The following is a 72089-nucleotide window of genomic DNA, read 5'->3' on the forward strand; positions in this document are numbered from 1 at the left end:
ATACTTCTTAAAACAATACATGTAGAGAGAGATGTATAGATAGATGTAGAGAGAGTGAGAGGAACTCCTTAACTTTAATACATAAAGAGAGATATAAGAACTAGAGATAGAAATTATGTGAAGGGCAGGGAGATGAGTAGAGAGAGAGATAGAGAGATGTGGAGGGAGAGAGTTCCTAAAATAATGCTAAAAAAAATTGTGCCTATCATGGTATTTGAATATATAGTGAGAATAGAAGAAATATAAATTTAGCTTTAAAAGTTTCAATATTTCTATATTTAACTTAAGATGTATGTCTATCATGTAGATATTTTAGGATAATTATCTAGACATCCCATATTTTAAGTATTCTAATATCCAGTTCGTTTAGAATGTTTGTGATTTTTCATAAGATCCTAATAATTTTAAACTACTAATGGATTGTCCCCGTATAGAATTATCCTAAATTGATAATAGATTGTATTTGTATCCCTTATCAATCTAGTGTCATACGATCATAAAAAATTTAGCATTATACCTGTTTTTTTTTCGTGTTGAAAAAATGGTCCTAACTTTTATTTTGTTCTCACTTTTTATATGCATTCATCATCCTAGGCTGACTATATCGCTCCAAAGGTAGAGGTAAGAATGTAAAAACTCAAGTTTCATATTAGTAAAAGAGTATAACCTACATCATCAAACAACATTCGAGATTCATTAGAGGTACATACGAAACAAATCTTCTTCTCTTAATGTGTCTCTGGGTGTTGTTGTTGCCCCCTCCAATTCATGATCAAATCCAACTATTTTTTGCTATGCAACATTGTATTATGGCTTTGCGATTGCTTCAATTTAAGAAGCACTCCCTCATTATCCTTAATAACATAAGTGGACTTTTTCTTCTCTTTCTACTTCTCCATTACTGAATTTCTCTTTTCTTCTTGATCATGACTAGTAAATTTCTCCTTGTAGCGTGAGGTAAGGAAATTAAGTAATTTTTCTCTTGGAGCTTTTACGTAGGCAATGGCTTCAATATCGAAAGACTAGACCTCTCTCATGGGGGTTAGCCTATGATGACAATCCTGCCATGGTTACCCCCAAACCTCCTGACCGTTCTTCTTCAACTCCGGACTACTCCCATGAAGGCCCTGTGCAGTCCTTTTCATTCTCTAATTGACGTTTGCAGGCCATGATCGACGGCTACTTCTACGAGTGGCAATATTGTTGTGCTTTAGCCATTGCCACCTGTCAATGGTGATCTCACGCAATCGGTTGCTAGACCCTTTTCTCCTTTGTCTCTAAGTAATTTTCCCTCTCTTTCTTATGTCGATAGTGGTCTTCCCCCCTATGTGAACCAAGGTGTGGGGCCTTCCTTAGAAGTTGATGAGCAATATATATCTCTTTTGCAAACAATAATAGCAATGCGTGAATGAATACCTCATCATCTTCGATTTTCCTCTTTGGCAAGCATGGTGTGCAAAATGGGGTTGTGTATTTTGAGGATACAATTTTGAAATCCCCACAATCATTGAAGGTACATAATGTGCTGTTATTGATGAAAATACTTACAAGAAATGTGCAGCGAGATGGAGCTATTAATTGCTTGGTTACTTTCTTAGCAGTAGGCCTGAACGGAAGTACATGAAACTACGTTGATTAAGAAGTGGTGCCTTCAATCTTATTTGGAAATCATTTCGCTCAATAATGATTTTCTGCTCTTTCAATTTAAATCGAGCAAAGAAATGGCGATTGAAATGACCAAAGGTCCATGGTTTATCAATAAGAAGCGCCTTGTTCTAAATTCTAACATCGTTCCTTTTAGGAAGGATCTTTGCACCATCGTTTAAAACAAAAAGCTTCCCAAACCCTCTTCTCTGTTAGGAGCCCAAAATCCTTTTTTAAGTTCTAGCATGGGTTGAAAAGCCAATTTTCATGGATAGGCCAATGCATTTGAAAACCAGGACAGAGGTGAGGGTCTGTTTTGAAATGAAAATCAATATTGACTGACGGGATGAGATTTTCATCAACTTGGTTAGTTGCTTACTGCAACAAAATATCTTATATAAATTTATGTCGGTGGTGTGCAAGAAATACAAATCGCTTGGAAAAACAAGTGAGATTTGTAAGAGGCGCTCGGGATTGTCCAATGTGAAAAATATAAAGGCGCAAATACAACATGGAGGAAATTCTTAACCAATGGAGGCAAAAAAGCTAAATGGCAAGGATCTTTGGAGAGTAAAGAAAGGTGGACATGAATTTTTGTTTCAGAATAAATTTTCCCCAGTGAATGGTGGTATGTACGATGCTTTTGTAGAGCTTGATGATGGAGATATCAGTCTGCAACACTTTTAAGAATGCTCAAATGACTAGGGCCTTCAGGGCCCCTTGGATCGATCGCTTACATGGTGGAGAAACCTAATTCTCCAGCTGTGGATAGAGAATTGGACCTCTCGCCTAGGTCGATCTTCTCTATTGGATGGGATGTGGATGGAGAGCTTGTTGTCATGCACGGAGGACCACTAGATGGAGGATTGGATGGTGCTTTTGATGAGGCTAAGGTTCATAACGGTATTGGTCGATAGGTTGGATATGGTGGTCTTATCTTCTCCTAATTTTGTGGTATATGTTGTTGATACTAAGATGTCTATTTAATTTGGTAGGCCACATTTACTCCTTAGAGGACCATCAAACCATTGGAAATATTATTGATATGGAAAAGGTGTAGGTAGTTTCTAATAAAGATATAGATGCTATATCAGTTATAGATCTTGGAAGTTTCAAAATTTTAGGTGGACCAATTGCAAATGAAACATTAATTGGTGCTTCTATTGAGAACAAAACTTTACTTGGTGGTGCTCTCGTGGAAGAAACTTTGGATATTTTGAAAGAAGTTGAAAACTTAATTGTTGCAGTTGATAAAACACCTTCGAACTCTACAAGGGATACAATTCCACTTTATACAGTTGAAACTGGAGACAGGCATGCGAATGGGTTGGTTACCTGATCTGCCGAAGTTGCATTTGAGGGGAATTGTCAGGGATGGCTAAGGATGGGACCGAGGAAACTTCGTTGATACCTACTGCTGAGGTTATGTCATGTGAAGTTCCTTTTGTTGAGCCTTTGGCCCCATGCAACTATGAAGATTGATGAGAATTTGGGATTGAAAATTGAAGGGAGTGTATAACAACATAAGAAATATAAAGGCAAAGCAAGAGGACAAAGAGTCTCAAGGTCGATGTTAAGTGTTGTGCACAAGGAGGGGGGTACTTCCCACCCAGATATCGATACTTCCTCATAATTTGTTTTATGTTTGTCATTGTTTGGAATGTTAGAGGTATAAGTGCAGTTAGTAGATCATTTGATATCATAAATATTACTCTTAAACATAATGTTGGTCTATGCTTTCTACTAGAAACTAGGATGAAATCGCAATTGGCTGATAGGTGATCTAGAAAGATTTACTTTTACAATTCATTTGTGATTAATGAGATGAAAGGGAAAACTGGAATAATGATGACATAGAACCCAAATATATATGTTGAATGCTTTTGAGGTACATACATGAAGTACACGAGGGCTTCTTTTATTACCATGGGCCTGTACGAGAGGAATTCAGTGTCAGAAAGAGCGATTTTATGAGATAATTTTCGATACTTGAAGAACACATATTCAGAACTATTGTTGATTTTAGGTGATTTTAATTCCATTTTGGAAGGATTAGAGAAGTATGGTGGTTAGGAATGACCTTAGTGTGGATGTTGTGAACTTTGCAATGATGTTAGTGGATTGTGCTCTTGTAGACTTGGGTTCTGCTAGAGGCTGGTTCTCTTGATTGAATAGTAGTGTGGGAATCCAATGTATAGGTGTGCACCTTGATCGAGTGTTAGCTAATGTAGATTGAATGTTATCAATGCTTGATACTAATATGCAACTATTGCCTAAAGGAACGTTAGATCATTCTTCCCTACTAGTTTCACCTTCTTTCCTTCCTCCTTCTAATCTTAAACCTTTTCGGTATTTTTCTATGCGGCAAGAGGCCCAAGGCTTTGTGAATCTTGGCAAGTATTCATGGCAGGGAAGGGTTGGTCACTCTCCTATGTACATGTTTGTTGCTAAAACTCAAGAGGTTATGTGGTGAGATTTTTATATGGAACAAAACATCCTTTAGAATTATTAGCATATAAATAAGAGATTTAAGGGGAAAACTTTTGATATGCAATATGTTATTGACATCAACCCAAGTGATTCTTACATTACCTTGGAAGAAGCTTGAGCTATAACCTAACTACAGTCTTTATTGGCTAACTACAGTCTCTATTGGCTAAAGATGAGAGTATATGGAGGAAAAAGTCACGAGAGACATGGTTAAAGGAAGGAGACTCCAACACTAGATTCTTTCATACGTCCACTACTATTAGAAGAAGGAATAACAAAATTCTCTACTTAAAGGGCATCAATGGAAATCTCATATCAGAGCATGAGGATATTGAATTCCATATGGCTGCTTATTTTGAGAGCATTTTATGGAATGATGATCATATCTCCTCTACGGACCCTTGAGCCAAAAAAACATTTATGCCTAGGTGTGTCACGGTCCAATGCATGAAGCTTACCAAAAACATTTCTCTTGGAGAAGTAAGGGAGTGCATATGGACCATAAAAGAGGAAAGTGCACCAGAACTTGATGGTTTTGGTGTTGGTTTTTATAAATTCAGTTGTGATATCATTAAGAATGATCTTCTCTTTGCTCTTAAAGATTTTTTGGAAAGGCTAAGTTCTTGAGAGAGTTAAACTCTACATTCATCTGTTTGATCCCTAAAATTTCATGCTCTTCATTTTTGAAGGATTTTCAACCTATTGGATTGTGCTATGTACTCTACAAAATTATCGGCAAAATTATTGCATGCAGATTAAGGAAAATGTTAGACGATCTCATTCACTCGTGTCAGTCAAATTTTTTTTAAAAAAAATTGATAACAGATAACGTCCTCATGGCTAATAAGCTGGTATCACTATGCCATACAACTTCAGCTCGACTGAAAATATGTCTGCAGCTGGATCTGACTAGTGTATATGATCAGGTGTCTTGGAGTTTCATTCTTGATAGACTTTATAAATTGGGATTTCCAACTATCTTCATCTCTTCAGTACAGTTATTCATCACTACTACTCCTTTCTCTATTATGCACAATGGTTCTCCTATAGGATATTTCAGAGGAAAGCGTAGCCTTCATTAGGGTGATCCACTATCACCATACCTATTTCTTTTTATGATGGATTATCTTAGCCGAATGCTTGATGAATCCTTTTTAAGCAATTCCTTGCCTCTTTCTTTCCCATTTAGCTACAACTATCGGGTCAACCATCTTCTCTATGCTGATGATGCCCTTAGTTTCTATGGCACCTTTCTTCAAGAAGCCTCCTTTATAAGGCATATTTTGGATGACTTCTACAAGATATCTGACCAGAAATTTGTTGATAATAAATACAAGGTTATATTCTTTAATATTCTTGATCGTGTGAAAACCCAGATTGTTAGTTTGAACCAGTTTGGTATAGGTGAACTTCCTGTCAAATATTTGGGATTGTCTTTATTCCATGGTTATTTGAGGCATCAGCATTGTCAAAGCTTAATTGGGAAGATCTTTGATAAGATTGGCTTGTGGTAAGCTTTATCCCTTTCATTTGCAGGAAGATTGCAGTTGCTTATGTCGATGTTGTAGCAAAATGTTCTTTGGCAGGGACTACTGAGAATAGGTGACATCTAGTTAATTAAATACGATATGCCTAAAACGAGAGGAGGGGAGTCACGACTTCATCATGTGTTGGATTCTATATTGAAATCCAAAACATGAGTCATCTCTAGTCCATCTAGTCTCCTGACAAAATTCTTCAAACATAGGCATTTCAGCAAGTTGGCATTCGGCATTTCAGCAAGCTGGCATTCTCAGTCAAGAATTTGTTCGCTTGCCTAGAAAGATATAGTTTTGGTAAGCTGCTATTTAATGTTAGGTGGCTGGTAGGTAATGGAATATAAATTGATTTTTAGAATGATCGGTGGTTATCAAAACACTCTTTGTTGAAGCTTTATGGCACTAACAATATCTTAGATACTAATCATCAATAGTGAAAGTGTCTGACTTTCTGGATAGTACGCTTCTCATAGGGAATCTTCTTTCCTCCTTCCCTAACTATCTTTCATATGAGGTGCTTTCTTATGTGTTATTTATACATCGACTTGAGGATCAGCTTGTTTGGACTCAAGCGGAGGATGGTCATTTTTCAGTTAGGAGAGCTTGGGAATACATAAGAAAGGATGCGCATGTGTAGTCTTGTTTCAAAGTATTGTCATCTACACCATCTCTTCCCAGGGAAAAATGGTTCGTCTGGTTAGCCTTACATTCTACGTTATCGACTTTGTCGATACTATAATTGAGGGGCTTGCTTCGTTCTCTTTTTACCCCTTTTGCTTCTAGGAGGAGGAGCTTTCAGATTATATCATTGTTTAATGCTCGTATTCGAAGTTCATCTAGAGATCCATCTTTAATAGACTTAGGAAATTCTTCCCTTTTGAGAAAACCACAATGTCCCTGATAGCCAAATGAGTTAAAGTTAGATTTTGATCCACAGGTATGTAGTTTGCTTGGAAATTTTTGTTTACCATTTCCACTTGGCACCTTTGGATGGAGAAGAATTCTTGGTTACATGGTGGATTGATAATGCCAAGGAGCAACTACTACGACATATTTTTTTTCAAGAGCTAAAAATTGGGCCTTCCATTGCTCAGAATTTAATATAGCTGTTAATCTTAACCTACAATGGAATATGATGCCACCCCTATTCAAATTCGTGTAGTGTTGCTGCCTCCTCCATTAGGCTCTTTTAAAGTTAACATCAATGGAGCTTATAAGAAGAATTCGGGTAATGCTGGCTATCGGAGTATCATCAAAAATGATGCAGGTGGATTAATTGCAACCTTTGCAGCTCCATTGGGTAACAATTCTAATAACACAACTGAATTTCATACACTTGATAAGGGGACTTCCTTGACTAGGGAGATGAACTGTGTACCTCTTGTCATCAAAAGTGACTCCAAGATTCTTGTGGATTCTATGAGTTGTCACTGCAGGCCTCCATGAAGAATGTGCATAATCTTAAAGAAATGTATGTCAAAGTTTGCAACTTTTTCTCATCATTAAGGGAAGATACGATATGCCTTCAGAGAGGGGAACATGGTTGTTGATTCTTTGGCAAAAGCAGCAGTATCTTTGAATGAAACAACGTTTTGGCATGCTCGCCTCGTAGATTTTGTAACGACTTTCATTTTGTCTGATGTTGTTGGTGTCCCCTTGCCAAGGGTTATATAAAAGTTGTTCATTTTCTTAATTCTTAATAACCAGGTACGAGCTCTATATCCTCATTGATTCACTAAAACAAAATGTTCTTAGAGTTTGGGAGCTTTGTGAAGTATAGGACTCACAACTTTAATATACATATATTTTAATATATTTTTGTGGCCTTTTAGATATTTCAAAATCCAATAATGATAGGAAGGATTTTGTATTCATACAGGTTTTTGATGATGTTAATATAAGTCTCTCAAATAAAGAATTGGAACTGGGGAAAGGATGTAACAAATGAGAGTGGCAAAAACCTGAGAAATGCTTAAAATCTATATTGTTTTTTTGTCTTTAAGGGTTTGTAGACTATGAGTTCATACATGTTGCTTGAACTTCCTCAATCTCAGTCATGTAAATAGGGAGATAGAAACTAGAGAGAGAGACTATGCATTGGGGATAGAGAGCGAGACTGGGAGATGTGGATATATATATATATATATATATATATATATATATATATATATATATATATATATATAGGGAAACCATTGTGTGCGCGACATCGCGTGTTGGGATAGTATACGCGACGAATCGAGATCTTGAATTTGACGGCCTTTTCTAGATGAACCAATCTTCTCAAATTTAATACATTTCCCTCTCTCTCACTCAATAGCGTGAGTTTCCCTCCCTCTCTCTCTCTAAGCACTCCCTCTCTCTCTACTGCAAATCATCAACAGGCAGCAGAGACTGTGAAATCTACTGCAGATCATCTCCCTCCCTTTCTCTCTCTACTACAGATCTCTAAGCACAGGCTTCCCAGTTTCCCCTCCCTCCCTCTCTCTAAGCACTCCCTCTCTCCCTCTCTCTCTCTCTACTGCATAATCATCTACTGGGCAGCAGAGACATGGATCTCTACTGCGGATCATCTCCCTCCCTCTCTCTCTCTCTAGTGCGGATCTCTAAATACGTCATCTTTCAACGATGAAGGGACCTCCTAGTTTCCCCTCCCCCCCCTCTCTCTCTCTCTCTACCAAAACGTCATCTTAGGGCTTTTTTTTCTTTACAATTTTTTACGGTGAATCCGACCTACAAGCAGCCATTGTTTGAAGCACAAGTAAGCACATTAAACAATTTGATTTGATTTATTGTTGGAAGAATACAGTCTTTTTGTTTTGATTGTTTGATTTATTATTGGTGAGTGATATTTTAATCCAAATCCAAAATGATTATGTGGGGCTGGTTTTTTTTGGTTTTTCATATGAAAAGAATATGGGGTGGGGTTTGGGTTACATGCCTCTCTCTTGCTCTCTAAAACACATTGCCATTTTTCCCAAGCGAGACTTTTCTGTTTTTTCTAATTTTTAATTTTTTTTGGATAGTTGAATGAACCTTGAAGCTAATATGATCAGGGATATTTTGATTTATGGATAACGAGATGGTCCTCTAATAATAGGGGTATTTTCCTTACTGTTTATGAAATTCATTATGCTGGTTTATGAAAATAGAAGAAAAAACCCACCCTAAACTCTCTCTCCTCGAAACTCTTTCAGCGAAGAAGAAAACGCATGGCAGAATCTCCCTCTCTCTCTCCCGCCCGATATCCCCCCCTCCCCTCTAGTTTCAACCTAACTGAGCCCCTCATCTTTTTCTCTAACCTAAACGAGCCCAATGTCCTTCTGTCTGTGTCTCATCTTCAACACTATCTTTGAGGCCATTTCAGGTATAGATTCATCCTATTATTTTATTTTTAAGTTGATTCATCCATTTTGAATATGAAGCATATGCATTTTGCAATAAGGTTTGCCATTTTGAACGTGAAGCATGTTGCATAGATCTGTATTTTTGGGTTTTTTGGATGAGTGATGTTTGCTTATGTTTTTTTGGGTCTTTTGGATGATTGATGCTTAGTTCGGATTCTGTAAATTTGTACGATCTCAAAACCATGTTATTAGATGAATTAGGCTTTGTGATCTGTGGTTTTGTTTTTGCCACATTTAGGGGTTTTTCGCTTTTCAGTCATTGAATGTGTCACAAAGCAAATGAATCAGTCTGTCAAAAATCAAGCTTTTTTTCGATGAATCATGTATAGTATGGGGTTTGCAAAGTTGTAATTTTTAGGGCTGATTTTGTTCTTACATGAACCATATTGTAGTAGGGATTGCTATTTTTTAATCTGAAGCATATTGCAGTAGTGTTTAATTACTTTCTGAGTTCCTTGATTAATTGTATACTATTTTTAGATTTGTATTTTTGGGACTTTTGGATGAGTGATGCTTTCTTATGGTTATTTTGTGATTTCCAAGAGAAATTCATGTCCTTTGTTTCATTTTTATGAAATTGGGATGCAATCTAGACCTTTGAACTACACATCATGTCATCAGTTTCCAGAAGTGCCAAAGGATATCATTGGCGAACCTGTCCATAATGCAACTTACAATGCAAATTAAGTACATCAAGCTCCCGATCGAACCCCTATAAGAATGTACTATTGGAGTACAAATTGTACTTTTTTCCAATGGTACGATGAATATATGGAAGGAATGATTTATAATATAAACTTGAGGCATTGTGATATACACCAAAACAATCAGTCACAAGAATCGCAAGAGCGTATTATGGTCAAGCCTGAACTGATGGTCATACAACAACAAATTATTGATACTTTAGTACGTATGCAATAATTATTAGTTTTCTTGTGTGTAGCAAATGTGTTTATGTTTGTATTACTTTTGTTGAAAAGTGTTTGATATAAGAGACAGGCATTGACGGTATTCATATAGTGTTCATGTATTAAACTGAATCAGCCATGTTAACATGCGTTGACAATGTGATGATGTATGCCAAAGTGAAATGGTCTCATTGAATACAATCCCAATTGTATAACTAGATAATAAATTGTACACAGCAAATTGTAATAGCTTGCGGCATAAATAGAGTGTTTTGCCAAATTCTTTGTGCAAAAGGAAACCAGCAATGTTGTCACTTTAAGCCTATATTGCACAGGAGGCTTGTCAACTCATTTAAACAGGGCCTTAAATTTTGGTCTTACCACAGATAACATCAATTCAACAAAATCCTATCTCAAATACATTTTTACATAATTCAAGCCAGGTGTTTACACCTCTGGATCAAATGTCATAAGAACTTCTTGGCAACCGCAAAGTTCTTGGGCAATTGGATTCTCTCTCTCTCTCTCTAGAGACAGATAGGGGGGGAGCTAATATGTAGTAGTAGGTACAAAAGTCAAGGAGAGAAGAAGACAGAGAGAAGGATAACAAAGAGAAAACGAGAACAAAGATAAGAGGAACCCAGGAAGAACAGGAAGAAGTTGTGGATAGAAGAGAGGGAGAAGGGGAAAATAATAAAGAAGAGATGGAAAAGGGGAAAAACAAATCAAATGTGAAATACAACTCAGATTATAGTAGTGAAAAAAAAAGCAACATGTCACTGTTTCACATGACACATCATTTTTAGAATTAACATACCAGTAGAGCTAACATACAATTGTAATGAGTAGAGTCAAAATGTTACACAATTGTTTAACACAATCAAATCTAATTGATGTGTTTGTTAATAAGGTCATCTTCTACTGCCAGTCACAACTATCTGAAAAAACTGTACGGGATCCTACTTATCCTTTAGAAATAGAACATTATATCCCACTACTACATTCTCATTCTTCCACAAATTATACAAGAGAGTAGACCCTACAATACAGTATTCTGAAACAACATACATATTGATAACACTTTACAATAAACTTGAACTGCTATTACATTCAAAGAGACGCATACCCATTAATATTTATGACACATAGTAAACATAAGATACATTTGACCACCTCTGCCTTAGGCAATGCAGAGTTCAAGAGAAGATTTTGCAAGCTAGAGCAATCCCGGATCATTTCTTCTCAACACCAAGTATGCCTCTGCTTTTTCAATTTCATCCAACACAACATCCTCACAGAATCCAATTGACAAAATGGAAACACAAAGCTCCACACGCTTATGCACTATTTCACCAGACAACCTCAAAATGTTGATCCATTGAAACCAAAGAACGAGGGCTGCAAAACCAAAAGAAGAAAGTCTGAATTCAAATTCCAAAGGCACAAAGAATGATTGAAGTAAGGTCAAGAACTATAGGTGTCATGTTGACATATAGTGAAGAAACTAAATTGACATATGCTGAAGTTCTTGAACTAAATTGACATATGCTAAAGTTCTTGAGCTTATTTCACGAGTAGCACAACACCTTGTCCTCTAAAAGGTTTAAAAATTTCAAAATTGGAGGTCACCAATTCACATTCAAAAAATAGCACAAAAGGATTAATGAATACATGCAAATTATCAAGATGCTCTCAATATTGATGTAGCTAGAATGCAATATGCATTGGAGTACCCATATATCACTGATGTGATAATTGAGAGGCAAAAGATTGCAGAGTATATTACTGTTACAGAGAAAGACAAGACTATATTTGGCTGAAGAATGAACATGGGGTGACTTGGTAAGGAGTACATGACCTAGCATAAGAGACTTGTACCCATCATCCTAAAAAACTATCAAGAATTATAAGAGATACCAATCATCCTCGAAACTACCAAGAAATATGAAGTTTATGAACAAATAACTACCGCAATCAGACATTTGTTAAGAGAATGCTCAACCACAGAAGTTATGACAAATACTCTAACCTTGCTTAAAAAGGCATCCATATATACAACATGCAAGCATACATGAGTACATAAAATATTTCATACATAGATGCATAATACATAAGGCTACTTACCCTCAATGCTCCTGTCCCACTTCTCATAAGGCTAATTATGAGATGGAATCTTATACCAGACTTTCTGAATAACCCTGTAGTAAGAAAATAAAATGCTATATTTACATTTCATAATGCATTCACAACGAGTACTATCATATGGAAATTCTAATACATCTAGATTGAAAAGCTTATACAATGAAAATTATTTTGAATCTCAAGGGATGGATTATTACTTTTCATGAACGAATGATGGACAATTTCTTTTGTCATGCCCACTGCCCTGGCAAACTGCACATTTCTTAGACTTTTCGATTGGCTTCCATCCCTCTGATCGCGCTTTTTTTCTGGCATTTGGCAGCCGTCCCTTTGCCCGTGCTTATGAAGGATCAGGGACATTTTGGCAGTTGTAACTTCTATTTGGTGTGTCACTAGAACCAAAAGCTCCCTCTCATCATTGACATGAGTCATCGTGTCAACCTGTGGACGTTGCTTACAACCGAATTTACCATCAACCTCTATGATATCATCGTGTATTAAAGATATTACAAAATCATGAACCTCCACACGTTTTGACGCACGCTTAGCGAATTATCGAATAGAATGCAAGACATTGTTATATCGAATGGAGCGTGGTAGTGCAGATGTATCATGAAGTTGTTTGCCACTTTCATCAATAAAAACCCCCTCTTTACGACCTTTGACCAACACCTCATTATGTATGCTGGAGGTATTTCAAATATATTTTTCATCATAAAAATCTTCCAACACATTCCTGCAAAGAAGGCCCATCCTCTCATATAAGTGACAATTACAAGAAGCCATCTTGTCATGGGGATTGAATTCCACCAAGTATGATCTAGATCTAGTTCCCATATCTACCACCTTAAAAGTGGCAAGCTGTCCATTTTCATGAACTAATTCACTCATAAAATTTATACAGTTGGCAACTTCTTCCGCAAATATCTTCAAAATCTTTTGCGTATATATTTTTTATGCTTGTGACTCAAATAAAGAAGTTGTTCTTAAGATTGGAGCAATTTTAATGTCTTTTAAGTCGTTTTCCTTTTCTTTTCGTACCTTTTTATCTTGCACCTTTGCACATATTTCCATTAATGTACGTAAGCTAGTTTTGGATGTCAAGTATATCTTGAAATGCTTATTCATCCCTTCACTTATTTGGGTAGAAGTCATACTCGCTGTGAACCTGCCAGTTAAGTATGCATCCACCTATTGCATGCGACAATCATAAAAAGCTTAATTAGCCATTCATTACTTTCCAACTTATATTTCTCAATCATTAATTTCCATCCCAATTCAATTTCTTCTATTGTTGGGCTAGCTATACAACTCTTGAAGGAATTTAAAACAGAAGGATGCATGCGCAAGATATGAGATAGTTTTTCTTTAACTTTCGAAAGTATATGCCACTTACAGTAATGCTATTCACTCTTGTCAAAAACTTGTCTCACTGCGATTGAAATTGCATAGACTTGATCAGTGAGAATAGCGCCCGGTTGTTGTCTACTCATTGCTTCTAACCAATTTTCAAATACCCAAACAAATGATTCTACCTTCTCATCAAATATGAGTGCAAATACAAAGAAGGTTGTATTGAAATGGTGATTTACACCAAGTATGGGTGCAAAGGACATGCTAAAAGAGTTTGTTTTGTATGTGGTATTAAATGTAATCACATCAGAGAATCATTAATATGAAACTTTACATGTTAAATTTATCCATAAGATGTTGAGAATGTGATCATCTTCATCTAATTTCAATCTATAGAAAAAAGATTGATTTGATTCTTTCATTTTATAAAGCCATTGCATAATTAGACTACCATCTTCTCCTCTTAGTTTTCTTCTGGCACTAGCAATTTCATTTTCGATATCATTTTGTGTACATGTGACATTCTCGATCCCTCCAACTTGCTCTATGAATATGTCTTGCCTTAACCATTGTCGAACTCATTGAATTTATCAACTTTGTGGTATTAGACAATGTTCGGTGGCTCCGAATTAAATGTTCTTTCCTTGGACTGACTAGATCGTGATTGTGATCATCAATAAACCCAGTCACAACCCACTTGTTATCCGCTTTTCTATTGACTCCCAACTTAGCCTTACACCCACACCTTGATTCAGGAAGATCCTTTCCACTGACCTGATCTTTCACTTTGCGAAATCCTTCCTTAGAGAAAATAATTTCCCTGTGAATCCTTTCACCTTTATTATTATGGGTACTGCCCTTACGGATACCAAAACCTTTGGCCAATGTATAAGACTTATAGTCGTCAATTGCATGTTCCTCTGAAGAAAACTCCATTCCTAAACGCGGTACATTTGTTTCTAAGCATTTGGTTGAGGAATCAGGTTTTCCATCTTGCATTTCTGTGAAATTTCTAGGAGGGGTAGCAAGATAAGGAACTTGCTCCATGGGCTCATTGGTGTCACCCATGTTGTTAACAACTACGCAAGCGGGGGATGACACACAGTTTGAATGGTGTGGTCCATCTAAGTTTTTCAACCGAAAAGACAAGCTATATAAATATATGTATTCAAACAGTTATATAGACATAACAACACTCCTAGTAAACCATTGCTTCTAACCAATTGTAGACAACCCTTATTATTGTGAACTTAACTCCTAAAGTAGTAGTGTATGAACTTAATTCCTGAAGCAACTCAACATAGTTATATTCACATGATCAACATCAATATACAAAAAAGGCATACAACATTTAACATATCAAAATGTGCTTAAAAATGGCACATGGAAAATAAGGCAACTGACATTTGACATATCATAATTTTCTTTCAATAGCATGTGGATAGTAAAGCATGCATAAATCAGTAGAAGCGTTCGAATACCCAAGTGTTTGAATGGTGAACTTTTATATAATTGAATCACCAAAACATAACCTAGTTGGCAGACTACCAGATAAGAAACAGAGGCCATTTATAATTTTCCATAACAATAACTAATAATTCCATGCATTAACATAAGTTTAGCTCGTTTCCATAAAGAAGGCATCCAATTTGATCTAGAAACTGCAATTCATTGTATGTGAAAAACACAATCCTATAAGTATGGCGAGTCATAAAACTTTAATCATAGTTTTGTTGCTCTGTATAACGCATTCAATGACTGAAAAACCAAAACCCCCAAATGTGGCAAATATTTAGGGCGGATTTTTTCCTCTATTTTAAGAAACCAGCATAATGAATTGCATAAACAGTAAGAAAAATACCCTATTATTAGAGGACCCATCTAGTTATCCATAAATCAAAATATCCCTGATCATATCAGCTTCAAGGTTCATTCAACTACCAAAAAAATTTAAAAATAGAAAAAACAGAAAGGTCTTGCTTGGGAAAAATGACAATGAGTTTTAGAGAGCAAGAGAGAGGCATGTAACCCAAACCCAACCCCATATTTTTTTCACATGAAAAACCACAAAAAACAAGCCCCACATTGTCATATTGGATTTGGATTAAAATATCATTAATCAATAATAAATCAAACAATCAAAACAAAAAGACTGTATTCTTGCAACAATAAATCAAACAAATTGTTGAATGTGCTTACTTGTACTTCGAAAAATGGCCGCTTGTAGGCAGGATTCACCGTAAAAAAATGCAAGGAAAAAAAAGCCCTAAGATGAAGTTTTGGCAGAGAGAGAGATGGAGTGCTTAGAGAGAGAGAGAGAGAGGGAGGGAGATGATCTGCAGTACAAATCCCTATCTGTGTTGCCCGGTAGATGATTATGCAGTAGAGAGGGAGGGAGGGGAAACTGGGAGGCCCATGCTTAGAGATCTACAGTAGAGAGAGAGAGGGAGGGAGGGGAAACTGGGAGGCCATGCTTAGAGATCTACAGTAGAGAGAGAGAGGGAGGGAGATATTCCGTAGTAGATTTCACAGTCTTTGTTGCCTGGTTAATGATCCGTAGTAGAGAGAGAGGGAGTGCTTAGAGAGAGAGAGGGAGGGAAACTAGCGCTATTGGGTGAGAGAGAGGGAAATGTCTCAAATTTGAGACGATTGGTTCATCTAAAAAAGGCGGTCAGATTCAAGATCTCGAATCGTTACGTATAAGATCCCAATATGCGATGTCGCACACAATGGTTTCTCATATATATATATATATATATATATATACGAGCAAGACTTCCAAAAATAATGCATGCATGTAGAAAGAGAGATGTGGAGAGAGAGACATGAACTCCCTAACATTAAAGTATAGAGGAGACTTATGAGCTATTATGTTATAGGAACTCTATCAATTGTCGATTATTTTGTGATATCTTTTAATAATTAAAACAATTGTATGCATCAAGTATTCATTTTTTGTATATAGTACGCCAACCTAGAGCAACATAGCTATTTAAAAGCTCATGCTCAAAGCCCCTCTCTCCCTCTCTCTCCCCAACAGACACTCATTTCTTTTTGTTAGATTGTTGATCCAGATCAAGACCGATAGGTCATTGATCCACCCACTACTCCTCGTTTTAAAACACTACCTTGTAATAATAACATTTGGCTTTCTTATTCGTGCTTCCACAAGTGATGAAGAAATCCTAGTCATTGACTAGGGTTGACAAGGGGCCATTTGGCCAGACCGGGCTGGTCGGCCCCACCCTAAAAACATAGGACCTACGCCACATTTTGGGGCCCAAGGGCTAGGTCATGGCTGGATCACTGCAGCCCAAGGACAAGGCTGGGAAGGGCCAAGACCAAATGCAAGATAGGACCGGCCCCATTTTGGGCCACGTTTCGACTTAAGCCTGGGCCTATTCTGCTCAATTCGGGAAGGGGCATCTGGCCTGGCCCATTGCCACCCACGTTATTGACTTCCCCTTAACTTCTTATATCTCATGTTTCCTATCAATTCCATTATATTTTCTCTAAACCTCTTATATCTCATATTTTACATGAATTGTGCATATACTATGCTCCCACAGGAGTATACGATGAATCTACTCGCTCACGCAAAAGATCTATTTAGGAGGATTTTTTTAGACCATACAAGAATTACTAGATGATTATTTCTAAAATAGAAAATATGAATTTCGAGTTTTATTACACCCAGTTCTAGTCCTTCAAAAGTTAGACGGTTTCTATTTAATCTTGAGGCGTTACTCCCCAAGGAATAAATGGATAATATTACTCCCTAGGGAGTAGGAAATCTTTTGACATCCCATTATATATTGTCTTTGATTGATTTTTTTTATTACACGCGCTCTTTGTGATGCAAGGTTGTTGGATGGAGGGATAATTTGCAGAGAGAGCCTATAATTAAAGGTCCCAAGGATTACAGTGTGACCCGCAAGATGAGGGGCGTGCTTTCTGCCTTCATTTCAAAATCTATCTTTCTGAATTGGTAAATAAAATAAGGAAAAAGCAAGTTATTTACGTGGATTTTCACTCCTAGCCAGCTATCATACCGATGGCACTTTATTGTTTTCTTTTTGTAAAGCCATTCTTTTCCTTTTTCTTTTCTCTAAGTTTTGTAATTTTCTATGCAAATAATGTCACAATCATTCATGTGCAATAATGGTTCAATACGAACATGTTAGCTCGATATGTCACATGGGGTGCCACACAAACTTCCAGTACAAAAAAAAAAAAAAAACATTACTTGATCATTGGATGCAGTCATTGGACGATGAAGGGATTCTAAATCCAATGGCAAGCAAAGATTTCAAAAGATATTCAACTCCCTCGGGGAGTGTACTGTCGATTTACTCCCTCGGCTAAAACACCACTTATGATTAGTTAAGCTCAATTTTTAAGAATATAGCATCTTTAACACACAGATTAACTTCAATAAAATTTTTTTTCTAATTGTACCTCTAAGTACTTGAAAGAAGTAAGAGTGTCGTTTGCGTAGAGTCGAAGCTCTAAACAATCAAATTAGAGCCTACCTTAAAATAGTATCGAGAAATGTGGTTTTAATACCGTTAATATTTATGACAGCTTTAAAATATATTTTCATCTTTAATTATATAATTTAAATCTTCAAAAATAGTGTAGATCGAGTAGATCTATGAAAACTTGAAAATTGGCAGTCCAACAATGCTTTACAAGATGCACTGTTTCCAAAACTTGAAATCTTTTTTTTTCTCAGGTTCATGCATCTTGATGTAGAGATGATCAATTTGAATATTTGGGCATCAAACCAACCTATTCTCAAATTTTTGAGATGGGCTCTAATTTGATTGTTTAGAACCTCGGCTCTATACAAACTTTTTCCAAAAAGTAATGTCTCGAGATTCAATAGAAGACCACATAATTTTTTAGAGGGTCAGATCCTAGGGTTTATAAAACTCAAATTTAAAATTTTCATTATTTACAAAAATGCCCCTATAAAGGAATGAATCCAAGCTAAACTGGGTCTTGACATTTCAGAAAAAATATAAAAATATAATAATCATAATAATAATAATAATAATAATAATAATAATAAAATAATAATAATATTCAAATAATTCTAACAAAAGACCAAGGATATTTTCGTCACCTGATTTAAAATTTGCAAGTTGAAACTTGGAAACAGTGTTTGAAAACTCGCAGAGTCGAGCCGTACTCGCCCGGTTCGACTCGGGAATCATCTGCTACCGAGCCAGTTCCACTAAAAAATCGGACTCGATCGGTTCGACTCGGGAATCATCTGCTACCGAGCCCGTTCCACGAAAAAACCGGGAATCGCGGGTCTCAACGAAAAAACTGGGAATTGCGAGTCTCAACGAAAAAACCGGGAATCGCGAGTCTCAACGAAAAAATCGGGAATCGCGAGTCTCAACCAAAAAACCTATATTTTTTAGGTTTACACGTGGCACACATGGCCACCTTACGAGAGTGACATGTGGCCACACGTGGTAACTCACCTCACGTTTGCCTCACTCGCGTTTCTACACGCGCAATGAAGTGTCTATGACACATGACTTTATAGATAACCAAGCAACATTCATCCTTCGATGTTGGATAATTCTCACAAAAAATCATTAAAGCAAGATGATTGAATATATATTATTATAGATGCTACTAAAATCATATGTGCTGATGTGGCCGTGTTGGTTGACAACACCGATTTTTAGGTGTATGTCTTGAGTTTGAACCCCATAGCAAGCACCAAAAAATATTTTGAGTTCAAACCCCTTAGCGTACAACAAATTTTTTTTTTTTTTTGAGTTCGAACCCCTTAACGCACAACAAAAAAAATACAAAAAAAATTTTGTGTAAAAAAAAATAAACGAAGTCACAAAATACTGTTGTAAAAAAATAGAAAAAATATAAAATAAAAGGCTTTTCAAGATAAAGATAAAAAAGATAATACAACATTTTTTTATTTTTCTTGTAAAAAAAATACAAGGTAATATAACAAGTATTTCTTGCAAAAAAAATAAAACAAAAGGCATAAAAAAATAAAATGTACTTTGGCAACATCATTTTTTTATTTTTCTTGTAAAAAAAAATAAAAGTAATACAACAAGCAAAAAAACATGTAGTACAATATCTTCTTCTTTTGTCCAAAAAAAAAAAACAAAGATAATCAACAAGTATCATATTTTTCTTGTAAAAAAAAATAAAAGATAACATAATAAGTATTTCTTGTCAAAAACATAAAATGTATTTATTCATACAACTTAGGAATAAATAGTCTAATTATATTTTTAATTTTATAACATGATGGTCTTTAATATAAATTTAGTAATATTAATTTAAAGATAGGATTCATACAATGAGGCCATGTGAAATCTCTCGCTTTCTACTAACAATCTGTTCCACTAATTTATTCTAAAAGCCTAAAAATTAAAAAAAAATTGGTACGCATTCTAATAATTTCTACGTTGACAATAAAATATTTTATTTTATTTATTAATTTTTGTATTATAAATCATGTAGTGTACTATTTTTCTTACAGTTGTCAATAATATATTTTAAATTACATGATATTATAAAATATTTTGGATTTTTTATTATTTATATGATAAAATAATTATAAAATATTGTTGGTATATAATATTATAGTTAGTTAGGTTGTAATAATTTGGGTTTTTTAGCGGATTAGGGTTTTCCGCTAATTCGAGATTTTAGTGGCCAATTTTTCATGGATTTAGTCAACTCTTTATTGTAGTCCATATATGATTATATACTTAATCCACGATAATTCTATGATTTTTTTTATGTGATGTAAATTTAATGGTCAACATAAGTTCATACAAGGAAAGAACATTTCAATATTCATAAATTGATGAAAACAATGAAAGTTAATAATGCAGTACCCTCATTTCTTATTGGATTCATAAAAAACAACATTTATAATGAAATTTAATAATTTTTTTGAATTTTTTTAAAGCTTAATCAGAGTGATTCGGCCTGATTCTCGATCCAGATCCGAATCGCCGATTCGTCGATCCAAATCGGTTTTTGAGATGCCTGATCCGAGTCTGATTCGTTTTTTAAACCACTGCTCGGAAATATATGAAAAAGCAGCATATTACAGCTAAAGTGATTAGTCGCTCTCATCCGTTATGGTCTTTAAGGTTAAAGAAAAACAAAACTAAAAGTTTTCACATGGAATCTTCTCCGTACCTCCTCTCCCTTCCCATATGCTCTTATCATGAAACAGCTTTCCTCACAACAATTCTTGTCCCTCTGTCCCTTATTTGTGTGTTTATCTTTAGATATATCAACAATCAAAATTCTTAGGTCAAAATCAAGGAAGGCAAAAAGTCCCCATCCTTGTATATATCTCACCCCTCACCTCTGCAACAACCAAATTCCTCTTCTAAAATCAAACAAAAATGGGGAAGGGATCAGCATTTTACCTCTGTGTTGTCCTTGGAGTTGCAGGTTTCATGGCTGCCACCGCCGAAGCTGCCGACCTGTTCTCTTTCGAAGATAATTTTGATATAATGTGGGCAGAGGACCATTTCAAAGCGTCCGCTGATGGCCAGATCTGGTATCTTAGTCTCGACAAAGAAACGGGTAAGCCTTATTTCCTTTTTCCCCGAATTGATTAATTTTCCTTTTCCATGAGATAGAAACTGATGAAATTCTGCATTCATTTTATTCGAAATAGCGTGCTTCTTTCCGCATAGATTATTGCGTTAGGAATGTAGATCTGTTGTTTCCTCTGGATTATGAAGCTGGAATTTTGTAGAAATTAAGGTGGGTGATTGTGATGAAATTGCAATGCCTCTCATTCCAGTGATCTATTGAGAATTTCGGGCTCCGAGAAATAAAACAATCAAATAATGGAAGGGGTAGTGTACTAGGACTAGGCGCGGCTTTGACCAAAGTCCCAATACACCTCGGCCAAGTAGTCCAAAGTTGTGTACAGTATACAATTTAGGGCAGGCAGTTAAAAACAAATTCAAAAAAAAAAAATTATATAAATATAAAAAATCAGGAAAAAGTACATATAAGTGTGAATATAAAAAATAAGGAAAAGGTACATATAAGTGGGAGGCTCTAAACAATCAAATTAGAGCGCACATCAAAATTTTTATTAGAAGAAGTTGTTTTGATGCTCAAATATCCTCAAATTTATCATCTCGACCACATGATGCACGGACATGAGAAAAAAATGGATTTCAAGTTTTGAAAATAGTGGATCTTGTAATGCATTTTTGAGCCATCAATTTTCAAGATTTTCAAGTTTTCATTGATCTGCTTGATCTACACTATTTTTTAAGATTTAAATTTTATAACTAGAGATGAAAACATATTTTAAGGCTATTACAAAGATTTCCAGTATTGAAACTACATTTCTCAATACTATTTGAAGGTGCGTTTCACTATAAATTAGATTTTTTTTAAAAGGACACGGTTTTTATGAGTCCATGTAGAAATGAGTAACCTCATAATAATATATTTTTTAGATGATTTTTTTTATTTAATTTTTAAGGACATGTAATCTCTAACATGGAGATCATGAATATGAATAAATAAACAAATTTTGAAAATTTAAAATAATAATTCTATTAAGAAAACATTTGGACTGTTAGTTTCAATTTTTTTTAGATGGACCACAAATTTGCGTCCATCTTTAAGATGGATGCTTTATACCTTGGCACCGCATATTTTAGAAATGCAGTCTTGCCTCACATGAAACAATTTTCCTTTTTTAAATCCATATTTTCTCTATATTTTATGCCCTTAATTTTAATTTTTAAAGGTATTTTAGGTCCAAAATTACTTTCAATACTTTATTTTCTTAGGGCTTTTGGCCCCATGATGGACTTAGCCGATGATTCAACCAAGTAAGCCATTGTGCCCTGGCCGAGGGGATTCCCAGCACACTACAAAAGGGTATTATTACAGGGGAATGCTTACTATTTGATCTCACCCACATATAAATTATATCCATCCCCACTTTTCACCCGTTCGATGTAAATAGACGGTTAAGACTGCTCATGTCACAATGTCACGGCAAAACATTGTTGGACTTTTTTTTTTTTTTCTCTACAAAACATTTTTGATTGAAATTTGGGGCATCCTATCTTCTTATTGGGGCATAATTGGCCTAAGGGATTATATACAATGAGATCATTTAGCTTTGGTATAGGGAGGTCACAATTACTTACAATCATCCGATGCGAAATTTGATAGTTTGGATGTATCACAAAGTTCGAAAAAATTTCTTTTGAATTTTGAGGTTGGTAGATGAATAATGCAGACACCCAATTTCACATCCAATGGTCAAGATTAATTGTAATCACCTTGTATCAAAGGTAAATAGTCTCATTATATACTTTTCCATGACAAAAATATATATAAATAAATATTTCTCAATGATCAAAGTACCTACAAAAGTTCAAAGGGTATTCTGGTAAACTTTTGTCAAAGGAAATATTTTCGCATCAAAATGATTTATAAAATAAAAATTAAAAATAAAAGAATCTCAACTCTCAAATCAAGATCTAATGTTCGAGAGCCAACTTGTTATATTGTGATCTCAACCGGATACTCAAATCTGAGGGCTAACATCAATGTCATATATATATATATAAAATTGTTTTTTTTTTTAGCACATTAGCACACGACATCCATTTCATGCTGAGAGCCATTTTAAGAGGGGATGAAAATCAATTTTGTTTTAATTCGAAAATTTAAAAATTAAACAAAACTGTCTTATGTCCTTAATCTAGGACAACTTTTTCTTTCCTAAAATTCATTGCTCTTATTCAGACATTTTTTTTATTTAAAAGGTAAAACATATTTTAAAGGTAAATCATGTTTGTCGTCCTTGTTCTTAAATTTATTTCACCATTTTTTCACTTGAAAGAAAAGGTAAAACATATTTTAAAGGTAAATCATGTTTTTCGTCCTTGTTCTTAAATTTATTTCACCATTTTTTCACTTGAAAGAAGAGGAAGAGCGTGACAAATTTGGAGCAAAATAATGCATTTTGGGGAAGGTAATAGCACCCTGCGTAGATGTCATTTTGATCTATAACCAATGGGTTGGGGTTGTGGTGGTAGTACACATGAGCCTCATGATGTCCATTTTCATTAATGGATTCAAAATTTATCTATTTCAAACAATGAGTAAGGACTCGAGTGGGACTCGTATATAAGCATGTTTGATTATACAGAGTGTAAGATTTCAAAAGGAAATGCCTGAGCCAACTACTGCGACGATTTTTTACTAGTGGATTTTCATGTGTTGTGAATGTAAATGTAATGAGGGACAGACTAATAATATAAAAATTTGTAAAGAAAAAGAAATAAAAAAATATATTTTTAATATAAATATAAGAAGATAGATAAAAAAATAATTAAAAAAGGAAGAAGCCAAAAGATATTCTACTCCCGTGGGAGTAGAATGTTCGTTTACTGCATCGGGTACAATTCCAGGTAAAATTAATTTTAGGACCTCAGATTTTGGGGATGCAACCTTTTAAACCCATAGATTAACCTCAATAAAGAAATCTCTTAATTGCACCCTTTATACCGTTGAAAAAAAATAATGTCTCGAAATTGAATTGAGACCATCCAATTTTTTGATGATGAGATCGAAGTGCTAGAAAACTCAAATTTCAATTTTGTTTTTTGTTTTTTTTCTGAGAATAATCATATAGTGATTCTTTGGTGGTTTCTAAATTTTCATATTGAAAACTTTTAAGAAGCATTTTAAAGTTGTTAAACTTTTTTTTAATAATTTTCAGAAATTTTTAAAGCTTAAATACCTTCTAAACTGTAGGAAAATGAGTTCTCAATTAAACTTAGAAGAATAAATAAATAGAAACTAAAAATAAAGAAGATTTTAGGATTAGGGTTCCATTTAATTTACAAATAAAAAGGAAAGTTTAAATATATTGGAAAAGGAGAAACCGATGGGGGTAAGTCTTAAACCCAAATGATTTCCTGCTTCTAATTGAGCATACTGTCTGTTTGCTCCCTTGGGTAAAACCATGGTAGAAGTATTTTGAGGACCCAAAAATCTTGGGGATGTAACCTATTGAACCAAGTGGATTGAGTTTTTTTTTTTCCCAAACAGATTGTGTATGATCCCCAAAAATTAACGTCATGAGATTGAGCAAATAAACTTACTCTTGAGCAAATAAACTTACTCTTGAAGAATATTAAAATTAATCAATTCCCAAAAGTAAAACTAGTATTTAAAAATATTTGAATAAAACTATCTATCGTTAAAAAGTGCACAATATCGTCGTGAAACTTTAAAATTTCTTTTAAAAATTGCTCATACATGATATTTATGAGTGTAAAAAAATCATAATCTATTTTTTATCCGCATTTTAGTTTTGGTAATAAAGAGTTTCATACTAAAGATATTATTATTCAAAAAATCTGAAATTCTTAGTAAAAAGCCTTAGAAAAAATGCAAATCACAGCACAGGATTGGACCAACGTGCTAGATAAAAGAAATTAGAGAATAGTAAAATTTAACCAACAAAACAAATTTAAACCTACTTTTTTTTCACTAAGGAAATGTATAACCACATCATAGTATACGATACAAGTGATACGATATAGAAAAATAGAACTAAGAATAATAAATTAAAAACATGGGCCTACTCTTTCAAGCAAATTGTAAGTAGTTTAGGTTAAAAGATAAGAGAAAGATAGAGGTACTTTCAAGGATTTATGAAATTTACGATGATGGTTCGACCTATGATATTTTGGGAAAACTTTCACGCACTAATTTTAAGAAAACTTTCACGCACTAATTTTAAGAAAGAATGAAATTTCTTATAAATATGGGAAGTTGAGAAAAATTAAGAAGGTGAGAGGACAAAAATATAAGAACTGGACAGTATTTATAGAAAAAATAGAAAGGTATAAAACCTTTGATCCTATTCAATATGGAATCCATTTGCACTACAGCTTCTGGTCACTTGCCCTATAACTTTTTTAGGGATGGGGTCCTCATTTATTCTTGTGATTCATGTCTACCCCTTAACTTTAACTCAATATTATAGTAAGGACCCGGTTTCTATACAGACAAGCCCGCATATGTCGAAATGCGAGCCTCTTAATAAATCTATTTGTGAGATGGATTTTAAGATTTAATTTTTAAGGACATGTAATCTCTAACATGGAGATTATGAATATGAAAAAATAAATAATTTTTAAAGACTATAAATAATAAAGTAAAAAAACATTTGGACCGTTAGTGTCCATTGTTTTTAAATGGAAAACCTACTTGCATCCATCTTTAAGATGGATGCTTTATACTTTCTTGACCGTATATGTAGAAATGCGGTCCAGCCCACATGAAACAATTTTTCTTATAATAATATAATAATATAGATAATTGAGGAAAATGACTCCGGGGGACCTTCATTACGTAAACCGCATTCGCTCTCCAAATTGGATTTCTACCGTTTTGTAGTAGAAGTATATATTCCAATTATGTATGATTCATTAAACTATATTTTTGTTTTTATGTTATGTTTAAAATCAGGATGCGGGTTCCAAACAAAGCAAAGGTATAGATTTGGGTGGTTTAGCATGAAACTAAAGCTGGTTGGAGGGGATTCTGCTGGCGTCGTTACGGCTTTTTATGTAAGTCGATTGGAATTATGGAAAAGTATACAATGAGAACATTTATCTTTGGTAGCAGGCCTGGTCTGGCCCAAACCCAAACCATAATGTTATTTGGGTCCAAAATTTGAACCCATACCCAGACTCGAATCGAGTATATCCTTCGGGTCCCAGGTCTATTAGGGTCCATTGCTATCCCAATTCACTCCCTCAATTAACCGCTAGGGTATTTCCACGACATTGAATTTTAGGGATGTATCATTACCAACCTATTTATGCGCTAACTAAAAGTAAATGTATTTTATAAGTGAGTAAAATAGGTAGCATCTTAAGATTGAATTGAAACTTTCCAAAATTTAGAATGTTAGATTTAAAGCCTCGGTTTCTATGTTACCAAGTCGGCATATGTAGCAATGAGGGCCTCTTAATAAATCTATTTTTGAAATGAATTTTAAGACTTAATTTTTAAGGACATGTAATCTCTAACATGGAGATCATGAATATTAAAAAATGAATAAATTTTAAAAGCTAGAGATAATAATTGAAAACATTTGAACCGATAGTTTCTATTGTTTTTAAATAGAACAGCTACTTGCATCCATCTTTAAGATCGATGCTTTAAACTTTTTGGACCACATAGATATGCGGTCCTACCCGCATGAAAAATTTTTCGTAGATTTAATTGTTTAAGAACTCTAAGCATATTTTATCTTTTTATGAAAATACTTATCTTGTCTTTCTAAATTGCATCGCTAAATTTTAGATTAAAGAATTCTCCTAAATGCCTTTTTTGCCCTGGGGAGTACAGATTGTGCAAATCCTTGGAAAACATAAAGGTCCTCGTGACTTTTCCCAAATCGGACCAAAACGAGGTTTTTGTTACGAGAAACTAAATTCAATCCTAAGTGATTTAAACGTTATTTAGTAAATATCTTGTTAAAACATAACTTTCAAAAACATAATTGTTTTTTTTGTTTAAAATTCATTAGAAACTCCAAATTTTTCAAAAGATCTTCAAAGAATCATGTTTTTTTAACAAAACTGATATAAATGTGCATTTTACCTATTATAAAAATTCTTCTAATATTAATAGCCTCATTTTTCAAATTGAATTCTTCACTGCCTTTGTTCATTTGAAACTTTTGAATTTTGGTTTTGACGAGCTTACTAGAATTGGGATTAAATTAATATTCTTGATTGATCAAAAAATTCCAACAAAAAGTCCACCAAATTATCCCAAGAAAACATATTCCCCTAAGAATGCTATATTACAAAGATCTTTACCAAAGAATTGTATTTCATAAAAAAAAATACAAAGTTAAAGAAAATGTAACCTGATGAATAATCCTTTTTCGTTTTTTTTTTTTTTTTTTTGAAACAACAACATCATTGCATAGAAGAAAATTTAGGTAATTGGAAATTATGAGTGAGGATCAAATATTTAGATTTTTCTTTCCACTTATTGCTTTGTACAATTAAGCCTTTTGTTTCCTTTTCTATATATATGCTTGAAATAAAATCATTGTATATTTTGTATGATGACAGTGGACTACGTATACCATGTTGTGTTTAATGAAAATTTCGACAAAAAGTAAGTTAATTAAGACCCAAAATGCTCTACCAGATATAAAAGTATTGCTCAATGACTTTATTGCATCCCCACAATAACTACAAATTTTGATTTTATTTAAGCCACCTACACATATCTAATTTTCTCACTCATTTTTTCTTGAGTTATATTCAAAATATTTTAGCATGCTTAATTTTTGGCCATCCATATTTTTCCCCAACTTTTTGCCTCCCATTATTTGAATTAAAATTGATTTCCTTCTTTAGTTTGCCAATATATTATTATTTCCCGACTTGCTAACAATAATTTAAATATCCTTGAACTGCCGTGGAATTCTTGGAATAATGACCTCATCCTAAGGTAACAAAAGATGTTATTTAAAGCTTTTGGGAAGTGTTTGATAAAATGAAATTAAATGCAGACATTTGAAAAAAAACAAAAAGTACCTAAATATATAGGCAATAGCTCCAAAAATCGTATAAATTGGTGCAATTTCCAAAGTTATGAAGTAATTAATCCCTACAATAAAAATCTATCGACTCACCTCTGAGGATAATACCCTCATTTTAATGCTGCAATAAAAAAAATGTCTATTCTTGACCACGTCAACTCCTAACATGTGAGACACTTATCATTTCTCAGTCTTTATGAAATTTAGGGCTTTTTAAGAACAAAAGAGGAGTAAAAAAATAAAGTTGGTCTAAAAAATTAGAAGATATAATCAATAGAATCTCTATATTATAAGATAGGTTTTAAAATATTAGGTCTATAAAGAAATAAAACCTAAATATAAAGTGTACGAGGATATTTTCCCTATTTTATTCTTTAACTTTGGCCCTCCCACTTTTTATAGAGGGATAAATACACTCGTTTGCCCCTCTTCTAAAACAAAATATTAAATCTTCTCATCTCTCATCTCTTTCTCCTTTTTTTTCCCATGATCTCTACCCTCCTCTCACATCCTCTAGTTGAAAACCCAATATATTCTTCTATTGTCTCACATTCTCTTTCTGAAGAATGTGAGAGGAGGCAAGAGTTAGTTTGGGGTTTCTAAAGAGAATATGAATGGAGTCAAAAATCAGATTTCTATAGAGAGAATAAGAAGGAGGCAAGTATGGGATTAGGTTTCTAAAGAGAATATGATAGAGAATAAAAATATGTTAGGTGTTAGAGAGAGAATGTGAGAAGAAAAGAATAACATGTGGGGTTTTTAGAAAAGTGTGTGATAGAGGAAAGAGCTTAAAAAATCCACATTGGATTTTAGAGAGAGACAAAGGGAGGGAAGAAACATAAGAAAAAAAATGTACATGACGAGAAAAAAAATGAGACCATTTCAAAAAGTGGGGCAAAGTGGTCCATCTATCCATTTATAAAAAAATAGGGGAGCCAATGTCAAAAGTAAATTCTCAATGAGTCTATTGTCTTGAAAATCAAAAAATCTAATATGGCTTTTTTCTTAAAAAACCCTAGAAATTTATTCCCAAAATACCAAGTTTCATGATTCAAAATGCGCAAGAATATCCTTATCAAATTCTTTTGCATTTTTTTTTAGGAGAATTTTCCTAAAGGGCTCAAATATCTTACAAAATCATTGAAGGGCTGAAAAGATGTCAACTGCCACTACAAAGTTTACTTTTCAAGTATCATTTGGCAAAAGTATCTCCATAAAAATTTGTTAAAAATTTCCGAAATACTTACCCCTACTCAAAATTGAGTAACCTCCTAAATTTTCTATAGCAAAACTATGAAAATACTTTTGGTTGTTCAAAGTTGAGAAAACAAAACTACTAGATAATTAAAATACTATCGGTTTTGTATTGCTGACCCAGTCAACTAGGGTATTTTTGTTACTTTGCACTTCCATATTTTCAACCTTAGACAACTAAGGATATCTTTGTATTTTAGCTCGAACCATTTAAGTAGGCTAAAATTATCAAATTATCCCAATTTGTTCAAAGTACCCAACCTCAAATAGGAGTAGATTGAGAATTTTTAAATATTATTTTTACAATTACCTTTATAAAATGAAACTTAAATGTAAACACAACAGTGGTGAGTGAGATTTCTATGAGCCCGTCAATAATTTTGTAAGATAACTTGAGCCTCTAAAATGATATTTACTTTTTAAATTTTGAATGAAACTCTAGACATCATAATACCGAAGCTGACCACCTAGACCTCCCAGGCCCAAAGGCCATGCCTTGCCCTAATCAAACACTTCCCTTAATTAAATTGGGTATAGTTTCTAACACTAAGTTGGTGGACATACAGATGTGCTCAGACATGGGGGCTGGGCTAGAGAGAGACGAGCTAGACTTTGAGTTCTTGGGCAATAGGAGTGGTGAGTCATACATCATACAAAGCAACATTTACAAAGGAGGGGTTGGAGGTAGAGAAATGAGGCACTCCCTTTGGTTCGACCCCACTGAGGACTTCCACACCTACTCCATTTTATGGAACAACCATCACATTGTGTAAGTTCATTCCTTTTAATTTTAATTAGTATTTTAAAATATTTATCGGTGGGTGGATCGCCCACATTACGATCTCGGTCTAGATAGGGCGATCTGGCCAAAGAAAACAAAACGAAAAAAGGTTATTATTCCGTATTACTTAGTTGGAAGAGCTGAGTAGGCTAGATTGTGTGGCTTTGACAATAGCATTGGAGGGTGGAACTCTCTTATTGTGTTTTTCCCTTCTGCTAATGTTAAAAAAATAAAAAAGATAGCATGTATTTATATTGAATATGTTACAGAACTAGATTTATGGTTATTGCTACTATTTGGCTCTTCAGTAGTATCGCATCACACCATTCATGGGGGGTTACAATCATAAAGGCCAATTCCATGAAATGTGTTCTTGGTGCCATGCAGTGTTTTAAAATTCTCGGATTGGTAGATCGTTCACTTACAGATTAGTGTCAGACCATTAGATCAGCGATTCGGAGTGGGTCCAAATTGGTGATCTAAAAACATATTTAAAAAAAATAAAGTGAATTAAAAATTGAAATAGGATTTTTGGAGGGGGATATTTTCAAGGACCTACAAAAATTAGATAAGTGAAAAAAAAAAAAAAAAAAAAAAAAAAAAAAAAAGGAAGATGGAATTTTAGGAGGGAAACAAGCTAGGGTCCACATAATCCCAAAACTGGTTCTATCCCAATCAATTCCCATCCATATCAGTTATACGGAATCACCGGGTTTTAAAAATTGGTGTTATAACAGTCAACATGAGGGCATTATGACAGTCAACATAGAATGTAGCAACTTTCAATACATGGGGTATACCTACCTTAAAGTGAGTGATCCTCCTTGTGTGAGGTTCAAGGAAGAGAGGGAGTTCAAAATGTGTAAAAAGATAAAAAAAGGAAGGAGGTAAAGAAACAGGAGCATGCTTGTTAAAACAGAGATAGAGAGAACCACATTCCACTCTATACAGAGAGAACTGACTTTAAGGAGAGAAGGAAATTGAGAAAAAGCAGTTCAAATAAGATGTTGCTTCTTTTCTCTCATCCTCAATGTTTGTGATTGCATTCACTAGAGGATTCAAAAACTTCCACCTTGCTTAGGACTTACTGAGCAAAACTATTCGGATAATTCTCATGGTTATCTTGCTCCCTTACTCAAGAGGATAATACTTTTCCGATTTACTTGTATAAGAGCAAAAAATATAGCGATATTTATATTGGGAGAAAGAGAGGAATTAGAAAAAGTGCTTGAGCTTAATTGGTTAGCACTTGACAATTTGCAACGCTAGGTCCTTGGCTCAATTCTACCAAGGGTAGGGGCCTTCTCCCCACTGACTCACCCAAAAAAAAAAAAAGAGGAATTGAGAATGATAAGGCATGATGCTCTATTCTCAGTTGCATATTTAATTTCCATTATGCTCGTTGGATCTGTTATCTAATATTGGTATTAGAGCCAATATGAAACCTAGTTCTTATTATTCCTCGAGAAAAATCCTAGCTTTTCATTGGTTTTATTCTTCGCCTTCTTTCTTCCAAAATTAGGGTTTTTATTCAGTTTTACATGCCTGCAGCTTGTTGATCTGCTACAAACAAGCCATGTCTAGCTCCATATGCTGGCTATGATGGCAGGGCCATGTCGACCAAGCTTATGCATGACACAAAAACTAGTCACATGCTAGGCCGCACACTAGTGCTTTGTGCAGTTTGCTACACTAGGCCATGCACTTTGAGGCCTCATGGGCCACACAGGCTGTGTCGGCCTCGCGCACTACATATGGCTTGCTAGGTGCGAGGCCTCAAGCCATATAAACTTAGCCCCAATCTCTTATAGCACTAGGATGTTGTGGGGGCCCGATCTGCATGTGCACATGTGTAGGGATGGACCCCTAGATTACAATATGCGACCACGACTAGATGCACATTCACATATGTGAGACCAATATTATGGATCATTTATTTATTTATTAAATATAAATGGTGGGAATAGATGGTCGGATGTTATGCTAAGACATCTGCCCCTCGAACCACTAATGCCCAAACACCTTTCCCTATGAGCCACTTATTACTGAAATTGCCTCAAGCATGGGCGTGCAGGTTCATTTATATCTTCTCAAGTTCTAGAAGCTTGACTCTAGCCTAGATTTTGAGCCCAATATCAAAATGGTATTTCTAACATCTGATTTTAACATAAATTGATTTTTACAAATACCTAGGTAGTACTTAAGTCTCAAACATCATTAACAGATCATCCAACAACCAAGTAACTCTTGCCTTTTATTCTTTTGAGCAAGGATGGCCTCAAAAAACCACCTACCTAAAGGAGAGAAGTTGAGGGAGTTTTTCCTATGTATCATAGGAAAATGTAGATCCATGGTATTCGAACTTAGTAGGAGTGAGCCAGCAAGTAAAGCTAAGCCACAACCCAAGGCAGATCCATTGACTGAGACCGGGGCACCTACAAAGGGTGAGTCCCGGTTGTGCAAGAACATTAAAGGAGTAAATATGGGAAAATTATAAATACCCCGAATTGGTACTTTCTAGGCATCCACCCCCCCCCTCTTGCGGCTTATATTGAGATTGTGCTAGTCCAGCACAAAATGTGCAAGAGAGAAAGGAAAAAATGTGGGTTAAAATGAAGATATTTAGTACCAAAAAAGTCAACTATTTTTATTTGGAATGGGGGTGTTGAATAACAAACAAACAGTTTCGGGGTTCGTAGTGTGGTATCAAAAGTAATGGGCGGAGAAAAGCATAAAAAGTCTAATTTAGGAGGGTATCTATGGCCTTCTCAAGATTATTCGCCGGCATTTTGAGATAATGATGGGCTGGCAAAGGGTTGGGCCAGGCCCAGCTAGCCTTGGCCAAACCTGGCTTGGGTTCCTTTAGGTTTGGCTAGACCCTGGCTAAAGTAGCCCTGACCCCTAGCCTAGGCCGCGCTAAATAACCCAAAGAAAACAAATCGAAAACAAAAAGGAAAAAAGGCGTCGGGTCGGGTTGGGCTGGCATTGTTGTGGCCGTAGCCCAAGCTCAGCACGCCCCTTATGCCGTGGTGGCTCAGCGCTAGCCTTGATCTTGGTCTACATTATCTAGCCAAGGAACTAGTCTTTTTGGAATGGACCAACTGTGCTGGACTGGGCCAAGCAACCCATTGCCAGGCCTACATTCACTTGATATTGATCGTCGTACCTTATTCCGAGAGGCCATGAATTCCTCTACTTGAGATTAATGGATATCTACTATGAAAGATAAGCTTAGCCCTGTGGAGCAAAACCAAGCATGAGAACTTGCCAACTTGTCGCCTAAAAAGAGATCTGTTGGAAAGAAGTGGGTCCTAAAGATTAAAAGTTGATTGGATTTTAGATAAATATAATGCTGAATTAGTGGCAATGTTTCACTCAATAGAAAGAGTGGACTATGATGTGACATTTCCTTCACTGGTAGGATCTGCCTCTACTCGCCTAATCCTTGCAATCATCTCATAAATGGACCTAAAGCTCTTCTTGACGGATTTTAACCATCTCATTGAATTTTTCTCATGTAATTTTGTCGCCACCACAGCAGCTTGGCCTCCTGACCTCCTCTATCAGTCATTGCACAAACTTGCAACATCTCAAGCGCTTTGGGAACAAGCCTGCTGTAGTACTAACTAATGCAAAAAAAAAAGGACGCTTTCACGATGTGAAATGAATTTACAAATAGATATCAAAGAACTACAATTTTGATTAAAAATAATGTTGGAAGCTTACATGCCATTCTTTTTAGCTCTTTGATGAAAAAATTACTCCAAAAAAATAGCAATCCAACTCTTCTCAAATTTCTCATCTGACTCCTAAAATCCCAAAAACACACCCCTTAATCCTAACAATTAAAATCTAAAGAACTCAAATCTATTAATCATATGCTGGCATCAAAGAATCTTCTTTTTTTCCTGCTCTCAGAGTTTTAACAATTGTATCATATGTAGAACGAGAGGCCATTGAGCCTGAGCAAGCCACTCCTATTTGCTTCTTATCTGAATTTCTTTTTTTTTTTTGTATGTGTATTTCTTACTTGCTCCGACATCAATACTCATCCAAGCGAAAAACTTAGTAAACAAAAAGAAAAAAAAAAGAAAAAAAGAAGAAAGAAGTAAGCATAACCAAAAAGTTCAAATTTGGATGATAAAAGTGCATGAGGAAGATTCAATCTCAAGAGTGGACACAAACCGCCCAAGAATTTGGCACTTCTAAACTTAAAGTCAACTTTCGCCTTATGTTAAATTAGGTATCTAATGATCTAATGCATTTTCCAAATCCTAATATCCTAAAATAATCTTTCTAAACTGCTAGAAGAGCAAGTGTTCACTTTTTTTTGTTTGTTTCTTTAATATTCTTAATTATCTTTATATTTTGGGGACTTCCTCACCAAGTTAAAGCACCATATTGGTTCTTCTCTTCCCCTTAATTTGGCTCTCCCCTTGCAACAGGTTCTTTGTGGATAGGGTGGCCATTAGAATCTACAGGAATACAGAGGCATCCAACGATGCATTCCCGAATGAGAAGCCAATGTACGTCTTCTCAAGCATATGGAATGCTGATGATTGGGCAACACGTGGGGGCCTCGAGAAGACAGATTGGAAGAATGCTCCATTCGTATCGACGTACAAGGATTTCCAAGTGGATGCATGCCAGTGGAAGGACCCTTACCCTGACTGTGTTTCCACCACCACACAAAACTGGTGGGATCAGAGTGAGGCGTGGACCCTCTCCACCTCCCAAAGGGAGGATTTCAGTTGGGTTGGTCGGAACCTCATAATTTACGACTATTGTCATGACACTGATAGGTACCCTAAACTTCCCAATGAGTGCATCAATTCTCCATGGGATTGATTCCATGCCGAAAGAATAAACAATGCTTCTGCACAAGTGGATTCGTAATTATAGAAGAGGAAATTGAAGACCTGTTACTTCGCTAGTTTTGGTTAGAGCAAGGGGCAAGCCTTTATAAATAAGAAGATTATTTTTTTCCCCTCTTTTTGTTGGCCATGTCAGTGTCAGGGGTGGGTGGAATATATAACAAATATTTGTGATATGAGATATGAGTAGCTTCCTAAGGGAGGCATAGGGGTGAAAAATGGTATTCAGTGAATTATTTGATTTTATCTAGTATTATGCCATATTCTTTGATAAACATTCATTCCGGTACTTGAGTAAAGTTTTCGGATTTTAAATTTTGGTAGATACACTCAAGAATCACCAGTATTTTTAATAAATAAATAAATAAATAAAATGGATGTTACATTCTATTACGGGAAAATATCTTTATAACCCCTATTTTTTGCTTCCATTTCTCAAGAGACCCTAGAATTTAAATTATTTCTTACGGCATAAAGTCTCTATCTTTTCTATCGTTCTACCCCTAGAACCTTTGACCATACATTATTGACCTAAATATTTTGTAAAATGACTCCATCTCTATCTCTCTCAAAACTCCATATCTTCCCCTCTCTCACCTCCCTCATCCTCCTGTTCTCTCTGATATTTGGGCAATAGGAACAAGTAATCTTCTTTAATATAAAACTAACCATCACCAAAACTTCCTTCCAATTCAATCCATTCTCTCTCTCTTGACCGACTACTTTTTTTTCTCTTTCTTTCTCTATAACATCCATAAGCCCACTTTGAGGTGGATGGCTGTTGAAATTTTTACTTTTTTTCTCTCTTTCTCTGCAACATCTATAAGCCCACTTTGAGGTGGATGTCTCCTGAAATTTTTAAAAAGAGGGAACATGTCACGCGCTCCCTCTGATATATGGTTTTTTTTCTCTCTTTCTCTACAACATCCATAAGCCCACTTTAAAGTGGATTGGGCCTGAAACTTTTAAAAAGAGGGAACATGTCATGCTGCAGCATCTATAAGCCCACTTTGAGGTGAATGGATCTTGAAAGTTTTAAAAAGAGGGAACATATCACGGCCTCCCTCTGATATATTGGTTTTTCTATCTCTTTTTCTACAACATCCATAAGCCCACTTTAAAGTGGATTGGGCCTGAAATTTTTAGAAAGAGGGAACATGTCACAGCCTCTGATATTATGGTCTCTTGGTTGTACAGTCGTGGAGATGGCTATAGGGAAGGTGCCATAATTACAAGTAAAATTCATCGAAATTTCAGATTCCGGCCTTGATTTTCTTGAGAAGTGTTTCAGGCGAGAGCCATCACAAAGGTTGACGGCTTCTCAGTTGCTTCACCAGCCCTTTTGTGTCTGCATCCTCCAACCAAACCCTTTTTTCGCCAAGGACTGTCTTTAGCGAATCATCAAATTTTGATTTTTCGGGAGACCTTAAGCATGATTATGTCATTCACAACCCAAATCAAATGATTAAAATGCCAAGGCCTCGACCAAAAGCAATGGACTGAAACCCTAACAAGTTGCAATGGTTTTGGCGAAAATGAAAGAAACAAAATCCTAACAAGTTGCAGTGACTTTGATGAAGGACAGACAATTGACACCCTAAAAAGTCACAGAGCTTTAGAAGCAAAGCAGAGGATCAAAACCCTAACAAGTTGCAAAGGTTTCGATCAAGAGAGGTGGGAAAGCAAGGATTGGATAAGAGTGAGGTCGTCAATGGTGGGAGAACTTCGAGCGCTTCCTTTTTTTTCTCTGAATTCTCATCACAAAGCCCAAATAAAAGCATGCAGTTTTTAGAAAGAGAGAGAGAGAGAGAGAGAGAGAGAGAGAGAGAGAGAGAGAGAGAGAGAGAGGGGAGAGATCTGGAGTTTTGAGAGATAGAGATGGAGTCATTTTAGAAAATGTTTAGGTCAATAATGTATAGTCAAAGGGGTCTAGAGGGTAGGAAGATTGGAAAGGTAGAGACATTATACTGCAAGAAATAGTTTCAATTCTTGGGTCTCTTGGGAAATGAAAGTAAAAACTAGGGGGTACGAAGATATTTTCCCTTCTATAAAACTTACATTAGTTGTACAAGGACTGGAAGGTGAATGTTCAGTTTTAGAAAGTGCATTTGAAATTGTTGTTGGTCACTAGATTGAAGAGCATACGTTCCCAAAAATTGAGGTCCTAAAACATATCCTATAATGAATTTTACATTCATCATCATCGGAACTCTTTTTCCAACTGTTTGGGGTTGGCTATATATTGAGTTTTAGATTATTGAGTTAAATAAAAAAAATTCTCCAACATAATCATAAAATCTTTTAGTGTAAAATTTTGAATACCAAAATTCCAATCCCATAGTTTCCGAACCAAAACCATTCAAGAACTACACTTTCAAATTATTACTAAACAAACAGAAAAGAAAAAAGAATACATCTACATATATGTAAAGTGCGAGTTTCATTCGGAACATACATGTCAAATGAATCGGTGTTTGGAGGCTCGACATCAGGCTCGAGAACTTCTCTGGTTAAATAAATTTCGTACAAACTTTTTTGTGGTAGTCCTGGTGATATATATATATATATATATATATATATATATATATATATATATCTAAAATATTTTAATATATAAATAATATTTAATTTCTTTACTAATTTAGAAAAAAAAAAAAATTTATTTGTAGGTCTTCTTTATAAGTGTATAAGGTGAGAGACAACACACATGATACACTCCTGAAGTTTTCCTTGAACGTGCCACTAACCACGGGACACCGCCTCTCCTGTCGAGAAAAATTTTTAGTGGTAAGCAATTTTATAATATGGAATATAATTTATTTTATCAATATTATAACATAATATATTACATATTGTTAGAAAGATAAAACAGGTCATGTGGAGGCTTTCTATATATTATATTCTACTATATTATGATATATATTAAACCAATTTATTTTGTATTATATTATATATATTATATTGTATAGTCTTATATTATATATATTCTTACATTATAGGGTAATCATCGCAAATATACCTAATTTTAGCTTAATTGGAAAAAAAAAAAAAAAAAACCCAAACTTTTGTAAACCTCGTCTACATCATTTTTCTTCATTTTCTGGTTTTTTTGGACCAAAATGACCTTCACCATAGTCGTACAACCGTAATACATATCGCATTTTATGCGGTATTTAAAATACCATAGTAACTTGAAGTACTATTATGGTACTTTAAGTACCGTAAAACTTGGCCACATTATACGATATTTTTGTTACTGTAAAAAATACACTTTGTATTACGGCACTCGAAATGATGTAATACTATTGACTCTTATTAACCCTAAACAAACATCATTTTTACCTTTACGGTTATGTTTCTACCGTTTTATGGCTCTATTCTCCTTTCCCACCTCAATATTTCTGGCTGTCAATCACGGGGTCTCTCTCTCCCTCATTTCTGTCACCTCATTAGATCTTTGAGGTAAGAAATATTTCCCCAATTTTAGTTTTTGGAGTACTTTGTAGGAAATCAACCAATTTAGGGTAAATATATCATATATTGCCAATTTTAGGTTTATTTATCTTCCTTACATGGTTTGTTATGGGATTTGGCTCTCTCTCTCTCTCTCTCTCTCTCTATATATATATATATATATATATATATATATATATATATATATATATATATATATATATATATATGTGTGTGTGTGTGTGTGTGTGTGTGTGTGTGTGTGTGTGTTCACCTGAAGTGGTAAATTGATTCTTTTTTTTTATTACTTTGTTTTGGAAAATTATTGAGTGAGAAACTTGTTTTCCTAGTCTACACTAAGTCAATCTTTGTTTTTGTTCTGGATCATTTGGTTGGTTTTCTGGTACCCACCTACTCCAGTCAGTGACCTGTAGTATAAGTGCACTATTTAGTAAAAAAAATTTGGTGTTTTGGAACTGTTAATGATGATCCATGAGGACTTTGTAGTGGCCTTAAAATGCAATGGAGGTTCACCTTGCAGGTGACAGCATTACTGTTGTATAGACAATATCTATCAACTCTAGTACATCAGGCATTGGTTTGAAGGGAAGGGAATATGCTCTATGGTACATTTGAACTGTGAAATAAACACCACAAAACTTTATAACATCTTCATGCCTATGATCTATAGTGGGAATCGTATGACTTCACGGCAACGCACTAACCTGCCACACCCGACAACTGCATGTATGTGTAGCCAGATTAACAACATATTTCTTATCTTCATTGATTTCATACATACTATCATGTGCCCATATGACTGTATGAAGGAATCTGGACTTATCCCTCCTCTTGTCTATTATCTCTTGGGCTTTCAGTGTAAGCACACCGCTCCATTCTCGATACATAGTCATCTTCTTTGAAAATTTTCCCATGAGCTTAACCCTTAAGCATTTAAGGAGTTTAGTAAGGGACTTCTTCCAAGCATTTAATATTCATCGATTATATGATTCAGAGATGTTCGATGTCATATGATAGTATCTACACTCCCGAAAATATATGTTTGCCTAATACTTTAGATGTTGTAACGTGATCTTGCCATAGGCTTCAGCATTTGCATTCATAATCTTTGTCATGCACTCATCGAAGTCTGATATAGACATTGCACGTGCAACTTTCCAATAAAGCATTGTGAGCGCCGAAGTTCTAGAGGCCTTTTTGAAGTTATATGTAAGGTGATTCATATAATAACCTTGTTCACTGGTTGGGAATACTTTTTTAATTGCAGTTTGTAACCCTTTCTGATGATTTGAGATAATAATCTATGTTAGCAAATTAAGCCTCTCGTCAAATTGCTCATTGAGAAGCTCTAGAAACCAAGTTCAACTTGGTGTACTTTCACTCTCAACCATTGCATATGTTATAGGAAATATATTTTCATTCGCATCGACCTCAACTGCAGTCAAAGTATCCTCTTGTATCTTCCCTTCAAAAATGTCCCATCTAGTCCCGGCAGTGGCTCGCAACCATACATAAAACCATACAAACATGGATGATTGCCTATAAATACACGCTCAAACATATCATGATCATCTATTTGAATAATCGTTATGGATCCAAGGTTAGTGATTCTGATGTTATGAAGGTACTTAGCCAGATCCTCGTATGCCTTCACATGGGAACCCTCATTTATCTCTTATGCAACCTATTTGCCCCGCCATGCTTATTGGTAAGATAGTATAACATCGTGATGACGTTATATATCATTAACCACATCTCCAGGTGCTATATTGGGCATATCATTCAAACTATCTTTGATCTTGTTTGCCGCCCAATGGCTTCAAGCAAGCAGCTGATGAACCCTACCTATCCGCCTGTACATGAGTGCATGTTTACAAACTACTTCACCGTGTAGAAGTTTGTTGTATTAACCCTCCAATAGTGCACTTGCCATGAACACTCATCTGTAGCACACCTTACCCATACATGTCTCTCCTCGCTTTTTATAAACTTCATATATATGGCATAATTAATAAGATGATTACGACATGTATGTACATCATCAAAATCCCGACCTTGTCGAAGTATAACTTCGTAACAATTAATCCAAAAAGGGCTTTCTATCGGATCGATGTCATCGATATGCAACTTGATTTCTGAATCATGCTCATATTCTACGCCTATGTCAGCAGCACCTTCACAGTGAACTAATTGCTCTGATCGGGAGCTACTGTCAGAAAAAAAATTGAAGAACAAGTGAGAATCATCCTAATAACAAAATATTGATAAATAAAAAAAACAATGAATTCCATTACAAACTTTTTACATGGCCAATCTTGATGGACCATTATCAGGCACTGTTTGTGGTTGATATTCAGTGGAGTCGGACTCTATATGTTAGTTTGATACGTGTTGTGGTCAGGAACTGCTACCAAACTAAACATTGAAGAACAACTGAAAATTATCTTAACCCATAACAAAATATTGATACATAAAAAATAATAATAAATTCCATTGCAAACTTCTTACATGACCAATTTTGATGGACCATTATCGAGCACTATTGGTGGTCGATATTCAGTGGAGTCGGACTCAATAGGTCTGTTTGATACATGCTTTGGTCGGAAACTGCTATCGAAATAAAATTTGAGGAACAATTGAGAATTATCCTAACCCATAATAAAATATTGATAAATAAAAAAATAATGAATTTTATTGCAAACTTTTTACATGGCCAATCTTGATGGACCATTATCAGGCAGTGTTCGTGGTCGATATTCAGTGGATTTGGACTCAATAGGTCTGTTTGATACATACATAGCGATGGGAAAAGACCCTTCCATCATATTACTGTTACTTGATAACCCTGGGTCAATATACCTAATAGTCATAGTACTTGAGGGATAATTTGATACTTTTAACAAGTGATCCTTTACTTGGTCAAATGATGGGATCCCCCTAAAAAATATAACTTTCATATCCCCAACTTCATAGAAAATACATCCATCATTAGATTCCGTATTGAAAAAACCACCAATGTGTAAATTGATTTTCACTCTGTTGTTACCTATTATTGTTGCTTACAAGCTCAATGGATGAGAGAGAGAGAGAGAGAGGAAGCTAAGGACGATGAGCAATGGATGAGAGAGAGAGAGGAGGTTAAGGAAGATGAGAAAAGAGAAGTTTATAATAAAAAAATCGTGAAAATAGGGTTTTATGATAGAAATCGACTTAAAAAAGGGTGGGAGATAATTACCGTGGTTCGAATACCGTAATAGACATTCGAGATATTACGGTATTAAAATTGCCATATAAGATGCCTATGAAATTTCAGTGTATAAACTACCGTATAAAATGCCCTAAGTATTACGGTACTTAAAGTACTATATAAATGCCCTAAGTATTACGGGTACTTAAAGTACCGTATAAAATGGCTAAGGATTACAGTCACCTTATAAAATGCACTAACTATTACAGTACTTAAAGTACTGTAATGTTCTTCATTATAATACGTCTACTGTGAAGGGTATTTTGGTCCAAAAATAGCCGAAAATGAGGAAAAAAGGTGTAGACAAGGTTTACAAAGTTTGGGTTTCTTTTTTCTAATTAAGCTAAAATTAAGGTATACTTGCGATAAAGAATTTTCTTTCTTTTAAAGCCTTATATTATTTAATACAATCTTGTATTATTATAATATTATATTTTATACTATAATCAGGACCCTTAAAATATTTGAAATGTTTTCAGTGTGTGTATACACACACATTGAAAACATTTCAAATATTTTCTTATAAAATTGAAAATGTTTTAAAAGAAATAAAATGACTATATATATATATATATATATATATATATATATATATATATATATATATATATATATATATATATATATATATATTACTAATAAACTATATTATATAAGGAAAAAGTTTGTATAAGGTTGCAACCTTATACTGTTGAGGAATGGTGCATCTAAAAAATTCTACAGTGGAGAGTGTTTCCACATAGGAGAACCCTCCAACTGATCATCTTGACCATGAGATGAATGAAGAAAAAAAGAATTTCAAGTTCAAAAAATAGTACATCTTGTAAAAAGTCATATGGACCGTCTGTTTTTAAGTTTTTCAAGTGTTTAATGATTTGCTTGATCTGTACTATTTTTTAAATTTTAAATTTTCTAACTGAAGATAAAAAGAGATTGTGAAGCCATCATAAGATTTTCAATACGGAACCGACTTCTCAAAGTAAATATTATAGGTGCACCTGACTTCTACAGTATAAGGAGGCAACTTCATACAAACCTCACCCATTATATAAACATACATTATATTACATTAAAGAACAAAAATGAATAAATCATGAAGTAATTTAAAAAAAAATATTGTAACGTGCTCCTATGCCCTCAAATAAAAAACTAAGGTATTGTTTAGAAGTCTCAATTTTATGAATGACAGATGATTCTAAAATTTATATTTTCTTTTACAAAACATCTTACTAATTTCATATTTTTTTTGGAAAGAGACTCTATTTCATAATATTCATTTTGATGGATAAAAGTTTATATAGAAAATGAAATTTAAAAAAATCTAAAATATAATTAGAATAATTCCAAAAATCAAGCAATATTACTAATTAAAAGGTAAAAATAACTTTAAATTATAGTATCCCCAAAATGGGAGTTATATCTAAGAAGGCAAGTGCATAATTTGAATCTGTAGGAACATGCATTACTATTTTTTATCTCTCAAAGTCCACTTGCATTCTAACACAACTTATATAATTAGTGGGCCCTCCTGTATTATCCATAATATAATCAGAAACTTTTCATGCAATTAAATAAAGGGAAAAGTTTATATAGAGTTTAGGCTCTAAACAATCAAATTAGCGCCTACCTCAAAAATTTCATTAAAAGATGTTGTTTTGATGCTCAAATATCCTCAAATTGATCATCTTGACATCAAAAAACATGAACTTGAGTAAAAAATGGATTTCAAGCTTCGGAAATAGTGCATCTTGTAATCCATTTTGGGACCGTCAATTTTTAAGTTATTCAAGTTTTCATAGAGGCAGCCAACCGATTTGCTACCGTAAACAATACGCACATCTTGTAATGCATTTTTGCAAGCTTTGAAAATAGTGCATCTTGTAATGCATTTTTGGACAGATCTGCTCTCATAAAAAATTTTCATTATTGAAATCACATTTCTCGACACTATTTAGACCGTTAATGTTTTTTTTTCATAGATCTGCTCTTGTCAAAAAATTTCAGTATTGCAATCACATTTCTCGACACTATTTGAAGGTGGGCTCTAATTTGATTATTTAGAGCTTTGGCTTCCCCCATTTGTCATTATGCATCACGACAGTAACACATCCCGCTCACTTGATCATGTTTGAGCACATGGTTGACAAACCTTTTATAATAGTGAATTAGCCTTTAAAACTTTGGGATAATTCAACGCATACCCTTTGCAGTGTACACCCACTTCTTAAACCCTTTTATAGAGTACATGGGCATCGAATCCTTTTATGATGTGTATTAAAAATTGATGTGCGTGCGAACATCTTTAAAGTAAATTAAGTGGTTTATAAATAGCTCTCACTCTCATATATACAATGATGTATAAATTAAATACTCTATAAATAGATCTCTCTCTTATACAAGGACATCTATAAAATGAAATGGTCTATAATTCTTTTTAGGATTAATTATATTTCTTTCTTTTTATAATATACAAACATAAAGTGCATATAATTAACCTTTAATTACAAATAATTACAAAAATAAAATTCCATATAAGAATTTACAAAAATTAACATAATTATATGAAGTTGTTGTTTATTTATGTTAATAACTTAATATAATTATTTTAACTCCTAACTTAATAAATCCTAATTTCTTTTAGAAACTAAAAGAATACTATTTTTAGAGATTTATAGTGATTTTAAAAAAAAAAAGTTGGTACAAAAACTGCCTATTTTATCGATTCTTCGATCCGATCTACCCATTCTCTGATCCGACATGGGTATATATGAGACCAATTCAAGTCACCGATCCATTTTTTTAAAACCTTGGTTCATACAAACTGTTTGCATACCTAAAACAATTTGCTACGAAAGAGTCATTCAATTTCTATTTTTCCATGTTTAGTTCATACGTCTGGAATTTCCATGTACCTTGCTTCTTATGTTTGATTACTTGTTTTTGTTTATTTGTGAGACTATGGTTGGTAACTTGTTTATTAAAAACTCACTCCCAGAATCCACATTAATACTTATTTTTAACCGTTCAATTGAAATGATGATTGGACATCAATATCCATTCAATTATGATGATTTCTTCATATCTAAACAAATGGATAGTTCATATGAATAAGGTTTGGTTCACTTTATTAAATTACACAAAGGCCATGGTTAATTAATCTGAGCATTCTCTCTTTGTCAAGATTAATAATATTTAAAATACAAAATCTATTAATAGTTTTTCCATTCCAGAGACATCACCATCCATATCCACCCCTAGAATGCATAACATAGGTACAAAGTTCCTCATTATGCTACAATGTACATCTTCAAAATAAAGTATAAAATGATGCATACCGCCACAATCAAAGGGTAACACAACGATAGGTTATACTTCACAACTTGTGATGATTCAACGACCCTGCTTTTGATCCAGATTTGTACTAAAATGAACCTTGACTTCATCACTTGTATACCAAATGCCGTTTCTTAAAATTTTCATAATATTCTTTTGCTTCCTACAAAGTAGAAAACTCTTGAATAATTAATGGCATCCACTTATGATGCAGGGAGAGAATAAAACCAGAAAATTGACAATAAAAAGAAAGAAGGTTAAGAGAAAAATACACTCTCTTAAATGTCTGCAAGAGAATCCACCTCCAAAACAATCTCTTTCAAGAGACCAATTTTTATTCGATTCATAGACTGATTTAGAATGAAAGGAGATGTCCCTTTAAATAGACTAAAATAAGATAACTAATAAAAAACTTATCTCTACACCTATCCCTATTTTCTCTCTCTCATATCCACGAGTTTCTAGATAGCCACATTTTCCCTCTCATGTTTTACCCAAAAAAGACCTCTCAAGTTGGCTATTGTTTATAAAGATAAATTCTCTTCTAAATTTACCCTTATCTTAATTATATCTCTCAAACTAACCCAATAAATACAAGATAAACACAACATAAACTCTAAAGTCGCCTTGCTAATTATCCCTACGCACTCCTTAAACAAAAGAATAATTAAAATAATCTTAATAAATAACCCTAATAATTTTCCCTACGTCATTGCCCTTTCTTTCCCTCTTGGGTTCTGCGATCCTTCTTTGGCCCAGTCACGAAGGGGCATGGTTGTATCATTCCCCCCCAGTTGAAAAGAACTCGACTCTGACTAGTTAGCTTCAGTATACATGCGATATAAGTCTGGATCCGCTCTTTTGAACTCTGGCTCAAAAATCCACGTGCTATCAAAGTATGGCCTGCCCTTCCATTTGATTAGAAATTTGCGATATGAACCCTTTCGAGTTTGAAAGCTTTCAGTCTTCAAAACTTGCTCAATTTTATCATCTGTCTTCTTTGGTAATTTCTTCATCATATCAACTACATCTTCTACGACTTCTAGAGGGTCTCCGTGAAACTCAAATAAGTCAGCACTATTAAATATCGGAGAGATATTCAATGCCTTTGGTAATTTTCCTTATATGCATTATTCACATATTTCTTCAAGATGCAGCAATGACCCACTTTCTTGGACTTGAATTTATTATAGGTTTCCAACGAAAACCTTTACATTCGCAAATACGTCTCCTTGAAAATCTTATCTCTTCTATGCTCATTTGAGGCTTTTTGATACTTTGCATTGCTCTCCTCAATTTTCTTCTTGATTTGGGCTTGCAAATCTCGAATATGCTCAGCAAAAGCATTGGCATCATCACTTATCTTGCCTGGCATGGGTAATGGCACTAGGTCCAACACATGATTAGGCGTCCGCCCATTAACAATATCAAATGGTGATTTTCCTGTAGATTGATTTATTGAACTGTTGTAAGCAAACTCAGCCTGAGGCAAAGCGAGGTCCCACTGAGATATGTTATCACCAATAATACTCCGCAAGAGGTTACCAAGGCTCATATTCACTACTTTGGTTTGCCCATCTGTTTGAGGATGATATGCACTAGAAAATTGAAGTTTGGTTCCCATGAGCTTCCTTAAAGTGCATAAAAAATGACTTAAAAATTTTGTATCCCTATCAGATGTAATAGACTTAGGAACACCACGTAGCCTTACAATATCTTTGAAAAAGAGATTCGCTATATGTGTAGCATCCATAGTTCTTCTACAAGGAATAAAATGTGCCATTTTAGAAAATCGATCAATAACAACAAAAATAGAGTCCATACCTCGTGTGGTACATGGAAGTCCAAGTACAAAATCCATAGAAATATCAACCCATGGGGCATCTGGAACAAGAAGAGAAGTATAAAGACTTGTATTTTGTGTGTGACCTTTACATACTTGGCAAGTTTGACATTGGGTCACAAATCCATCAACATCTCGTCGCATATGTGGCCAAAAATATTTCTCCCCAACCATAGCCATAGTTTTGTCATTTCCAAAGTGTCCACCCAAGCCCCCACCATGAAGCTCCATGATTATCTTCTCCCTTAGGGAGCAATCAGGTATACATAACCGTACACCTTTAAATAAACAATCATCATGCACGAGATACTCACCCATAGGGTCTCGCCCATCAACATACCTTTCAAGGACCTTGCTGAAAATTGGATCAACTTTATATTGATCTTTTGTCACTTCAAACCCCAACACTTCCATAGAAAAAGTTCTAAGCAACACTACCCTTTTACTTAAAGCGTCAACTACCTTACTTAAGGTTCCAGCCTTGTGCTTTAATAGGAAGGTGTATTCTTGAAGGAAGGCCATCCACTTAGCATGTCGCGCATTCAACTTTTTTTAAGAACTCAAATATCGGAATGCTTCATGATCTGAGTATAGAACAAACTATATATGAATCAGGTAGTACCTCCAGTAGTGTAAGGCTTGCACCACTGCATAAAACTCGAGGTTATAAACTGAATACTTCTTATGTGCATAATTCAATTTCTCATTAAAGAAGGCCAATGGTCGTCCCTCTTGACTTAGAACTGCCCCTATGCCAACATTTGATGCATCAGTTTCAATGTCAAACACCTTAGAAAAATCTGGTAAGGCAAGTACTGGTGCTCGCATCATCTTTTGTTTAATTAGAGTAAAGCCCTTTTCAGTAGCGGAATTCCATGAAAACTTTTCAGCCCTCATACAATCAGTCACTGGTGCTATTAGGGTGCTAAAATTTCTAATAAATCGACGACAAAAGGTCACTAGGCCATGAAAAGAATGCACCTTAGTGAGTGACTTTGGCACCTGCCACTCAGCTATGGCTTTCACATTTTCTTGATCCACCTTAATTCCCTCAGATGAAACAATATATCCCAGAAAGATGACATTGTTTGTCATAAATGAGCATTTTTCAAATTCACAATAAGTGATTCCTTCCTTAGCACATCAAAAACTTGCTCCAAATAGTTAAGATGATCATGTGGGTTAGTGCTAAAAACTAAGATATCATCAAAATAAACCACAACAAATTTACCAATAAAAGGATGAAGTACCTCAATCATTAGGCGCATGAATGTACTTGGTGCATTAAAAAGGCCGAATGGCATCACAAGCCACTCAGATAGTCCATCTCGAGTTTTGAATGCGGTTTTGCATTCATCTTCATGTCGGATCCGAATTTGATGGTACTCACTCCTTAAATCTATATTTGAGGAAACCTTAGCTCCATTAAGCATATCTAACATATTATCGAGCCTAGGTATGGAAAATCGGTACTTGATTGTAATTTGATTGATTGCCCGACTGTCCACACACATCCTCCATGACCCATCTTTTTTTGGAGTCAGTAATGCAGGGACTACACATAGTGACATGCTTTCTCAAAGCAATCCCTTCTTAAGCAACACAACAACTTGTCTGTGTAACTCCTCATGTTCTATGAGGCTCATTCGATAATGGGCCAAATTTAGTAGGCTAGATCTGGGCACCAAGTCAATGTGATACTAAATATTTCTCATTGGAGGAAGACCGTCAGGTAATTCTTCAAGCATCAAATCTTTATACTTATCAAGTAGAGGTTCAAGAGACTTAAGAATTACAGTCGGTGCAGAATTTTCTTTTGCAACCAATACATAAATCACATCCATATCCTTGCTGTCCCTTTTTAATTTTTTAACATTAAGCATCTTTGAACCCTCCTCTTTAGTGGATTTGGGTGTAGTAAGTTGCTTCATAGGGTGGAGTATTATATTAATACCATCCTTAACAAAAGAATAAGTGTTTGGCCTAGTTTTATAAATCATATCATGATCATAAAGCCATGGTCTACCCAGTAATATGTGGCATGCATCTATAGGTGCTACATCACACCACACTTTATCTTTATAATTAGCACCAATGGAAAAAGAGATTAACAATGAGCAAGAACTGGTACCTCACCTCTTTTCTTGAACAGCTGGATATGGTATGGACATGGGTATTTATGTTCCTTCAGTTGAAGTTTAGCCACCATCTCTTTAGACACAATGTTTTCACTACTCCCACTATCAATTAGTATTATGCATAACTTGCCTCCTAATGTGCAAATTGTTCAAAAAATATTATGTCGCTGCCACTTCTCATCCTCGTTAGGTATTGGGGTTGATAACATAGTTCGCTGGAAATTATGAGAAGTTTGGTTTCCACGCCCTATAGGTGGTCTTCTAAAGGTTAAAGCTTGCTGCCCTTGTATTGAAGTAAAGCCTCTTGTCAGGCACATGGCACAGGAGAGAAGCTCACGGACGGCGATGGGAATCGCCACGACCCTTTGCAGGTGGCGATATGCATCACCGTCTAGGATAGGCGCATGGCGAAAGAAGAGCTTGTGGATGGCGATAGGAATTGTCGTGACCCTTCATAGTCAGTGATAGGCATCACCGTTTGTGATAGGCACAACAGGGTCAGACCCCTACCGGCGGCAATACGCATCGCTTTTTGTGCTTATGTGAGACACCGAACTGCAGATGGCGACGAGGAACGCCATCTGTGAACTCCGTAGAGAGATAGAGATGAGCGAAGAGAAGGAGAAAGAAGCTCACGCATGGCACTGCCATGCCATGCACGACCTGTGAAACCACAAGAGGAGAAAGGAGGAAAGAGACATGCACAGAACTGCCACTACCGTGCATGGCCTTTGAGAAAAGCTCAGATGAAGAAGAAGAGAGAGAAGAAGAGAGAGAAGATGAAAGAAAGAAAAGAATAGAAGAGAGAGAAAGATTTACCTTAGGCCCAGGGGTACCGATCAAAAGTTTCCCTCTCTCCTATCTCTCTCGAAATTTGACCCAACGCTATGAAGAGATGAAAATTTTATTAAGCGAAAGTTCGTCTGATGATGGGTCTTTATACAATGAGAGTACATGATATACATAGAGTTTTGCTCAAACATGGGTGGATTGATCAAAATTAAACATAATTATTGAAAATTAAGATTTAACTAAATTAAAAGAAATTGTAAAAATAGCTGCAAAATGACAAATTCACCCCTTTTCTAACAATTCATGGAATTCCAAAACAGACCCTATTGCTGCCCAAGAACTTGTGTGATCTTTCATGGAAGATCGGGGTTGCTATAATGCCCATTTGAGCGAAAGATGATAGTTTTCTTATAGGGCTCGATATGAAAATCGATTTGATACCAACTTCGAGTCATGGATCGTGTTTTTAGTCCATGATCATGTGACTTGAATTTTGGATGAATCTTGAAAGCTTCAGATCGATAGTGTGCTCATTCATTGATGTTTTTCTATGATTTCTTCCTTGGATCACACTGAGCATGCCATCATGATCGCATGGCAATAAACGCAGCTCGATTCTGTCTCCAGACGAAGATTTTGCAACTTTAGAGTTTTGGTGGGAATTTGAAATTCCTGTGTCGAAATTTGTAGTCACTTTGTCGACTTTATGTGCAAAATCCAACAATTGATCATGCACAAGGTTCGGATCAATGATAGCCATGGGCCTTATGCACTTGATGAGACTGGTTTCACGTGGATCGGGTTTGCGAGCATCATGATTTGGCCGCACGATCGAGGCGTGTCGCTATTGATTTTCCTGCAACTTCCTTCACATATCAGCAAATTCTCTCTAGATTTTCTCTGTGCTTGGGCATTGTCAGGAGGTGTTCCACATATTGTAATGCTTGTCTCAAGGAGATGAACACTCCGACAAGTTTGAGCACAATCTGATCTTAAACGAGGGAGATATGGGTCTCGCAAGTCACTGTTCGTGACTGCCCCTTTAATGGAGTGTTATTGCAAGGTGGCTGCACGAGAACAGTGTACAACTCCTCATATTTTGATATTTCGTCTATAACTTCTCCTGAAGTGCACTTTTAAGCTGAAATTTGACCCCTAAGGGTTTTCAACCGTTTTAGATTCGAGCTGAAAATAGAGCTCTAGTTATAGGGGTCCATTTCAGCGTGCTAGAGTTTGATTCTGTCAAAACTGTTTCTCAGTTTGCACTGTCATAGACATGTTGAAATGCGACAAAACTTAGGAGGAGATTTTTAGGAGTCCTTATGGTGATCTGGATCAGCTCCGGGGCTATTATGAGACTGTTGAAATTTACACTATTTTGTCAAGCTTTATTGACAGGCTTCTATTTCTTTATTCCACATTGGGGACCCATGGTGCTAAAAAATGCCTTCAAAAATAATGCCCCACCGATTGTTGTGCTTCGAGAAAAGCGAGAAGGATAATCATTTAGAAAATTTCCTCTGGCTTTATTTCTTTTTTATTTCTAGCAACAGGACCACTTGAACGCCGTGGAGATTCACGTAACACTGTAACTAGAATGCTCAGATGTTTGGATGCAATGTGCAGGTCCATCCGTGGAGGCTTTATGGGGAGAAGAGACTTTTGAGAGATCTGTCAAAGTCCTCACCCTCAAGGGACTATTTGTGATTCTGACAGCTGAGGATTTTGTAGGACCTCATTGGTCAGAGTCATACCTATTTGGTGGCCAGCTATCATGCTTAATGGCACTATTGGATTGACAATTAAAGAACCTTTGGTTGGTGTTGTTGCCTGCTACACCAGGTTTGCTTTTGACAGTCAGGGTACCTCTATGGGCCCCATCTGTGGGGTCCTGTCCGGGGACTTTTCATAGGCTTGTCCTGAAGGTCTCGGCCTGTCGGGTAGGGGGGATTTTGGCGAGGTGGCATCATGGCGAGGCATCACCCTGATGTCTCTGGCAGGTTCTGCCCTGGCTTTATCAGTTTCTTGCCTTCAGAATCTTTGGTTGGTTATAATGCTTTTCGTGTTTTTGGTGTTTTGGGAGATCCTGTGAGGCTCTCACTCCCAGGTGAGACATCTTGTGTTGTGATTGGATTCTGACAACTGAGGATTTTGTGTGGACCTTGTTAGTTAGAATTATGCCTATTTGGCAATTGGGTGCCAGCTGAGGTTGTGATGCAGTGTCAACCAACTTTGTTGATCCAGACGCCCTTTGTTGTTTTTCACTTGGACTGAGGAAGTAGCACCGTAAAGATGGTTTTCACGAACCTCCTTCATTTTTGGGCTCTTTTACCCATCACCTTGCAGCCATGTCCACCATATTCATCCGTTTTTGCTCATGGTGCCCCATGGTGCGCTTTTGGGGTTTTCACTGTGCTCGAGTTTATGTTTTCACATAACTATTTTACTCATGGTTTCGTGACCGAGCCCATCCATCATTTTTACTCATGGCGTTCCCTTGTCCAGGTATACACCATGCCCATTATTTTCTCTTTTTTTTGGGTTTTTTTTTTTTGTGAAGGCATGTTTAAGGCCATGCCTTCGGACCTGTGCAAATACTTTTAACATCATGCGCCCTGAACGTGCACTATAGTTTAGGGTCATACAGCTGGACCATGGTGGTGATGAATGACAGTATGTAGAGGCCATGGAGTGAGTATGGTGGTGGTTTTGACTCACTTTGGGGAGATGGCACGGCTACCCATGAAAGATGGATGATGTATGTGTGAAAGGGGAAAAGTGGTGACCCACTAGCTGACGATAAGTATGGATGGTGGGACAACTCGCCATTTTGTGAGCATGGGGAATGGTGAATGGTAATGAAGTGAATGGACTCACTGGGGAGGTAATGAAGGTGGTGCATGCATTTGAACTCATCGGTTAGGGAAGGCATGCGTGAAGAGCCACGTAAAGGACGTATGCATGTGTAGGGGCAAAGTTAAGGTCATGCCTCTGGGATTGTGCAAAGCAGTTTAACGACATGTGGTTAGGCTGTGCACTATAGTTTTTAAGGTCATATAGCTTGGACTGTCACTACAGTTTAAGGTCATACAGTTTGGACCATTGTGCTAAGCCTTTTAATGTCATGCAACCAAGACATGCACCATGGTATAAGGTCATATAGCTTGGACCGTGGTTATGTAGTTTAAAGTCATGCAACTAGGACCATGCAGTTTAATGTCGTGCAACTAAACCTCCGCTATAGTTTAAGGTCATATAGTTTGGACCATGCAGTTTAGGGTCGTACATTTGGACCATGGCTGTGAAGTTTAAGGTCATGCAGCGCAGACTATAGTGTGGGTCGCCCTGTAGGTGATGCTCTATGGGGGATAGGTCTGTGGATAGCAATCTGACTCCCTGGGGATGAAACAGTTAAGGCTATACACAAGAGCTTTAGATGAAGATAGTGGCCCTAAGAGGAGTGGAAAAGGAATTTCAATGGGGATTAAGAGGGCAAGTGTGACTCCCAGAGGATAATGAGTAATGGTATGAATGTAACTCTACTGAGAATGATAGAACCCCACTGAGGGCTGAAAACATAAGAATGACTCTAACTCCATGGAGATAATGGGATATAATATAGATGTGACTTCTACTAGGGATGTTGATGCGAAATAGACCCATTGGGGACTGAAGGGGTAAAGCCCTCTTTTTCTTTTGCAACACCTAACTCCACAAGGGGTGTTGATGCGAAACAGACCCATTGGGGATTGAAGGGGTATGGCGACCCTCTTTTTCTTTTGCATACACCTAACTCCACTGGGGGTGTTGATAGAATACACCTGGCAAAGAGGTGCATCCTAAAGTCATGTATCTGGACTATTTATCGCACCGTTTGTTCTCTTGCTAAGGGATGTGTATTATAGTTTTAAGGGCTTGTAGCTTGGACTACGACAATGCAGTTTAAAGTCATGTGGCTAGAACCATGCAGTTTAAGGTCATGCAACTAGACCTCCGCTACAGTTTAAGGTCATGTAGTTTGGACCGTGGTGCTAAGCTTATTAACGTCATGCAGTCAGGATATGCGCTACAATTTAAAGTCCTACAGCTGGACCATGGTTATGCAGTCTTGAGTCATGCAATGAGGACCATGCAATTTACAATCGTGCAACTAGACCTCCGCTATAGTTTAAGGTCATATAGTTGGGACCGTGGAATTTAGGGTCATGTATCTAGACCATGGCGTGGTAAGGGAATGTGACTCCATGGGGAACATAGCCATAACTGGAGGCTCGACTCCCTGAGGAGTGAGACTTTGGTGCAGGCAATGAACTCCCTGGGGACACAAGACGATGGTCTATATGGGAGTGCCATGGCATGCGCACTGCACTAAGTTTTGGATGACGCGTGTGGCATTAGGCCCTTACTGAAGGGCACGCGACATTAAGCCCTTATGAAGCGCACGCTACATTAGCTTTTTGTGAGGCGCACGGCGATACCTTCTGGTAAAGCACATGGAGTTAGCCTCTTGATGAAGCGCACGGCGATAGCTCGTAGTGGGGCATGCGGCGATAACTCCTAAGTGAAGCGTGAGAAGATAACTCCTTGGCAAAGCACGAGGCGATAGCTCCTTAGCAAAGCACGCTGCGATAGCTCCTTAGCCAAGTGCGCGGCGATAGCTCCTTGGTGAAGTGCGCAGTCATAGTTTCTTGAGGCTTCGGGCTTGACCCGCCCCAGCCTGATCATATCGCCATCTGGAGATGAGGACTGGTGCATCATTTTGAACTTGTGAGGGGCACTTTATGGCACTGCTGAGTATAAAAGGGGAAAAACCCCATTTTACTGTTTTACAAAAAGGTAAAATAGTGAAGAGAGTTATTTAGAGAGAGAGAGAGCCGGAGCTTCTGTCAAAAGACTTTTGGTAAGAGTTTCTTGGCAAAACTTTGCAGCAGATAGGCCTTTAGGAGCTTCCCGACGAGAATTTTCAGAGACCGACAAGGTTTCTTGAGTAGGGAACAGGGACTCTGCAGAGATTTCACTTGTACTTTTCCAGTGAGGAATAACAGCCATTGACGTCTTTTCTAGGGAAATAGTGATGCTTTCAGGTTGCGACATCATTTCCGGTGTGCACAAGGGCTTCTTGGTGGACTTTTGACAAAACTGCGAGGGTCGCAGTGGTACTTCTGGTTGAGTTTCAATGATCTTTTGGTCGTTCTGTGGTTACCGGCAGGTTGTAGAGAGGTCAAGGGACTCTGACGATCTTTTGGCTATTGGAGGAGTAGAACGAGATATAGTGGCTCTGAGAGAATAGATCAAGGGATTCCGGTGATTTCCTTGACGATTTTGTGATTACGGTAAGGGAGATTAGAGGTTGAACAATGGTTCTTCCAGTAGCTCTGCAATTTTTTAGCGAGTCGAGGATGAAGGGAGAGGAAAACCCACAAGGTCACAAGAGAGCTTCTTTTGAGATTCTAGTGATCTCCTAGCATTCTGGACCGTCAGTAAGGGGAAATAACATGGTCAAATGGGCGTTCCCAATGAGACATAGAGTTTTCGGTGAAACCCAAAGGGTTGTGGGGGAGGTGAATGGCGGTGAGAAGGTTGACTGTAACTGAGGGGTGATAGTTGTGGAAACCGAAGTAGGGACGGTGGATACCATGGCACAACAAGGGCATGTGTGACATTAAGTAGCTTGTAGTGCTGCCTTCGCATAGCGCTAAGCTACGCACGATGATAGCCACCCTCGGGAGTATACTGCTCATGAAAATAGTCACCCAAGTTGTTGGACTGCCCACGATGTTGATAGGGTGCGGCATTGAGTCGCACATGACGATGGTCACGCACAACGCTAGACTTCATGCGGTGATGGTCATGGACAGAGGGACCTTGCGAGAGCCAAGAGTGATGGAAAATGAGAAGGCCCAGCTGCGACAATCTGTTGGAAGCCATGTCCTCCAGCACAATAGTGAAGTCAACGTTGTCTTGAGGAAGGGAATCTGTCATAGGCCATCTCCTTGCTAGGGAAGTTTGCTTTGTATGTCAGGGAGGTTCCATCAAAGTACTTCTTCCCTCTCCTGGAAATTAGTCGTGCTTCGTCAGATCAATTGAAGCTGACTCAAAAGTGGTTGGTTCCCCTTGAAAGCAAGAGTAATACTTCAGCATGAACATCATATTTTCCACTGAAGCAAGAGCAACGGTTGACACTATATCTGTAACTTCCGTGATAATGGGCTTTTTACAATAAAAGAAATGAATTTATTTTGAATCGTGGTTCTATTTTTCTTTTCCATTTCTTTCTGTACGCACTGCATTTTAAGAGCACATCAGGGATAATACTTTTTTAGGTATCTCCCATTGATAGGCGGCATTGCCTTCGCTCCATCAGAGTTTGTCAGTATATAGACCCATTTGGTGTGACCTTTTTTACTATGAAGGGACCCTCCCACTTTGGTTCGATGTTTCCTTTGCGGCGTTTATGCATGACGATCGGTCTCTTGACAGCTAAGACTAGATCCCCATAAACGAATGAGCAAACCTTGAGAGACTTGTTAAAGGCTCTCTTCATTCTCCCTTGATTGAGTTAAACGTTTTGCTGAGCCTCTAGCCTCTTTTCGTCGAGAGCATCCAACTCTTAATAATGGAGTGAGGGTAGTTGAACCTCGAGGGGTAAGACTGCCTCACCTCCATAGACCAGGGAATAAAGAGTAGAGTTCGTAGCCGTCTGGGTGGTGGTGGGATAGGCCCACAAAGCTTCAGGCATCTTCTCATGCCAATTCTTCCTTGACTTCAAAACTGACTTCCGGAGTACCCCGCACAAGGTTTTGTTGAATGCCTCTGCTAGACCATTGGCTTGAGGGTGGTACATGGTCGAGTACCTCCACTCATAACCAAATTGGTTAACTAGGCGATCAATGTGATGGCTTGCGAACTAAGGGCCATTATCAGATATTATTCGGTCTGGAACCCCGAACCGATATATGATGTGTTGACGCACGAAGTTAGCCATAGTTGTCTCTAGAACTTGCTTGAGTGGGACTGCCTCATCCCACTTGGAAAAGTAATCTGTCGCTGCTAGGATGAAGGCATGACCCAAGGTAGAAGGAGGGTCGATGGTTCCTATAATGTCCATACCCCACTGGGAAAAGGGCCATGATGCCACCGTAGGATGGAGAGGCTCCGGGGGCTGATGAACAAGGCTTGTGTGCATTTGAAACACCTGACATCTTTTGGCATAGTTTTGGGCAACAACCACCATCGAAGGGCAATAATACCCGAGTCTGCATATGCGCTCATTGAGCATACGGTCGGATTGATGCAGCCCACCGATACCCGAATGTACTTCTTCTAGTACTTTATTTTCTTCTTGTGCATCGATACATCTGAGGAGAATTCCATCAAATGATTGATGAAAGAGAACATCCCCATCGAGAAGGGTGTACTTGGTAGACATCCGTCGTATACCGTTGCGTTCTACCCGATCCTCGGGCAGCCTTGCATGCTTTATGAAGTTCATGATAGGCTCCCTCTAGTCTTCCACTTGTTCAACCTCTGCCCACATCGAGTTGAAGAATTTTGGCTCCTGTTTCTCAGCCTTGGTTTTTTACCTCGGGATATTTTCTGCTCTGCCTTGATGACATCTCTGGCTGCAAGGAGTGCTCCGAATGGATAAGGTGGGCATTCAGGGAAGACGTCGCACTCATCATTTGCATGAACTTCGATTCTCATGTCAACATGTCTTAATTCTGTCACTCAAACAGGCGTGGGCCTTGGTGAGGATAGTTGAATGGTGGCTCCGAGTTTTGAAAGCACGTCGGCTTGCGAGTTTAGCCTTCTAAGGACATGACTATAGGAGAAATAATCTAACTGGGCCATATAAGATTTGGTTGTGTCATGATAAGGCTTGAGAGTATCATTTCTTACGTCATAAATCCCCTTAAATTGCCGGATGACCAGCTCAGAATCGACAAAGATATTCAGTTGTTCCAGGTCTAGCTCCTGGGCGATCTCCAATCCAATTATGAGGGCTTGATATTCAGCCTCATTATGAGAAAATACCTCGGCAAGTGAGAAGGATAGAGGAATCACTCCACCATCAAGAGTCAAGAACACGACTCTGACACCCCCTCCATCAGACTGGAATGCTCCGTCGAAGTACATCTCCCACGGTCGAGTTGGCACCGTATAGAAAACCTCTTCATCCGGGAGATCACTTGACAGGTGAGATTTTGAAGGAACCAGGTGAGTTGTGAGAAAATCTGCTAAGTCTTGACCTTTGATGGCCTATTAAGATCCATACGTGATGTCGAACTCCATCAGAAATAATGACCATTTGGCCAAGCATCCCGACAGGCATGGCCGGTCATAGGGAACTTGACCGGGTCCGCCTTGAGATTAGTTTGACCTCATGACTGAGTAAGTAATAGTGGAGTTTCTGTACCACAAAGATCAAGGCCAAACACATTTTTTCGATGAGCGGGTAATTCTTCTCTGCTCTCTGCATCCTGCGGTTGAGATAATAGAGCACTGTTTCTTTCCCCCATCATTGTTTAGTACTAAGAGTGCCCCAAGTGACTCATTAAGAGTGGTCACGTATAGGGTAAGAGGCCTTCCTAACATTGGTGTAGAAAGTACTGCAGGATTCAACAAGTACTGCTTGATGTCATCGACTATAGCTTGGTACGCCTCGTCCCATATGAAGGGAGTGTCCTTCTTCAACAAGAGTGAAAACGACCTGCATCGTTCTGAGAGGTTTGAGATGAACCTTTGAATGTAGGTCAGCTGTCCTTGGAGAGACCGAAGTTCATGCAGGTTTGTAGGTGGTGGCATGTCTTGAATCGCCTTGAGTTTGATCGGCTCGATCTCCAGCCCATGGTACCTCAAGATGAACCCTAAGAACTTTCTTGAGCGTATGCCAAAGGCGCATTTCAAGGCTTCCATCTTGATTTGTTGACGCCGTACCTGTGTTTTTAAGGTCTTGTACGTGAGCGTCCTTTGTTTTAGACTTCACCACCAAGTCATCCACATAGCACTCTACCTCCTTGTGGCTCATGTCCTTGAAGATGGTCGTCATGGCTCGCTGGTACGTGGCACCGGCGTTCTTTACCCCGAAAGGAATCACAGTGTTGCACAAGACACCTTTTGAGGTTAATAATGTAGTGGCCTCTTCATCCTCTAATGCCATTCTGATCTAATTGTAACCATAATACCCATCCATAAAGGAGAAGATTTGGTAATGAGTCATGGAATCAACAAGGGTCTTAGCGAACGGTATGGGGAAGTCGTCCTTGGGACAGACGGTGTTCAAGTTGCCAAATTCAATACAGACCCCGATTTAGCCATTTTCCTTCTTGACTGGGAAGACATTTGCCGGCCATCTTAGGTATTTGACTTCAAGTATGAATCAAGGTTGCCTGAGCTTGTTGACCTCAGCATCGATCTGCATCTCAAGGTTGGGTTTAAACAGTTTTGATTTCTTCTTTATAGGTTTGATAGACGGATCAATGCCGAGACAATGGAGAGCAATTTGAGGGTCTAGACAAGGCATCTCTTGATAATGCCAGGCGAAGACATCCCTGTTTGCTCGAATGAGGGAAATCAAACTTTCTTTCTCTCCTAGGGACATTTTTGCCTAGATGAAAGTTGGCCTTAAGTCGTCCTCATCGCTTAAGTTTATCTCTTTAAGCTCATCAACTGTGGCCTGACCACCTTCTTCCCACTCTTCTGAAGCCTCTTGCAACTATTCGTCAGGGGATTCAGGATGCTTGTCATCAATCTTGAGTGCCGAGGCCCATGATCCTAACATTTCTACTTCTAAGAGGGGCCAAATGTGGGAGACAATTTTAGGTCTCTGACCAGACCGGGCAATGAAAGGGTCCACTTTGAACAGGGGGTCCATGGCCTCGTGATTGGGGTCACTCCGTACTTGCCCTGAATTGGGTGACGCTTCATGAACTTGAATCATGTGACAAGCCTTGTTGGAATAGGAGCTTAGAGATGACTCGGTCTTGGCTGGGGCAGCTAGGGCATCAACGAGAGGCAAGAATCCAGCCGATTGGGCTAACGTCTTTGTTAGGCGCTTCCACTGTGACCTGCTAAGGTTGGTGGCTCCTAGCTCTCTATTTAGAGCGTCAAAGATTGGGAACTATGGGACTGCACCTGTGAAGGAGATAGAAGAGGAGGTAAGAGAAGAAGAAGAAACAGAGTTAGAAGGTCCTGGGCTGATTTTTACATCATCACCAGAATTGGATGTGTGCAAGGGGAATTTTAGACCTTGCTCTGGCTTTGACTGTTGGGGGTGCTTTTAGCGTCGTCACTCGTATTGGATCAAGGGATAAGGTGATATGTGCTTGGGATGAAGTCCTGTAAGGTAGAACGTGGAGGAAGACGCCTTAGAAATTCTTCCTCGACTAGTGGCTGAGGAATGTGATTCCTTCGGCTAGCCGACCTAGGTGCTCGTCTCCTTCTGGATCCTTGAGGAGGTGTTTGGACCCTGCTATAGGGATGATGAGTAGCCCTAGCTTCGTAGACTACCTCAGGTTTCAGGGACATGAGCCTGCTTCATCCATGGTAGACTTCCCAAGGTTGAGAAGTCGAGGGCTCTGCAGGGTTTAGTGTAAGGTAGTGGGATTTCCTCTTGGACGAGAGTGGTGGTTTCGAGGCATTCTAGGAGAATGACACAAACAATGTGGCCTTTCTGCAGCTTCTCTATGACTATAGTTTTGAACTCAGAGCATTCTTTCAACTCGTGGATCCATACTTGGTGATATGGGCACTAGAGATTTTTCGTACCATGGGCAAGATGAATAGGCTGCCTGGCGGGCTTGGGAGTGACGAGACCTTGTTGGAGCATTGCCTCGAAGAGGGTCTGCAAAGGGTCTTGCTCAATGCTTTCCTGGGCTGGTGTCAGGACGTCCTCTTGCACTAGTGGAGCAGAGACTTGACGGTGTCCTTCTGGGTTGCCATGAGCTTCTTGGCATTGTTACATCTTCTTTACCAAGAGATCATGGAAGCCAGTGCATTCGCTCATTTCATGGCCTCACATCAGATGATATGGACATCAGAGGTTCTCAATTCCTTGAGACAGGAACTTGCGTTGCCTTATTGACTTTGGTGTGATGAGACCTTCTTCGAGCATTATGGAGAATAGCGCACAGAGGATAGTGGGTGCCTCATCATCTTCTTGTATTGACACTATGTGGGCAGCCTCAGTTGCCCCGAATGCTTTCGTTAACTCTTTGAGCTTTATCTGACCTTGTTAATGAGATCTTTGATAATGTCTTTGAACATATAGCAGTCTTGAGTGGGGTGGCCGACTCTCCTGTGATAGGAGCAGTACCTCTCATGTGTCTCCTGTCCAGCTAGCTCTGGGGTTTTTACCTCTAGCAGTTGGATCATGTTTTTCTCTAGTAGTAACCGAAGTAGCACAGGGGCACACTCCTTTTCGAATGGGTACACCTTGTTTTAGTGCTGGATCCAGAAGTCATTTGGATTTGTATTGTTAGGCGGTGGGACCCTGTTGTAGGACTACTGCTTGTCCCTGGCCCGAGGTGTCTAGCCATAGAGAGGTCCAAGGTTTGAGGGGCGGCTTTGTGACTGTCGATCACAGTGACGGCTGCACTACTCACCAATTTTTACTGGCTTTCTCGATTGTTGGAGCGAGAATTGCCTCGATTTTTTCCCAAGCTAGAGGGCTACTTAGGAGATCTGCCATGGTGTTTGGATAGACCTTCTATACGAACTGCTTTAAAGATGATTGTTTACGATGAAAATATGAAAGATCTTCCGGCAAAGATCTCTTGGATCTTGACACCTTACACTTGATGGAAAGAAGTGGTAAAGAAAGTGGGACAAATCGAATTCAGATCTGATGCCAGATTTGCTCGGGAACGAGTAGATCTACTCTCAGATCTCTGGCAGAGCCAATGTGATCCAAGACAATAGACGATTTTTAAAGAAAATTAACAGATCAAAATAAATAAAATAGAATAAAAAAAGTAAAATAAGAAGAAAGAAAGAAGAAGAAATAATACTAAACCGGGCTTCTAGGGCTCGCCCGTATCAGCACTGGCGTCCTCTTTGCCTCTCTAATTCAGATGTTGACCAGCAAATCTTTGGTGTAAAAGGGTTGTTGTACACTGGAAATGGTTTTAGAACTAGGTTTTTGGCCTAAGGTTAGGGTTTCAGGAGTCTAGGGTGAAGCTAACTCTTTCTTAGGGTTTTTTCAGCCTTTTTCAAGAGAAGTCTGTCTATCTCCATTTCGAACCTCATCTGCCCTTATGTAGCCATGAAAAAGGGATATACAAGGGTCAAAATCTGCTGGGAAGGATATACACACATAACAACCAATCAAATCTAAAAAAGCAAGTTTTGAGGTTATCGGATCTGGGCAACACGGGTATGGTCGCCCAAATCTAGGCGACCCTTGTCATATCACCATGTTCAGGCTGGGCGACACTGCTTGTGTCGCCTAAGAGTAAAAGTGTCAAAATTGAAATATTTTTTTTCAGGTGTGTTCTTCAGCCTCTTTTGAAGCTACCAAAAAACATTTGGGTCAAAACATATGTTTTTATTATTTTTAATGATTTTTTTGGTAAAACAAGGCATTTACAAGATGACTTGAGCTACACATTAGTGTCACCCAAACCAAAACTTGTCCAAATTGATTTTTTTCACTTTTGGTATTTTCCTCAGCCTCTTGTGAAGCTCTCAAAGAAAATATGGATCAAAATGGAGTATTTTACTATTTTTAATGATTGTGTTGGTAAAACAAAGCGTTTATAGAATTCTGGGTCAAAACAAGGTTTTTACGGGGTTCCATGCAGACGAATTGGTTTTGAGCCACAGGGTAGGCTCTATAAACTATTATTTGGGTTTACTATGTTAAGTGTGATCTTAATGGTTCAAGAAACCATAAAATTTTCCAGATTTAAAATGATGTGTCTACAATTGTCCCTCTTTAGCACTCCCTGTCCTCCGAGGGATAGGTGAGTGGCAAAGAAGTAGACACTCTGGTGTTCCCTGTCCTTCGAGGGGCAGCTGAACGTCAAAGATTCTTCCTGAGGTGACATGGTCAGAGGGCACACCAACTATCCCTCCAAGTCATTGTGCTCATAGAGCTCACCCACCTAGGGCATTTTTCCTCCTAGAGTTTTCGGCATGAGATGTCAATGAGTTACACAAGCTTGAAACTCGAGTTGGATTTTTTGGTCATGCCACTTAACTTCAGGGGTTCCGCAGTTTGAAATTTTTAAGCTTAGCATTTTCTTTGATTTCCTTAGGGTTTCCTAAGGTTGTCTATAGGAAAAGGCTATCTATAGGAAGAGACTTATCTAGCCCTTCGAAGAGAGAGACGAGGCAGCAACGCGGTAATCGCGACAACATGATGATCATCATATACTGGTGTCCAAGATCCTTTGTTTTAAAAGACGTTTTAGAAATTTTGAAAGTAGGGTGAGATTTGAAATAGAACCTGGAGTAGGGACAGGTTACGATTTTAATAAAGAAATTAAAATTTTTGAAAACATAAGATAGTGAAAATTTTTTAAAAGAGAAAGACATTTCAAAAAACAAAGTTGGTTAGAAGTTTTAACTCCTGCAACCATAGAGCCCTCTAAGCAGTTAAGCGTCATGCAACGTTGGACCATACACCTGACCTTTTTACGTCAATACGAGGAAAAACGGAATGCACCCGACCCTTTTACATCATAGGGGGATAAATGTTTTCATTGAACAGGGTGGTTGTGCACTGAACACACCCGACTTTTTGTGTCATACGGGGCTAGACGTTTTTATTGAACAGGGTGGTTGTGCTCTGAACACACCCGGCCTTTTCTGTCATACGGGCTAGACGTTGCCTGTCTTGGCTCTTTTATGTCGCACGAGTTTCACGTATGAACATTGAACAAGGTGGTTGTGCCTTGATCACAACCAACCTTTTGCGTCATACGGGCTTGGCAATACTTGCCTCGGCTCTTTTACGTCGCACGAGTTTGATGTTTCTCCTATCTAGGCTCTTTTACGTCGTACGGATTTGACATTTTTCCTGTCTCAACTCTTTTGTGTCGCACGACCTTAACATTTTTCATGTCTCGACTCTTTTACATTGCACGAGTTTGACGTTGAACTGAATTGGTTTGGTTGGCAGTTCAGGCTCGTGCCATCAAGGAGCGTTCTCTTTTTTTTTGAAAATTGGTTGGTAGTTTAGGCTCATGCCACCAAGGAGCAAATGAAATTTTTGAAACTTAATAAAAAATTATTAAAAAAAAATTCATAAAATACATGATAGCACCTAGATCGGTCCCCGAAAGACCCCAAAATTGAGTGGGGTAGTTTTTGACAAAAAATATTTGGGCGACACTGGCCGTGTCACCCGAGCGGCACTGGTGGTGTGGCCCAGGTCAGGGCGACACGGCTGGTGTCAACCTGCTAAATGTTTTTTTTTTTTTTTTATGTATTTTGCTGGGAATAAGAGAAACATGGAAAATTTGGGCGACAGGCGATACGAGTAGTGTCACCCACACAGGCGTGTCGCCCATGGAATGTTTTTTTTTTTATTAAATGGAAACATGGGAAACTAAAATAATTTTTTTCAGAAAAATACATTGGGGACACCTGTGGTGTCGCTCGGGCGACCGAGGAGTGTCGCCCTCACAGGCTGGGCGACACAGCTGGTTTCGCCTATATAAAAATATTTTTATTTATTTTTTATTATTATTTTGAAAATGGGAAGAAAAAGGGGCTTTTTGTCAAAAAATATGAGGGTGACACCACGCTTGTCATGCCTCAGGCTGGCGACATTAGGCGTGTCTCCCAAAAATATTATTTTTTTTTCATTTTATTTTTTATTTGAAAATTCTACCTCAGTTGGAAGGTCTTTTTCATTTTCCCCTATAATGGGGAGTTTGAAAAGCTTTCCTTTTTTTTTTGCCCCTGTTGGGGGGTCTTTGTTCAACTTGCTCCTGTTGGGGGATTCTTGTTCATCTCTACGTGTGCAATTGATTCGTCGAAGTATAGTAGAACATTTTCCTTACACACATTTTTCAAACTGAATTTTTAGAAACTCAGCCCATTATTTTTAGGGTTTTCATCTTGAATTTTCAACTATCAGACAAACATGGGGATGAGCTTTCCTCCTTTTTCTTCAAGGGATTTGGTCGAGAAAAAAACGCTCCCAGACTAGCCAATTTTGTCATTAGCAAGGTTCACCCATCTCTGATATGTGGTAGTTGGTAGTTATACTCATACAACCATGGAGTGCCTAGCTAGTTTCAAGCCTTCATAATAGGCGTAGGAAGTTGGCTTCGGGAACGAGGCTAGATCGCTATCAGTTCCTCTTGTAGTGATGTAGGAGGTCCTTTGTAAACTTTTGAAAATGGATGATTAAAAAGTCAATTTGAAAAGAATTTTCAAAAGGGATAGTCCTTACAGTTTTTCCACCTGTGGCCCCTTTGGTGGTTATTTTCTTTATTATGTTTTACGCGAAGATGATGAAAGGATTCCCTTGAGGGATTGTGAGAACTCAAAAGTCTCGAACTTGTCATTTTACCTTTGGAGCTTTCATCTTGTGCTTCGTGGATCCATAAAGTGCTCTTTGCATCCTTACCAGACTTCTATCTTGGAGAAATCTTAACGTTCTTTAAGGTTCGTTGAAGTCGCTTCGGTTTTCCATTTATGTCACCCTCCCGCATCTTTCTGAGATGGTTCTATTGGGAACCTGCAAGGTTTAGGAGGAGTCTTCATCCTCAGGGTCTGCTTGTGCAGTCTTATTGAAACTTGCAAGTACTTGTTTGGACTTGAGTATTTTGAATTGAAAGCACCTTCTCGGAGATTTCTTTTTTTTTTTTACCAGTGATGCCTTTTCAGGTTTTCACCACGTCCATATTTCTTTTCCTTTTTTTTCTTTTGTTTTTTCTTTGTGATGCCTTTTCAGGTTTTCAGCACTCTTTTGAGCCCATTACAGGTAGTATTTTCTGAGATACATCGCATTAATTAGGTTGTTGAGTTCATACCCCTCCTAATTTTTTATCTTGTAAGAATTGCCTGCGTGTACTCTGGTAACCACGAATTGTCCCTCCCAATTAGTTTTAAACTTGCCTAAAAGGTGTGGATTTGAAGGAGTGTGGAAGATTTTTTGAGTACCATATCCCCTTCTTTGAACTGTCGAGGAACAACTTTTCTTTGATAGGCCCATAGCGTGTCATTTAGCTTTTCGTGTCAATCTTTACCACCTTATATTATTCTATCTATAATTCTGAGAAGTCCTTTTTTGTGGCTTTTGCTTGTCCATTTCCTTGAGGGTAATAAGGTGTGGAGAATTTTTGCGTTATCTTGAACTTTTTGCGCACCTTAGTGACCTTGTCATTTTTTAAGTTGGATCCATTATCAGTAATGATTGACTCAGGAACACCAAATCTGAATACATTGTTGGTCTTTATGAATCGGACAACATGTTGTCCTTCAATTTTGACAAATGATGCGGCCTCAACCCATTGGGTGAAATACTCTATAGCCGTTAGTATCTAACGGTGGTCGTTTGAGGCTTTTGGTGAGATCATTCCGATGATATCAAGACCCCACATGGCAAAGGATACTGGCGGTGTTGAATTGAGTGGTACGGACGGTGCATGGGTGAGGTCCCCATAAAGTTGACATTTGGGACACCTCTTAACGAACTTTCAACAATCTTCCGCCATGGTGGTCCAGTAATAGCCTTGGTGCCTGATTTTTTGAGCTATTGCAGCTGCGACAGAATTACCTCCTTCATTGTGTAGCTCTGTTAGTACTTGGTCTATTTCTGGCTGATCAAGACACGGTAGAATGATGTCATCGAAGGATTTCTTGAATAGGAGGTCACCTCTTACTAAGAATCCCATAGAAAACTTTCGAAGGGTTTCTTTATCCTTTTTGGTGGCTCCTTCGAGGTATAACCCATCTTTCAGCACGAACAAAACATCATGGAACAATGTTTTGTCTTAACTAACGCATTTGAAGACATCGGAGACAGTTCCCCAACTTTCTCATTTTCTTGTTCTATTTCTTCTTCGATCCTTGGTGGGGAAGGTTCATGTTTGTTCCTGATGTAAAATGGCAGCGTGGTGATTTCTGAAGGAATATCAACCATTGAAGCAAGGGTCACAAGCGTATCGGCAAACCAATTATTTTTCCTAGTTACGTGATGAAAGGTGATTTTCTTAAATGGGATCATGTTTTCCACTTTTCTTGACAGGGTTTTAGCTTTCCTCTTTCATCTTCCAAATCCCTTGAACTTGGTTTATGACGAGTAAGGAGTCACCAATCACTCGTATTTGAATGATTTTCATTTCCATGGCGTTCTTGAGACTGACTATTAAGGCTTCATATTCAACAATGTTATTGGTACATGGGAAATTCAATCTGATGGTTGTTGGCATTAAAATCTTCTCAGGTGAGCATAATATGACTCCTATACCTGACCTGTATTCATTCCTCGTACCGTCGAAATATAGCTCCCAAATAATTTCCTCAATTATAAAAAGGTTTTCATCGGAGAGATCCATGTTGACGAAAGTGTTATCTGACAGTGCGTGTTTAGCCAAGTGGTCAGCAATGGCTCATCCTTTAACCAAGTTTTGAGTGACATATTTGATCTCGAACTCGCTCAATAGCATTCTTCAGTTTGCTAAATGTCCGTTAAGGTCTGGTGTTTCCAATAGGTACTTGAGTGGGCCAATGTTTTAGATGAGATTGATTGTATGAGATAAGACATAGTGTCTTAACTTCTTCATGGCCCACACAACTGTCAAGCAGTGCTTCTCCACATCCATGTATCTTGTATCGTATTCCACCATGGTTTTGCTGATGTAGTATATCGTTTGTTCGTTTCCATGGTAATCTTATTGTCTTAACATTGCCCTAATGGTCTTATCTTTCATAGAGATGTATAGGAATATGGGTTTATCATGACTAGGAAGACTAAGGATGGGAGGTTTGGTCAGGTACTCCTTGATTTGATCAAATGCTTCTGGGCATTCATTGTCCCATATGAAAGGGGTATCTTTCTTAAGGAGTCTATTGAATGGTGCGCACTTGTATGCTAGTTGTGAGTTGAAACGCCTTATGGCTTGTAAGTGACCTTGAAGCCCACAAAGTTCTCTGATGTTTCGAGGAGGAGGAATTTCAGTGATGCCCATTGATTAGGTGCCTCGATCTCGCCCTCTAGATCCCTGAAGGATCGGGCGGCACACATCTTGGGTTTTGGGAGAGACCCAGAACATTTGTGAGATCGCTCTCTCGGGAACCTCGTTAGAAAACGGGGGCAAGTGTTACCAATCGGTGAGAGAGGAATTTAAAGGTGGGTTCGGGACTTACTCGAGCTGACTAGCGTAGGCGCTCTCTTAGATCACGAAGAAAGCCCCGGAGTAATGAAACTGGTTCTGAATCGTCTCCCTTGGCTCGTATTCTTCTTGTTTTCTACTTTCTTGCAATCACACACATATATGGCAAAGGTTATGTGAAAGGTGGGTCTGACCTCACTCTTTTCCTCTTTGATGATCATTCGCAAGCATGCGTATTCAAACAGAAGAAAGAAAGACGTGGGGGAGAGAAGAATTAAACCAAGTGAGAAGATCAGAGCAGTGACTAGGGTTGTGGATAATAGGCATAATGTGGTAGCGAAACGGACTCGATAACTGAGACCGGCTCATGGAATTGCTACTAGACGTTAATGACAATATCGACTACCTAAGTACGATGGTCGGTCTGTCGTGGCAGTAAAGAGGGCCAAGTGAACCTTTCATAACAACATTACAGCTAGACGACAGGACTTCCATGCGATGCTAACCTCAATCCCTCTTGGTCGAATGAAAGAGTAGCAGAGGAATGGTTAAAGAGAAGAAGGGAATGGACAGAAGGAGAGAGAAGAAGGAAGAGAGGAGGGAGACGAAGGAAGAGGAGATACAGTCAGCGCTAGACATGGCCAACTATTTCAGGGGATGAGAGAGAGAGGAAGCAGTCGGTGCTAGACATTATCTACTGTTTCAGGAGATGAGAGAGAGAGGAAGCAGTAGGTGCAAGACTTCACCGACTGTGTCAGATGAGAAAAGAGGAAGACAGCCAATTGACGCTAGGTCTCACCAACTGACAGAATAAGAGAGGAAAAACCAGCCAGTGCTAGGTCTTGTCGACTAATAGAAGAGGAGAGAGAAGACCAACCAACGTCGAGTCTCACCGACTGATAGCGAAAGAAAGAGAAGACCAACCGATGCAAGGTCTCACCGATTGACGGAAGAAGAGAGAGAAGATCAACCGGTGCTAAGTCTCATCGATTGATAAAAAGAGAGAGATGATCAACCAGTGCTAGGTCTCATCGACTGATAGAAGACGAGAGAGAAGACCAACTGGTGCTAGGTCTCGTCGATTGGTAGAAGAAGAGAGACAAGACCAACCGGCGCTAAGTCTCATTGACTGGTAGCAGAAGAGAGAGAAGACCAACCCACGTTAAGTCTTGTCGACCGGTAGAAGAAGAGAGAGAAGACCAATAGGCATTAAGTCTCGCCGATTGGTAGAAGACGAGAGAGAGGAGGCCAATCGGTGCTAGGCCCTGCCAGTTGACAGAAGAAGATAGAGAAGACCAACCGGCACTAGGCCTCGCTAATTGACAGGAGAAGATAAAGAAGACCAACCGACGCTAGGTCTTGCTAGTTGACAGAAGAAGATAGAGAAGGCCAACCGGGGCTAGGTCTCATCAGTTGACAGAAGAGAAAGAAAGAGAGAAAGAGAGAGAAGAGAGAGAGAAAGAGAGAAAGAGAGAGAAGAGAGAGAGAAAGAGAGAGAAGAGAGAGACAAGAGAAAGAAGAGAGAGAAAGAGAGAGAAAGAGAGAGAAAATTTCCTACCCAAAGGGTACCAACCCTTTTCTTCTCTCTCCTCTCTCTCTCTCTCCAAGACGTAATCGCAGGCTCAAGCAATGAATCAAAATTTTTTTGAATCCTCTAAGAATCAACTGAAGGTCGCACCATTCTTTTACAATGAGGCAGTGCCTTTTTATATAGAATTGTGCCCAAACATGGGTGGATTGATCAATATTAGACCTAATTTTTCAAAATTAAGATTTAATTGAATTAAAAGAAATTCTAAAAATGGGTGCAAAAGGGTTGTTTTGCCCCTGCAAAACAATGTGTGAAATTTCAGAGCAGTCCTTGCTGCTGCCTGAGATCTTATATGACCTTCCATGGCTGACCCAAGGGTGTTCTGATGCCCATTTAATTGAATGATTATTGTTTTCTTGCAGGGCTCGGTATGAAGATTGTTTTGATAGCAACTTCGAGCCATGAATCATGTTTTTTAGCAAGATCATGGTACCTAAAATTTGTGAATCTTGGTTACTTCGAATCTATAGTACAGGCGGTCCTTAATGTTTTTCTGTGATTTCTTCATCATAGTGTACTGAGCATGTCGTCACGATCGTGTGGCAACAAACGAGACAAGATTTGAAGCTCGAACGAAGATTTCACAACTTTTGAGTTTTGGCCGGAATTTGGGATCCGGAGGCCAGACTTTCAGTCACTTCATCGGCCTCGTATGTGAAATCGGACCATTCATCATGTACGGGGTTCTGACCAATGATAACCCTGGACCTTATGCGCACTATGAAATTAGTTTCGAGTCGATCCGTTGCTCGAGCATCGTTATTTGGTCCATCGAGCGAGGCGTGTTGCTGCTGAATTTTTTGCAACTTCTTCATGGATCGACAACTTCTCTTTTGCTTTTCTCCCTGGTCGGATAACGTCTTGGGGCGTGCCACATATCGAATTGTTCGTCTTGATGAGACGAATACGCTCATTGAAGTTGGGAGTGATCTGACTTGAAACGAGTGAGTTATGGACCCCGAAAGTGACTACCCGTGACTGTAAAAACAACCACCTCTAATGGTGTTTTGGTGCAGTGAGGCCACACGGGAATAGTGTGCGGCTTTTCCTGTTTCAATGTTTTCCTCATATCTTTGTTCTGGAGTGTCCGATTAAGCCAAAACTTGGCCAATAAGGGTTTTCAACCGTGCCAAATTTAATGACAGTGATCCCACAGCGATTAGAGACACCGAAAATGTAGTTTCAGTTTTAGGGTCCGTTCTATGGCACTAGAGGCCAATCGTTCGAAACTGTTCCTTTGTGTTCACTGCCTTAGACATGTCGGAATGTGACGAAACTTGATAGGTGGTCTTTTGGAGTTCCAATGACGATCTTGAACAATTCTGATGCCATTTTGAGACTATCGAGAATCTCCATTGTTTTTTAGGTTTTATTGGCCTACTTCCTACCGCGGACCAAGGTGATGAAAAATACATTCAGACACTCCTATTATGGATGGGTCCACCTCAATGCCTCTTTGGCTCGCTATAAAGCCTAATAACTTCTCGGATTCGACTTGACTAGAATGTCGTCTACATAGTCTTCCATGATGGTGTCCATCAAGTCATGGAAGATGCTAGTCGTTGCCTGTTGATAAGTTGCCCCTACATTTTTTAGGCAGAAGGGCATGACTTTGTAGTAGTAAGTTCCCCATGGTGTTATGAATGAAGTCTTGATTTGGTCTTCTTCTGCCATGAGGATCTGGTTGTAGCCAGAGAAGCCGTTAATAAATGACAACATCTCATGCCTCACCGTGTTGTCAACCAAGGCATCTATATTTGGTAATGGAAAATTGTCATTTGGATATGCCTTCTTGAGGTCTCGGTAGTCGAGTCACACTCGGATCCTCCCGTCTTTCTTGGGGACGACCACTATGTTGGCCAACCATTCTGAGTAATCAATGGGGGCAATGAACTTCACCTTGAGCAGTTTATCGATTTCTTCCTTAATTTTGAGCTCAATGGGGATCTTCTGACGTCGGAGTTTCTGTCTTACAGGCTTTGCCTCTTCATTGAATATGACGTGATGTTCAACCATGTGGGATCTAACCGTGGCATATCATCGTACGACTAGGCAAAGACATCGCGATATTCCTTGAGAAAGGAACTCATATTTTCCCGCTCCTCAAGAGATAGGGAGGTTCTAATCATGGTTAACCTTGAGTCCTTCTTAGTTGCTAGGTTTACGTCGATCATCTCTCGATGATAGCCGTTGGGTCACCATCGAACCTCTTCTTGAATAGCCTAAAAGCCCTTATAGGACGACATTGGTCGGACCCCTTTATTGTTCAAAGTTTTTCGGGCTGAACCAGCTTTTCGGATCACACCGATTTCAAGATTAGAGGTGGACCCATGGGATTCTACCTCT

At 37.6% G+C, this 72089-nt stretch overlaps 1 protein-coding gene and 1 long non-coding RNA gene across 2 annotated transcripts; one reads left to right on the forward strand and one right to left on the reverse strand.

Moving 5' to 3' along the window:
• Window positions 1-10956: 10956 nt before the first annotated feature.
• On the reverse strand, window positions 10957-21434 carry LOC148783205 (uncharacterized). Its single transcript, XR_016050550.1, has 2 exons — window positions 20922-21434; window positions 10957-11385 (listed from the first exon to the last, which is right to left on the reverse strand). It is a non-coding gene; the product is annotated as an uncharacterized LOC148783205 (long non-coding RNA).
• XTH8 (xyloglucan endotransglucosylase/hydrolase 8) lies at window positions 20801-35310 on the forward strand. The gene is made up of 4 exons (XM_006826428.4): window positions 20801-21081; window positions 26026-26126; window positions 29947-30149; window positions 34607-35310. The coding sequence occupies exons 1-4, from the start codon at window positions 20898-20900 to the stop codon at window positions 35007-35009; spliced, it is 891 nt and encodes a 296-aa protein (XP_006826491.1). The 5' UTR covers window positions 20801-20897; the 3' UTR covers window positions 35010-35310.
• Window positions 35311-72089: the final 36779 nt, after the last annotated feature.

The sequence above is a fragment of the Amborella trichopoda genome, chromosome 2 (assembly GCF_054954075.1).
Source record: "Amborella trichopoda isolate Santa Cruz 75 chromosome 2, AtrichopodaSantaCruz75HAP2 v2.0, whole genome shotgun sequence".
Classification (NCBI taxonomy): Eukaryota; Viridiplantae; Streptophyta; class Magnoliopsida; order Amborellales; family Amborellaceae; genus Amborella; species Amborella trichopoda.

Bases quoted from the DNA above. Each gene is read 5' to 3' on its own strand.
- XTH8 (XM_006826428.4), top strand. From the start codon at position 20,898: ATGGGGAAGGGATCAGCATTTTACCTCTGTGTTGTCCTTGGAGTTGCA. The intron at 21,082-26,025 runs GTAAGCCTTATT...GTTTAAAATCAG, and splicing joins TAGTCTCGACAAAGAAACGG to GATGCGGGTTCCAAACAAAG. The intron at 30,150-34,606 runs GTAAGTTCATTC...CCCTTGCAACAG, and splicing joins TGGAACAACCATCACATTGT to GTTCTTTGTGGATAGGGTGG.